The sequence below is a fragment of the Diachasma alloeum genome, unplaced genomic scaffold, assembly GCF_001412515.2.
Source record: "Diachasma alloeum isolate Michigan unplaced genomic scaffold, Dall2.0 Dall_scaffold_00430, whole genome shotgun sequence".
NCBI lineage: Eukaryota > Metazoa > Arthropoda > Insecta > Hymenoptera > Braconidae > Diachasma > Diachasma alloeum.
Window position 1 is genome coordinate 84,485 of NW_021680569.1, and position 70,060 is coordinate 154,544.

At 38.1% G+C, this 70,060-nt stretch overlaps 7 protein-coding genes across 10 annotated transcripts; 2 read left to right on the plus strand and 5 right to left on the minus strand.

Moving 5' to 3' along the window:
- The first annotated feature begins 3,802 nt into the window (after positions 1-3,802).
- LOC107042206 (nodal modulator 3) lies at positions 3,803-8,451 on the plus strand. Its single transcript, XM_015263130.1, has 3 exons — positions 3,803-4,090; positions 4,558-4,657; positions 4,816-8,451. The coding sequence occupies exons 1-3, from the start codon at positions 3,948-3,950 to the stop codon at positions 8,200-8,202; spliced, it is 3,630 nt and encodes a 1,209-aa protein (XP_015118616.1). The 5' UTR covers positions 3,803-3,947; the 3' UTR covers positions 8,203-8,451.
- On the minus strand, positions 8,394-9,748 carry LOC107042207 (general odorant-binding protein 83a). Its single transcript, XM_015263131.2, has 6 exons — positions 9,622-9,748; positions 9,148-9,223; positions 8,972-9,060; positions 8,799-8,898; positions 8,591-8,664; positions 8,394-8,524 (listed from the first exon to the last, which is right to left on the minus strand). Exons 1-6 carry the CDS (start codon positions 9,682-9,684, stop codon positions 8,507-8,509), a joined length of 420 nt encoding a protein of 139 aa, XP_015118617.1. The 5' UTR covers positions 9,685-9,748; the 3' UTR covers positions 8,394-8,506.
- A 285-nt stretch (positions 9,749-10,033) lies between these two features.
- On the minus strand, positions 10,034-12,036 carry LOC107042210 (pheromone-binding protein-related protein 6). Of its 2 annotated transcripts, none has more exons than XM_015263138.1 (6): positions 11,633-12,036; positions 11,062-11,155; positions 10,878-10,930; positions 10,521-10,665; positions 10,344-10,408; positions 10,034-10,259 (listed from the first exon to the last, which is right to left on the minus strand). In XM_015263138.1, the coding sequence occupies exons 1-6, from the start codon at positions 11,690-11,692 to the stop codon at positions 10,242-10,244; spliced, it is 435 nt and encodes a 144-aa protein (XP_015118624.1). In that variant the 5' UTR covers positions 11,693-12,036; the 3' UTR covers positions 10,034-10,241. The 2 variants fall into 2 exon arrangements, with proteins under 2 accessions (XP_015118624.1, XP_015118623.1); XM_015263137.1 differs by having other exon boundaries at positions 10,509-10,665.
- Positions 12,037-12,349: 313 nt separating this feature from the next.
- On the minus strand, positions 12,350-17,081 carry LOC107042208 (RUN domain-containing protein 1). Its single transcript, XM_015263132.2, has 8 exons — positions 16,862-17,081; positions 16,536-16,687; positions 15,611-15,704; positions 15,352-15,513; positions 15,086-15,266; positions 13,838-14,798; positions 13,181-13,275; positions 12,350-12,940 (listed from the first exon to the last, which is right to left on the minus strand). The coding sequence occupies exons 1-8, from the start codon at positions 16,862-16,864 to the stop codon at positions 12,834-12,836; spliced, it is 1,755 nt and encodes a 584-aa protein (XP_015118618.1). The 5' UTR covers positions 16,865-17,081; the 3' UTR covers positions 12,350-12,833.
- A 49-nt stretch (positions 17,082-17,130) lies between these two features.
- LOC107042209 (protein tramtrack, beta isoform) lies at positions 17,131-22,379 on the plus strand. Of its 3 annotated transcripts, none has more exons than XM_015263134.2 (5): positions 17,131-17,568; positions 18,138-18,578; positions 18,806-18,905; positions 20,882-21,264; positions 21,818-22,379. In XM_015263134.2, exons 1-5 carry the CDS (start codon positions 17,389-17,391, stop codon positions 22,013-22,015), a joined length of 1,302 nt encoding a protein of 433 aa, XP_015118620.1. In that variant the 5' UTR covers positions 17,131-17,388; the 3' UTR covers positions 22,016-22,379. The 3 variants fall into 3 exon arrangements, with proteins under 3 accessions (XP_015118620.1, XP_015118622.1, XP_015118621.1); XM_015263136.1 differs by having other exon boundaries at positions 20,882-21,254; positions 21,818-21,903; XM_015263135.1 differs by lacking the exons at positions 20,882-21,264; positions 21,818-22,379 and adding an exon at positions 19,227-20,849.
- On the minus strand, positions 22,040-39,479 carry LOC107042211 (neither inactivation nor afterpotential protein C). Its single transcript, XM_015263139.1, has 16 exons — positions 39,364-39,479; positions 36,134-36,530; positions 35,256-35,437; positions 33,164-33,268; positions 31,050-31,811; positions 30,213-30,401; positions 29,929-30,128; positions 29,517-29,854; positions 28,545-28,897; positions 27,597-28,058; positions 26,953-27,242; positions 25,733-26,186; positions 24,671-25,258; positions 23,850-24,022; positions 23,669-23,756; positions 22,040-23,058 (listed from the first exon to the last, which is right to left on the minus strand). Exons 2-16 carry the CDS (start codon positions 36,495-36,497, stop codon positions 22,624-22,626), a joined length of 4,983 nt encoding a protein of 1,660 aa, XP_015118625.1. The 5' UTR covers positions 36,498-36,530; positions 39,364-39,479; the 3' UTR covers positions 22,040-22,623.
- A 2,563-nt stretch (positions 39,480-42,042) lies between these two features.
- On the minus strand, positions 42,043-53,335 carry LOC107042179 (protein Wnt-10a). Its single transcript, XM_015263089.1, has 4 exons — positions 53,187-53,335; positions 46,864-47,117; positions 43,319-43,602; positions 42,043-42,774 (listed from the first exon to the last, which is right to left on the minus strand). The coding sequence occupies exons 1-4, from the start codon at positions 53,285-53,287 to the stop codon at positions 42,229-42,231; spliced, it is 1,185 nt and encodes a 394-aa protein (XP_015118575.1). The 5' UTR covers positions 53,288-53,335; the 3' UTR covers positions 42,043-42,228.
- Positions 53,336-70,060: the final 16,725 nt, after the last annotated feature.

Below are 70,060 nucleotides of genomic sequence, written 5' to 3' on the forward strand. Positions count from 1 at the left end.
CCCGCCGCAGAACCTCAGAGGAGAAACATCGTTTATTCGAATTAATTTGGTTCAGTTCAAATAAATCAATGCTCTTGAAATAGTTCTCTCGGTCCGATGGAAAGTTTGTCCCACGCAACAGGGAGTTGTCAGTGAAGAATATCTGCAATATTCCTGTCCGCGAGCGATTAACTAGCCCCGCCGCAGAACCTCAGAGGAGAAACATCGTTTATTCGAATTAATTTGGTTCAGTTCAAATAAATCAATGCTCTTGAAATAGTTCTCTCGGTCCGATGGAAAGTTTGTCCCACGCAACAGGGAGTTGTCAGTGAAGAATATCTGCAATATTCCTGTCCGCGAGCGATTAACTAGCCCCGCCGCAGAACCTCAGAGGAGAAACATCGTTTATTCGAATTAATTTGGTTCAGTTCAAATAAATCAATGCTCTTGAAATAGTTCTCTCGGTCCGATGGAAAGTTTGTCCCACGCAACAGGGAGTTGTCAGTGAAGAATATCTGCAATATTCCTGTCCGCGAGCGATTAACTAGCCCCGCCGCAGAACCTCAGAGGAGAAACATCGTTTATTCGAATTAATTTGGTTCAGTTCAAATAAATCAATGCTCTTGAAATAGTTCTCTCGGTCCGATGGAAAGTTTGTCCCACGCAACAGGGAGTTGTCAGTGAAGAATATCTGCAATATTCCTGTCCGCGAGCGATTAACTAGCCCCGCCGCAGAACCTCAGAGGAGAAACATCGTTTATTCGAATTAATTTGGTTCAGTTCAAATAAATCAATGCTCTTGAAATAGTTCTCTCGGTCCGATGGAAAGTTTGTCCCACGCAACAGGGAGTTGTCAGTGAAGAATATCTGCAATATTCCTGTCCGCGAGCGATTAACTAGCCCCGCCGCAGAACCTCAGAGGAGAAACATCGTTTATTCGAATTAATTTGGTTCAGTTCAAATAAATCAATGCTCTTGAAATAGTTCTCTCGGTCCGATGGAAAGTTTGTCCCACGCAACAGGGAGTTGTCAGTGAAGAATATCTGCAATATTCCTGTCCGCGAGCGATTAACTAGCCCCGCCGCAGAACCTCAGAGGAGAAACATCGTTTATTCGAATTAATTTGGTTCAGTTCAAATAAATCAATGCTCTTGAAATAGTTCTCTCGGTCCGATGGAAAGTTTGTCCCACGCAACAGGGAGTTGTCAGTGAAGAATATCTGCAATATTCCTGTCCGCGAGCGATTAACTAGCCCCGCCGCAGAACCTCAGAGGAGAAACATCGTTTATTCGAATTAATTTGGTTCAGTTCAAATAAATCAATGCTCTTGAAATAGTTCTCTCGGTCCGATGGAAAGTTTGTCCCACGCAACAGGGAGTTGTCAGTGAAGAATATCTGCAATATTCCTGTCCGCGAGCGATTAACTAGCCCCGCCGCAGAACCTCAGAGGAGAAACATCGTTTATTCGAATTAATTTGGTTCAGTTCAAATAAATCAATGCTCTTGAAATAGTTCTCTCGGTCCGATGGAAAGTTTGTCCCACGCAACAGGGAGTTGTCAGTGAAGAATATCTGCAATATTCCTGTCCGCGAGCGATTAACTAGCCCCGCCGCAGAACCTCAGAGGAGAAACATCGTTTATTCGAATTAATTTGGTTCAGTTCAAATAAATCAATGCTCTTGAAATAGTTCTCTCGGTCCGATGGAAAGTTTGTCCCACGCAACAGGGAGTTGTCAGTGAAGAATATCTGCAATATTCCTGTCCGCGAGCGATTAACTAGCCCCGCCGCAGAACCTCAGAGGAGAAACATCGTTTATTCGAATTAATTTGGTTCAGTTCAAATAAATCAATGCTCTTGAAATAGTTCTCTCGGTCCGATGGAAAGTTTGTCCCACGCAACAGGGAGTTGTCAGTGAAGAATATCTGCAATATTCCTGTCCGCGAGCGATTAACTAGCCCCGCCGCAGAACCTCAGAGGAGAAACATCGTTTATTCGAATTAATTTGGTTCAGTTCAAATAAATCAATGCTCTTGAAATAGTTCTCTCGGTCCGATGGAAAGTTTGTCCCACGCAACAGGGAGTTGTCAGTGAAGAATATCTGCAATATTCCTGTCCGCGAGCGATTAACTAGCCCCGCCGCAGAACCTCAGAGGAGAAACATCGTTTATTCGAATTAATTTGGTTCAGTTCAAATAAATCAATGCTCTTGAAATAGTTCTCTCGGTCCGATGGAAAGTTTGTCCCACGCAACAGGGAGTTGTCAGTGAAGAATATCTGCAATATTCCTGTCCGCGAGCGATTAACTAGCCCCGCCGCAGAACCTCAGAGGAGAAACATCGTTTATTCGAATTAATTTGGTTCAGTTCAAATAAATCAATGCTCTTGAAATAGTTCTCTCGGTCCGATGGAAAGTTTGTCCCACGCAACAGGGAGTTGTCAGTGAAGAATATCTGCAATATTCCTGTCCGCGAGCGATTAACTAGCCCCGCCGCAGAACCTCAGAGGAGAAAAATCGTTTATTCGAATTAATTTTGTTCCGAGAAAAGTGAAAACTGAAGAAGTTTTTTTTCACCGCGAGCCAAAGGTCCAATTTTCGATTTTTCCAGTGGGAAAGTCGACTTTCGCCAAAATCGAATTTTTTTAGCCGGGTGAACGTTGATTCTAACTAGTTGAGCGACGGGCTATTCAAAACTCTCAAAAGTATGTGGAAAAAATGAAAACTGAAAAAGGTTCTTTTTTTCAGATTTTCACAGGGTCAGATTTTCCGTTTTTCCAGGGGGAAAGTCGGCTTTCGCCATAATTGAATTTTTTAGCAGACTGAACGTTGATTCCAACTATTTAAGCGACGGGCTATTCAGAACTCAAAAGTATCCTATCGTAAAAAGGAAAAAAGAAATCGATCCCAAAATATTTCGAAAATCTCGAATAAGCGTAAACGTAAGCTGAAACCGAAGCGCTACTACGTGAGGAGATGAGAAGGCGCGTGCCCAGCACGCGCGGCCGATCTCGTTGTCAATAATATGGATCAGGGAGTGATTCCCTCCCCCGCAATAGGGAGTTCTTTTGAGGGAATTTTCAAGTAGCCTTGTCGAAGAACCTAGTTCTCGATTGATGAGGAGTTTTGAGGGAATTATCAATAGTATGGATTAGGGAGTGTTCTCGGTTCACTGGAGAATGTACCCCGCAGCATAGGAGTGGTTTTGACGGGAATAAAAATAGTATTCGTCTCAGTTGACAGGTCAATTTTTCTACTATTTGAACAAAATAAATATTTTCCCGGTCAGTGACAATTCATCGAATTGATGATTCACAGAATTCTGACTGTGAGGCGTGGAGTTCTTCATAATATTTCCATGAAGATGTCATGATTCTTGTCAAGAATACAATATGACATAGGTGTTTGTCGCATGATGTGCGACCGAGGTACTTTTCGGCAAGAAAAAAAATCCTCATTTCGTAGGGTGTCGGCGTTTTTAGGTTCTTCTCGTTTGGGAGTCATCGCACCACCACGTCCTCGCCGTGACTCCTGGGTAATGCTAAGTGTGGTTGCATCCGTGTGGTTAGAGTTTTGGGAATTCCATCTCGGTCACTGAGAGAATCAATTTGCAGGATGAGAATTAAAATACGGTAATTCAATGAAAGGTCATAATCTACACATTTACTGTATTTTGCATGGGAAATATGATAAATTTATGGGAAGTATCAAGTATGATTCAAAAAAGACGGGCATTCGCACCTCTAGATCTACTTCACTATCAATTTCTAGATATTCAGTAGACTTTATTAGCCTTCTTGGTTCAATCCAGTAACGTTTGGAGCGCTGGGAAGGTAGGGTTGTGACCGTTGGAGGTTAGGGAGTAGGCGACATAAGTCCAATTCATTCAGCCATTCTTTATTTTCAATTTTGAACGATAAGTTAGAAAAAAGTGGATTATGTTGAGTCCTTCTGCTTAGATAGATCGCAAAAATGACAGTGTATGCAAGTTTCATCGTTTCCATCACTACAGCCCTCTCAGTAATTCAGGGACTCGTTGCTGATGAGATTTTGGGCTGTGGTGGGTTCATCAAGAGTCACGCGAGCATCGATTACTCGAAAGTTCACATAAAACTGTAAGTGTAGTCTTATTTCGGAGTTTGTTTAAAATTCACAGGAGTTCAATGCCCCTCCTATGTCATGACACTCCGAAATGATTACTCATATGAAAAAAAAAGAATTATTTAAGTAGATGACGTCCTGTCATCTTTGGACACGCAATCGAGCCTCTCAATTATCATTTTTACCTCAAAATTAGTACATGTCATTTGAATCATTCCAAATAACGAAACATACATTAACTCGAAAATTTTCTAGTGGAACTCTTCTATTTTTTGAAAATATACATTCACTGATTTGTAAAAAAAATTGCAACTGAGATTAATGATATTAAAAAGTTTTCAATTCAATAATATTCAATGAAAATCTGTAAAATTTGTCATTTCTGAACTCACTATTAAAATCAAAATAGAGGATTTTAAATTCTCATTCATTTTTTACATATACATTCACTCATTTATTAAATGATTTCTTTAAAAAAAAGCTACACAAAATCCGGAAGTTTGAAGGACCAAACAGAATGTGCCCCGAACAATGGTTACTACTTTCTCCCCCTGTACGACAAGGGGGAGTACATCCTCAAGGTAATTTCCACGCACACCCAGTAAACAGTGATCCGAAAGTTTGCCATAAAGAAGGCTATTTTGCCGATAAATTGCGGCAAATTGTCGAGTTTTGCTGTCTGGGCAGCCATTCAAGGCCCCTCGCAATCCACTTACTCTAACCCAATATCTCTAATCAGGTTGTCCCACCTCGAGGCTGGAGTTTCGAACCCACAGAGATTTCCCTCGATGTGGATGGTAGCACGGACATTTGTAGTCAAGGTAAAGACATAAACTTCACGTTCAAGGGTTTCGGGATAGCCGGGAGGGTTACAAGCTCCCAATCAAGCCCTCAGTCCCAGGGCCCAGCAGGAGTGACCGTGGTCCTCTACAAGAACAAAATCCACAATGAAAACTCGATTGGCACCACGACCACCTCCAAGGGGGGAGTATTCTCCTTCACCCCAATTCAACCTGGAAAGTACACTCTAGTTGCCTCCCATCCTGTCTGGAGGATGGAGAAGAACACGGTAGAAGTGACCGTTACGGAGGGAAACACTGAACTCCCTGACAACAGTCTAACCGTCTTCGGGTACGACGTGAATGGTCGAGTCATGAGTGAAGACAATCAACCAGTCTCAGGGGTCTCCTTCGTCCTCTTCGGAGCGGGTGCCGTCGAAGACTGCACAACAGTCCCCCAATCAATGGAAATATCAAGCGACCCCAAGTGGGTAGAGCCCCTCTGTTACGTTAAATCAGACCCCTCAGGAAAATTCACATTTCCAGCTCTAACCAACGGTAACTACCGCCTGATCCCTCATTACTCCGCTCCCCAGACAAAATTCCACGTTCAACCTGCTGAGCTGACCTTCACCGTTGACCACGACAGCGTGGCTCTCCCCCAAGACTTCAGGGTAACTGGTTTCACAGTCAGTGGAATAGTCCTTCTATCACCCTCAAAAGACAAAATCCCCCTTCCAAATGCGAAAGTCTTCATCTCTGGAAAGCAAGTTGCTACGACCGACAAAAATGGCCATTATTCAATCGATAAAATGAAGACAGGTCAATATTCTCTGAAGATAGAAGCACCTGACGTTAAGTTCGACGAAGTGAACGTCAAAATCTCTGCAAGCTCCCCAGAACTTCCAACTTCCTCTCCAAGTTTCTACAAAGTATGTGGAACAGTCACGCTATCAGCTAAAGGGACTCTCCATCATCGTAAAGTGATCATCGAAAATGCAGCAGCTACGTTCCACAGGGAGATCGATACAAACCCCAAGACCGGTGACTACTGCCTCTACTTACCCCCAGGAAAGTATCAATTTAGTGTTGAAGTTAATACTGAGGAGAAAACCAAAGGACTCCAGTTTTTCCCACTGCAGCAGACGATCGATGTCTCTGGCAAACCCATCAACAACGTCAACTTCCTTCAACTTAAAGCGACCTTATCAGGCTCCATCAAATGCCTGAGTACAGAGTCGAGTTGCAACCAAGCCTTCGTCACCCTTAAAGTCCTAGATGGACTCACAGTAAAGACAATCCAAGCGCAGAACGGAAATTACGAGTTCAGTGAAGTCCTTCCAGGTCACTACGAGGTCCTCATCGACACCGACGTCTTCTGCTGGGAGAGTCCCACGCAACAGATCTCCGTGACATCCGAGAAAGCAACAGTTCCACCATTCAAACAAACCGGGTTCACAGTCACCTTCATCTCCTCCCACGACTCAGCAGTGGAGTTCTTCGACCCTGGAAAGTCCAAAAAAATAGCCCTCACTCTGCCCATGGGCAGCACCAGACACTGCGTCTCAAGTCCAGGAATCTACAAGTTCATCCCCAAGAGCTGTCACGTTTATGCTAAAGAGTTTTACACCTGGGACACGACAAACCAGAGTCCAATAATCCTCACGTCCAATGAACACAGGCACAGGGGTAAAATCGTCGTTCCTTCGTCGTCGTCCGAGGTAGGCGAAGTCGACATTAAAGTGAAGATCGAGGCTGGCGAGAAGACCATTCACTCACCAGTGAAGTTCTCGAGAACGAAGGACAGTTATCAATACGTCTTCGAGTTCAATGCGAATGTTGATACAACTTACGTGATCACCCCCCAGTCCGATATAATTCTGTTTTCCCCTCCGTCGCTGAAGATCACAGGGACTAATGACTGTAACAACGAGGCAGCTACCTTCAACGGACAAGTCGGGAGGATCATCGAGGGCAAGATATCGCCCGCTCTCGAAGGGGTGACGATTAAAATATTCGGAAAGGACAAGGAGGCACCTGTGCACACTTTGGTAACTCAACAGGACGGCAATTACAGGATTGGTCCTCTGGATGGAAGCATGGAGTACACGGTGACAGCTGAAAAGTCGGGTTTTTCGATAACCCAACATCGTGACGCCGATGGGGTCTTCTATGCGGAGAAGCTTGCTGAAGTGGTGGTCGACGTTGTCGATCAGGCAGACGAGTTGCCTCTTCAAGGGGTTTTGCTGTCGTTATCTGGTGGACAGGGGGGCTACAGGAAGAACAGTATGACTGGTAATGAAGGACGATTGGTGTTCAATTCTTTGTCCTCTGGGGAGTACTACCTTCGAGCTATGATGAAGGAGTACAGGTTCGATCCCCCATCGAAGATAATTAAAGTGTCTGAGGGTGCTACTGAGCAGATTAAGCTGATGGCTAAGAGAGTTGCCTTCAGTGCTCATGGAATGGTGACTTCGTTGAATGGAGAGCCTGAGCCTGGGCTGATTGTCGAGGCCCAAGGGGGGTCTGGCAGTCCCAAGAATTCCCCATCGAGCTCTTGTGATTCTCTGCAGGAGGAAGCTACGACTGAGGAGAGTGGCAGATTCAGGATAAGAGGACTCGAGCCAGGTTGTCATTATGTTGTCAAGCTGAAGGACAATGAGTTCCAGACTAATTCGAGGGTGTACAGAGCATCTCCTGAGGGGATTGATGTTGAGGTTGTTGATAGGGATATTGAGGGACTGAGGTTTATCGCATTTCATCCCATCCCTAGGACTGATGTGTCTGTTCATGTGGTTGCTGATCAGGTTGAACACTATAAGGGATTGAAAGTGAAACTGTGCAGGGAGGACCAGCCTGATTCACCCATTCATTCGGTTAGGATCGATCCGCAACAGGCTAGTAAATTTAATAGTTACAGCAATCCTGGGTTCTTGATGCACTTTCCTCCTCTGCAATCCAATGGAAAGAAATATTTCGTGCAGCTGGAGTCTTCTCTCTCGCCTGCTCTTTACAAATACAAAGTCATTCCGAGTTATTTCGAAGCGAATACCTCGTTCAAGGCGTTGACTTTGAGTTTCAAGGCTGAACGGAGAATGGATCATGGGGAGATGAACCAGAGTTCCATGATTGCTCTGCCTTTTATCATGATCGTGGCTATTGCGTTCTTGAATAGGGAGAAGTTGTGGAGCTGGTTGAATGTCAGGGTTGAACAGTGGTCGAAGGCCGGACCTGTGCAGAGGAGTCCAGTCGCTCAGAGCATTCCCATTGATCCCAGGACTGATGACATTATTGTGGAGCAGATCATGAATATCAATAAGAGGAAGACTAAACCGAGGAAGACGTAATTGGGGGGTTTTTAGGGGAATTGTGGGCGCGTGTTTTGAGTAATTTTTTTAGTCGATATAATTGTAAATACAAATTGAGATTTGTACATCTGTAATTGATTCAGTGGTGAGGAGAATAAATTTGTCTGGGGTCATTTACTTCTGGAAGGGGTGGAAATGATTTATATAATTTTTTGAGAGTATAGAGCGCATGTTTGGAGTAACGGATTTATTTGAATGTAAATACAAATTGAGATTTGCAAAACTGTAGTTGATTGTTAATTCGTGAAAGTAAAGTCACACTGAAGATCATTCTTTGCAGTTGTTACATGATGAAGTATTGCTGGAAGAAGATTAATTGATTAATTTTTAATTGCGAATTTCAGTTGGTATTTTTGGTACGACTTACATCAGGGAAAGTATTGAAGAAGCATTTGGACATGTGGTAAGCCAGGTCGCATTGATCTCCGTCCGCATTTATCTCTGAAATGCAAAAGGAAAATTAATTTCATTTCTCTGGACTCGTTTAAATATTTTTACGCAGCAATTTGATGATTCGGAAGTGAAAAATGCTCATTCTTTAGTTCTTAATTATCTAGGGGCGATAATTTTCTTACTGATATCCTTGCAAGTCACTCCAAGCTGTTTCGCCATGTCCTTCATATCTGGTGGAGCAACCTTGACCAATTGCTCGAAGTTCAGCCCCTTCTTCGAGATCTGAAAGACAAATTTGGTGATTTATTCTGAAAATCATTCTTGGGGGAATTAATTATCTAATTCCGTCAATCACCAGCCCGAATTGCGCAAATAGGCACTTCAGGTAACACTTCAAGTTGTCGTCCTCAGCGAAGTCACCCTTTCCGGCCCGTTCAATGAGATCTGAGAGAAAAATTCAAGCCCCTATTGTACTCGAATACGATGATTGCACGTGGATATATTAAACCATTTTTTTGAAAATCTATTTACCAACAGTGGTACCCGTCTCTTCAATGCACACCTTGCGAATATCTCCGGCAACTTCTTGAAATTCTTTCGGAATTGGCTGAAGAGAATAATATATTTTCGCGTTATTTTGTTATTGAATTCATCGATGAAGTCAATAATTCATTTATTTTTTTTTTCTCTCTGTAAAAAAAATGGGAAAAGCTAGCGCATTCACTAGAAATTTTTATTGAATCTCTATTTATTTTATCTTCCAATTTAAAAAGCCAATTAGTTCTTCATGGACTTGACAAATTAAAAATTTACATCGAGAAATTTCTGCAGAAAATATTTCAATAGAATAAATTTTATAGAATGATCAAATTCTATTGATTTTTATTTTTGTAGAACACGGAAATTTTTTAAAAAACTAATAGTATTTGCTTTTGCTTTTCAATCAAATTTTGTTCTGCGCTCTTCCAAATGAAATTTAAAATTCTCATAGATTGTATTACCCACCCCAGCAGAAATGTAGCCCATCAGGCACAACAAGACGACAGCACTCAGCATATACTTGACCATTTTGATTAAATTGACAAACAAGTAGTGAATACTTCAACTGTCAGAGACAAACTGACACACTGCGATCGATCCCAGTATTTTATACCCAAAGCATCATAATTGATTCATGGAAATCGCGAGAATTCAGAGAATCAACATTCGATGTTATTGATATTACGAGCTAATTCGAGAAATACAACTTGGACAAAAAAACTAATTATCAAGGTGACGCGGGTCACATTTTTTCTCCAACTCCAGACGCACTTTTCCAACTCTTCCGAGCTGCTATTATCCTCCACTACAATTAACATTCAATATTTTTCCAATTATCGATAGTGTCCAGGGGGAATTATCATAGGTAACTATCATGTATGACACTCAATATTTTTTTTATTAAAGTCAATAGTAATATTCCATCAAACGTACAGGTTTCATCGAAAAAATGTTTACGTGATTGTTACTTTTTGATATCAATAGTAGATACATTAGTTGAGTATTCGGCGAGTTACTTCGTAATTGTGCTTCATTAATGATCACATTGAAGATGATTACACGGTTTTTTCGAGTTTTTTTGGCAGTTAGAATAAATAGTAAGTCTGAAAAAATGAGGATTGAATTATTAATCAAAATGTAAAGCAGATCCATTGAAAAGAAAATGATTTTTAATATTTTTTACTCACCCTTGGGGATAGTTTTGCATAACACATGTTGAAGGTGTATGCATACTGACAGTTGTCTCCATTAGCTGAGGAATGAGAAGTCATGATGATTAGTAACGTGAGTTAGCAGAGGAATTGGTGAAAAAATGGGCAACTGAAGAGGAAATAATAAAAAACAATAAATACCCAAGTATTTACCGATCTCCTTGCACTCTCTGATTGCGGTTTGCACTTCAGCTCTGTAGGCTGGTATTCTCTGGAAGAATGTCAGCATTCCGTTGAGACTAAGCTCTCGTTTATCATCGACTAGGCCAAATTGTTCCCAGAGGCAGTACATGTAACACTGAAAATATTGTTAATTCTTCTTAATAAATGAGACACAAAACTAAATTTAATTGAAGGGCGGGTATTTACTGTGATGAAAGTTATTTAGTTATTTATTATTTAGTCGAAAAACAAAAGTATTCGGGTTTTAAGGGGGAGCACGCAAAAATATCATAAATTGAAAATTCATCATTTTTAATTCTCTATTAATTAATTGAAATAAGTGATTACCTTTAAGGGTGTTGAGTCCGGCCACTGTCCACTCCTGACAGCTTCAATGTCAGCTGTGAATCATTATTCTTGCATTTATTAATTTTGATTAATGTAGAACTATCAATTAGCAGAAACAAGTGATGGGGTGTTGCGATAAAAAATTGTAGAAAATACCAGGAAGATATGATAATGCAATGATTACCTGTAGCCACGCCTGTTTGCGTTTGACATGCATTGACAACACTTGCTGCCAGTGCAATCATCTCATCTGAGACGAAATCGGGGCGTCCAACCGGCTGAATTAAAAACGAGAATTATTATGCAAAATATACTAGCGAATTTTGACATCTTTATTCGTCCTCTTCTCATTCAGAGATGAAGAAAAAATATAATGAAATGTCCTTCGTAATTAGTGAAAATTAATTTCAATGTCGATTGAACGTAATAGTTTTGTTATAAATATGAAAATACCTCGGAAGATTTTTCTTATAGTCAATTAATTTTCCACTCAAATCACAAAATAGCAAGAAGAAATCAAGTTTTATTCAACTACTTGATAATTTCGCATTTATCTCGAAAAGTAATTGTTTCAGAAGAAAAAGTCAAAATACTTTTTTGTAGTTGATGGAATTTCCCACAAGAATGTTCTTGTAACATTTTCCCCTACAATCACTCGTTGAGATATTTCCACAATTAACAAGTGGGAAAAAATTCATCTGTCCTTTTTCATCACAAATCATTCATAAACATTCAATTTCCGGTTTATCACTCACCCCAGATAGTCCAATTGACACCTGAAGAAGCAGACACAGTATCCCAACGAACTTCTTCATCTCAAAGTAAATCCAAAATATTTAATTGACGAAAAAAATTCCACCTCTTGAGCGCAGAAAAACAAAAATACTCCAGCAATCCTATCGAGTACAAATCCCCCGCAAAACTGCTGTCAATTCGATGAAGCGAGTAGTCTAGGGTGTCAATGATCCGGGTTGATTGTCCCTTATTTTCAATTCATGATGGCCTATATAATATTCATTGAACAATTACTAATGCCTGTGGTACACGGGTACCTATGCATCAAATGGATTAAATTTTCTGGAGGTACTTGTTACCAGAGGGATATGAGAGGGGGAATTGATGTACGAATTATTCTATCTCTCGCGTTTACATGCATTTGGGGTCTCGGATGGTAACTGGATGGTCCAGACGATACGCCCTGGAGATCCAGGCATGCGCGAAAAAAATCGATTCATTAATTACACTGTTCGAAAAAAATAGAAATTTCATTGACAATTGAATTTTTAATTTCAGGAGAGCGACATTAAAGTCGATTTAGGGTAAAATCGTGAATTATATTTCAATTAATTCACCTGAATTTTTCTGAGTTCTATCAATTTTCACGGAATAATTGAGCTGAAATTCACAGAAATTTGGAATTTTTAATGAAAAAACTGTTTAAAGTTTCAGCCAAAAATTATTAACGGCATATCTCCCCCACAGGATATTTTTTTTCCATTCTCCAACTAATTCTCTTGATTTTTTGCATTCATAAATAATCAACAGTTTATTGAATTCATTTTTACACTCTTTGAATTATGTAAATCAACATTTACTTTACAATTCTCTGTTCTAGTAAATAAATATCTTATGCAAAGTATTTTGATATCTGTCGGCTAAATGATAAATAAATGACTTCGTCATGCCTCTGAACTCAGAGAAATTAATACAACAGGTGAATTAGAGTTACAGATAAATTATTCCTTTCTTTGGTTTGAATGATGTTCTGTGCGTGATTAACATACGCACTGTAGTTAATTATTCAAAGCAATGGATGTTGCGTTATGGAATCGTGAACGTCTTGGTTAACTGGTTTTCTGATTATTTTTTTTCTTAAAGATCACGGATGTAACGATTGTTTAGCACAGCTGATGAATTCTAACAATTTACGATAGTTCGAGAGGGTTGGGAGATCCATCAAAATGCATCCTTGATATTTTGGAACTGCCGGACTGCCAGGTCGACGGGAAGATCGAAGTGAATTGTTGTTAGACGATCGAGTGCATGAAATGCATCTTGAAATCCTAGAACATGACGTAAAATTAACAATATTAATAATTCACTAGTGAAGTGGTAGTTTTTTTTAAACATCGACTAATATTAGTAGCAATAAATTGAATAAGAAATGCGTTGACATGTGAATAATTTCAGAATTATTGAAATTAATTAATCAGTTTCTGATTAAATTTGTTGAAATCTGGAAGTGTGACTTCACTCAGTTATATTTTAATAATTAACTATTTTTATTTAATGATGACCTTTACCTGTTTTCACAACATAACTCCAAGACATGTAGTGGTTCTCCAATAAATACTGACACTGAAGGATAAGCCGCAGCCAGGGAACCAGTTTTTTAGCACTAGAAAAAAATCACAAAATTCGATAATTGCTTAATTTATTCCATTGGACTGTAGTATGATATTATTTTATTCAAGAAAATGGTGAGATACTTCAATTTGATGAAAATTGAAGTGACGATTAGCTCATAATTCTTCAATTTTTGATTATGAATCATTAAAAAATTCTATTTGATGTTTTTGATTTAAATAATTCTAAAAATTTGAACAAAGTCGATGAATTTTCAGGTTTTTATTGAAAACTGGCAACAAATAATCCAATCTTTTGTGGGAACAGTGAATATTTACGTAAAATTGTTCATGAAACACAAACTTTGTTGAAAATTGACGGCTGATGGCCTTGAAGAGTGGATTTTTTTCTTTCTACATGAAAATTGAGTTTAATGTAAAAAATATCGAGTCAGTTCTCATTTTTTCCGATAAATTTACTAAAATATTAATTGTTCTGAGGTATTTAACATAACTTTTCAATAAAAATCCGAAAATTCTTGTCCTTCACCTCAAATTTCAATTAAAAATCTCCAAAACATTACAATCACGTATTCTTCTCCCAAAAAAACTCACTTCAAAGCTGCACAGATGAAAGCCTTGAAGTGCGAATTATAACTCCGTTTATACTGCGAATGGCTAGCCACGATATTCCCCACAGTGGTAAGGAGACTCTGCTTCGGTGAGACAGTTCTCTCGTTGACCAGAGCAAGGTTGAAGCTCTGCGACAGTTTCTGAGCAGGACTGGAGTTGTACCTGTGTCCATTCTTGAACTCGTAGTACTTGATGATGAGCTCCCAGGGGTGCATCTGATCGACAGTGAGGCTTCTCCTCTGTGGAAAGCAACCCACGAAGGGTACGACACTGTTGGAACGAACATCCGAGCTCAGTCCATGTGCCATCAGGTCTCTGATGCACACAGCCAGGTGTTTTCTCACTGCGGACGTCATTTTGGCGTTCGTGTGCTGCCTCGGGGACTCGGAATCGGACGCGTAGAGGTCGATGTCATCGTCGTCATCGTTGTCGTGTGGGTCTGAGTGACTCTCCTCGCTCTCAGCCGCAATCTCCAGGACATGTTCAATGGCGATGTCCAGACGAGTCCTCAAGTCTCTCCAGGTGGTTTTACTGTCCTTTTTCCCTCGAGTTCTCTCACTGCTGCAGCCTAGTTGGGACATCAAGTAGATGTGGAGAAGAGTTATGACTTTTCGCACTGTGTTCAGGGTTTTTGTGTGACTGTCGTCATTTCTGTCCATCAGGGGAATCTGGCGTTTGGATTTTTGCGAGGGCTTTAGTCCTGTTGTGTGGACGGGACAAGCGCAGGTGCAGGCTAGACTCTCCGGGCTCACCTCACCCTGGAGGTAGTGGATGAAACGTTCTAGGTCTGCTACTTGCGTCTTCAGCTGGTTCACCAGCTGTTCTTTCATTTTTAGGGGGCTGACTATTTCGTTTATCGCGTGGTCCACCTGCCAGCGGAGGTCGTCCAGGGGGAGCTTGCACAGGTCGTCTACTTCGAAGTTTAGTTTTTCTTTCAAGTGGTCTGTGATGGGGACAAATTGATTTGAAACGTGTAAAACATGGTTGATAAATTCAATTAATTTATTCGTTGAGAGTAACTTCAAGAGAAAATGTCAAGACTTTTTTTTATAAGTTATTTGACTTTTAAAAAAAACTGTTCGAGGAAATAATTTATGATTTGAAAATTTATGGGAAGATACGTTTTGACAAATAAAATTAAATATTCTTGTTTAATATGAAATTATCTTGTTAAGAGTTTAGTTCTCCACGAAAATTTCTAGACAATTAATCTCAAATTCTTCAACTCACTGATTATCATGTTTTGACGTTCTAAAATCACACTTTGTGGCAAGTCCTGGCCGTCAGTTTCATACGCGTACTTCTCAAGGTCCTCTAGTTGAACCTTCAACTGCTCGATCAATTCTCGTTGCTTGGACTTTTGCAGGGCTATCTTGGACTCCACTTCTTCATCGTAACCACTGCATCCATTCTGAAAAATAAATGAAATATTCAGTGAAGTGGTGGTTAGTTGGTCCCTCTGGGCTTAATAAATTGGGATTGAGCTCATCCTTTACATTTTCACACAGAGAAATCGACGAAGAAGAGGATCTATTCCTCAATGCAACTGTATTAGGAACATCTGGGATTCCCCTGAATGCAAATTCCTCGAGCTCCTTCAGGAGTTTTTCCTTCTCATCTGTGGGCGCATCCACAATTTGTCGCAGGCGAAATTGCACCTGAACATTGTGTAAACAATTAATCGTCCGATTTTTTCATAGAATCATCACAATTCTTGCAAATAATGGGAGTTAATTTATTGTTAAAATATTCTACCTGTGCAAAATGCGTAGTTAATGCTATTAGCGAAGAGTTGAGCATTTCCTGTTCCTCCTCGAGCAACTTAAGCCTGTCCATATTGTAAGAAATACTGCCAAATTCACCAGATGTTAGTACCCCATCCTCTACATTAGTCCCTCATACTCATGCATCAATAGGGGCGAGTGGGGCAAAATGGGCACTTGATTTTTTTGGAATGCTAATGACTTGTTAAATTTCTGATGAAATGAGATAATTTTTTTTTATCGCTTTCAGGAGAAAATTGATATTTCAAGGATATTTTTTTGATAATTTTTGGGAAAGGGACACGGAATTTAATATAAAAGGAAAAGAATAATGAAATGTTTAGATTTCTCTGGCAATTCAATGAAACTCCAAATTTTTGAGCAGGAAAAATTGAACATTTAGAATTAAATGACGCGGAATTTTCAATTAAATTGAGAATTCAACGAAATATTTATCTGAATTTTCAGAAATTCAGTTTCCATTGATTTTTTCATAAAATGTCAAATTTCCAATGAAGAAATTTCTTAAATTTTCAATCAAACTATAATGTAATACAAATTTCCAAAAAGTGTACTGGAAATTTCAGTACATTTTAAAGTAATTAGTGAAAAATTGGAATTTCATGGACAGTTGACTGCTAAATTTCAGGCGAGTGACATTGATTTCGATTTAGAGGACAAAAAAAATAAAACTTGAAATATTGAGCAGCAAGAAGACGAGAATTTCCGTATTTACTCGAAATTTCATTCAAAACATGAACATTCAGTATCAAATTACACTGAATTTTCAATTAAATTTTCCATACAATTTTGAATTTTCAATGACGAAATTCCTTGAAATTCCAGTGACACGAAACTTTGAAAAAAAATTCCCATTTTGCCTCAGCTTCCCCCGCCCTGCGCTACCCGTAACCCACCTTTCCATATTGTCAGAACACTTGTAGTCATCAGTGAAGTCACTGTCCCCATCATTGGCTCCAACTGGAGCCCATCTCTCCCCGGATGGTCTCTCATTTTCATCAGACGTGTCGAACTCGTCGCTCTTGCCGTAGTCTTCGTCTTGCGTTGCCTAAAAATCATCAACAAACCTCGAAAGCCCAAATCTCCAACAAGAAACTCAATTCATTTCTCCACTGGAGTCAAAAAATCGTCCCCACAAAATCAAAACAAAAATTGATCGAAGAAAATATTCGACTCCTCATTGTTTACATCCATTAATTTACTCGAATTAAATGATTATTACCATGATTGTCCTTAGGTTATGTCCCACATCAGCTCCCAGATCAGGTCCTTCACCTTCTCCTCCCAACAGTCGTCAAATTCCCTTCAACCCCACTAAATCCTGATGCCCCATGACGATCTGACGTCAGAGTTATGTCTCCTAGGAACACCAGCAAATTCTAATGAACTACCTGATCCCCGAGAATAAAATATCGTATCACAGCTGGTGCAAGACACCTGACATCAATAATAAAACTGGCGCCACTGTCGAGGGGCTCGAGGTAGAGGGGAAATAAACACGAGCTGGAGAAGGTGGTGCTAGTTGTCCCTTGATTCTTCAGAGCTGTAAACGCCATTATGGCGATAATTACACAACGCTGTGTTTATTAGTGTTTTTTTCGGGATCAGTGGCTGTTGTCGCGATTCAAGTCTAAAGATTCCCTCGAGATTGTAGTTTTTGAGAGGCCGTTTAACCTCTGGGCGAGTGGGGGACGCGGTGGAGGGACAATTTCCCTGGACTTGTCCTTGTTTTAATTAGAAGGATTTATCATGGAAAATCAGATATGCCTGAAGTGGAACAGTTTTTTGAACAATATTGCCACGAGCTTCGAGAGCCTCTGGGAGGAGGAGGGACTCGTTGATGTTACCCTGGCTAGTGATGGACAGTGCTTGACTGCTCACAAGGTTATTTTGTCAGCTAGCAGTCCTTTTTTTAAGAAAGTGTTCCAGGTAAGTGATCTTTTTGAATTATTGATTTTGGTATTTAGTGGGGAATGCGGTTTTATTGTTGAATTATTGGGGCAGGTGCAGGTCTTGGGGGGGGGTCGTGGGATTGGAGGGAGATGGTGGTTTTTTAGTGTTTTTTTTAACTCTTGTTATTCTGCATAGAAAAGGCATTTATGAAAATTTTTCTATTTTTTTTTTGGATTCCAAGATATTTATCGAAAACTCGTGGAAGAATTTCATTTTGGATGTGTTTACATTCTGAGTTTATCCAGTAATTGAATCGTTCAATTGGTGATTAATTCGATTTTCATGAATTAATTGTTTTGCTACTTTTTTGATTATTTATATATCATCAAAATTTTCTTACGGGAATTTTCTATCCTCTTTGGATTTCAAGATATTCATAAAAAACTCAGCAAACAATTCTCTTCATTCTGGAATTACTTCCAATCTCATTAACTTATTATTTAATTTATTAATTGAATGAGTGGATTTAAAAGGATTATCATTCACTCAATCAATTAATGAATTTGATCGATTACTAAATTAATTGAATTTATCAATTTTTGCAGACAAATCCATGTCAACACCCAGTAATCATTCTCCAGGATGTCCACTTCACAGAGCTCGAGGCTCTCCTCATATTCATTTACAAAGGTGAAGTGAACATCGAGGAGAAAAAACTCTCAGCACTGCTGAAAGCAGCTGAGACCCTCCAGATCCGTGGCCTCTCCGGTAATGATTCATTCGCCAAGGATGCATGCACGAAGCTCTCGGATCTGGGGCCTCCCGTTTTGGAGAAGGTGGTCCAGAGTGTCAGCGAGGAAGCCCCCAAGAGGAAGAGAAAGAAGGTGGACAAGGGGAATGACAGTTCCATCCTCGAGACTGCTCTGACACCGAGGAGGCCTAGATCAGTCAGCATAAGTGAGACCTCCAGCAGTGAAAAGAGTAACAAGGATATGGAGATGGATCATCTCTCTGCCAATCCTGTTTACGATCCTCTTGAGATGAAGGTAATTTTTCGCAACTATTAATCTATTTTAAACTTCGATATCTCGAGATTGGCAGAGTGAATTTTAGAAACTTCGTTTCCATTTTGAAGTTATTTTTTCGGGCTTTAAAATGAGTCCTGACTCACTCAAATCTCACCATCTATTTCTAAGATATTGACGAACGAAAGGAGTCCCTTTAATCTCCTATGCAGAAGAAACCAGGATTTATCAATATTTCTTTCTCCCAGATAGAACCATTCGAAGTTACCCTGGAAGAGCTAGAAAAGGCAGATACTGAAGACGTTGGTCACGACAGAGTAGACCCAGCGAGTCCAAACGGCGCCCAAGGTGTGTAGATTTCCCCAAAATGCACGAAAACCCCTAAAAATCCCCAACATTTTCATCCCTGAGCTTGCAGCATTCCCTCAGTTGCCTGAAACGCACCCCAAAAACTATCAAACTCCCCCTAGTTCTAGAGTCTAGACTAAACGTTTAATCAATAAATTTAAAAAAATCAATTAGTGCCTGCGAAGTTGATAATCGCGTGACTGAGTTTGCTTGTATTGAGTTTTCGTCTGTGTTCTTCCCCAAAAGCACAAAAAAAACAAACAAAATTTACACGTGAATACAAAGAGAACAGAAAAATAGAAAACATGATGTGTGTGGCAGGGAATGTTAGAGATCCAATGGAAGAGATTTCTGGTTCGCTGTCAAGCCCCTCAGGACTTGCGGAGGCAAAAGCTGTACTTTATCCTTACCAACAATTACCATATGCCGATTTACTACCGAGTCCTGAGATCATTGGATCGTGGGCATCATCGAGACCTATGGATCATCTGGCTTGTGATATCATGAAGTTACTTTTCACTTCTGAAGAGAGGATAATGTGTAATGTCAATGGAAAAATGGGAAAACGACAGTTTGATAGCAATAAAATAAGGCTCATCAGGGAAGTTTTACTGCACTTCAGTGGAATGTCACCAAATAGTGTGGACTGGGAGGAGGCGTGGAAGAATTGTGTTACAAAAATTGATACTAGTAATAGGGGATTGAAGAGATATCTCTGTCAGAGGAGGGCTATTTACAGTCAATGACTAGGGAGGTTTAAGTCAGGGGGCAAACGAAAACTCCGCCACTGACTTGAGACTGTTTTTTATCGAGGGTATCCTGGTGGAATGTAATTTATTACATTTTTTGGGTGTTTTCATACACGAAAAAATGGCATTTCAATGTTGAACAATTGTTAATGAAAGTTTTAGATATTCAGAAGGGTATTTCTTTTAAAACCAAAGTGTTAGCAGTGATTTTATTCAGTTACTGAGGATTTTTAGGTGGAATATACAGAATTACACTTTTAGGATTTTTTAAAATACAAAAGCGACAAATTTTAATTGATTGGATTGGATTCGTCAATTTTAATTTAATTATAGTGCATCTGAAATCACTGTTTTTGGATTCAAAAAACGTTGGAAAAATGTAGTGATGTGAGGAGAAATTCCATTCCACGTGGATATTCTCCAGAAAAATTCCAAAGTTACACCAATAGTCGATAAAATTCTCAACTCTTCAAAATTATTCCCTCCAAAAGATTGTTTTACCATTCATTAATTAATTAAAAAAATCATTCCAGCATTTTCTGTAATATGAGATTCAGCTTTAAAACCTTAGAACGTCAAGAAAACACGGCTGAAAAAATCGCACGGGTAGCGTTCATTGTGAAGATTTATCGAGCGCATTAGGGAGCTTACAGTTATGTCTGTAATCAGGTGATTAAGGATACTTAATTTGAATGTGAGATTTATTGGATAAATATTATGTTAATGAATGCTTATAGAGTGAGCTAGGGTTAATCGATAAGTTGTGTAAGATAATGAGCAGAAACAGCTGCATAAGAAGTCTAGATGATAGATGTGATTCTGTGATTGGATGGAATCGAGTCAAAGATTTTGTTAATTAATTAATATTTAATTGACAAAATATTATTCATGATCTAATGCATTTTGCTCAAGTAGATAATTTTTGTTCTTGTTTCATTCATTCACTCATCGATAAGTAACCATTTATTTATTCATATAGATTACTTCATTTTCATTCAATTACAGAATCGAAGTAAAATAATTCGAGTGCTCCTCGATTATTAATGTGAATAAACTCCGAGAATTTTTCAGAATAATCCAGATCTACCTAAAAATCTGTATCAGGAAATGACGCATAAATACAAGAAACGAAAAAAAAAATACATGCATATTTTACATTTATGAAATAAATTCAGTTTATTGAGCCCTCCAGCATTATTCACCTGTCGATTTAAAAAATATTTGCAGGCACATCGTCTATGCCATCCGTGACAGTGATTCCAGAGGCCTCTGAAAATCATGCGAGATTCAGTAAAAGATACACTAATGATCAGGAAATCACTCAAGGCACGAGGATGATTTCAGAAAATGTAGAAACAATTACAGTGGATTGTGAGGGCCAGGGAGATTGCAATCCTGGGAGATCTCGTACAAGGGCTTTTTCATCTTTTCCAATGCCGGAGAATTCTGATTATGCTGATAATTCACAGGCGGGCAAGGGCAATGCTGGGTATCCACCTTTTCCATGCCCTTTCTGCGATAGAGCGTACACTTCTTGGGGATTCAGGAGGAGGCACATCAAAGCTGTTCATACTAGCTCACCGAAACTCAATTGTAAATGGTGCGCAGAGGTAAAATGTACAATTTTGAAGGCTGCGGAATGGAGTGTTTATTATTTAACGAATTGAGTCTTTGGTTTTAAGAGCTTTTTTTCAGAATTTTTTCGATTTGGAATAATTTTTTTTGGGAGTAGTTTGAGGCAAAAAAGTGAAAGGGTATTTTACATTGGAAATTTGATGAGAATGAGTGAATAAAATGCAGATGAAGTGACTTATTATCACATTAAAAAAACGATTCAAGTTTTATTCAGTTCGAAATTATTTCCATAATGGTTCTACTCAAAAAATCTTTCAACATTTTCAAATTACTCATTATCGAGATGAAGAGCAAAATCAAGATCGATTAACCATTGCAAGGAAACCCTTACTTTTTTCAAATTCGTTAACAAAATAACAAAATAAGTTCCATAACGATTGATTTTAGTCCCAAATTTTAAAAGTAAAAACTTGTATTCTAAATCTAATTGTCTAAAAAAAAAGCTCCACAACTTTTTCTCTAAAGGCCCTCATTATTAACACAAAGATAAAAAAAATCTACTGAAAATATTCTCCCCAATGCCATTAGATTTTGCCAACTCACGCAGCTTGGAAAACACACGTCATATCCTGTCACAATTTATCAGCAGTAGATGCCCACAATGGTCTCCTGATCCTGGAGGAGGCTCACATGGTCCTCCAAATAGCCCACCCCACGAAGCTCGATACATTGGTCAATATAATAAAGCAGAGCTCCCAACAGACGAGTCGTCAGCCCCCGGACTGATCAAAACCATTAAAAAAAGGAAAATTTGATATTCGAAAATACACTGGAGAAGATATCCAGAGTAATTCGTTTAATTTTACTGTGATTCTTACATGTATCCTTACGATCTATGATTTTTACAACAGAAGTATTCTATGGCCAGTAGATCAGTACAATTATCATCGTTCAGTTAATTATCAATCAGAGTCTTTTATACTCGTAATATATTTTACACCTAGTTGAGTTTTGCAGGTTCTATGGACATTCTAACTATTTATGCATTAAATTAAAATTATTCATATTTATTTAACAACTGTAGGGAGTGGAATTATCAATTATTCGTAATTCCTGGAAGAATAATATGTCTGAAATAAAGTTATTTTTATAAATTTCCTAAACAATTGATTTTTGCATTTCTTACTTCATCGGTTAAATATTTCGTCGAATAATGTCTAGTTATTCGGCATTTGATATTCACATTTTTTACTTATTTTTTATCATAATCTAAAAATAATTCATGCAATTTTTTTTTAATTTTCGTTTTTTATTCATTATTCTAATCCCAACGATTTTCATTATAACCAATGACTGAAAAATCGTTATTTGTTGAGTTTTCATCGCTTATAAGTTCAAAAATCCTTGCAGTACCCCTCCACAATAATGCCAGGTGCAATTTCAACGCGAGATAGTCCGTCAGGTCCAATGACTGTCGTTGGTGCGTCGATTCTCTGAGGTTTTTTACCTGATTCCATGCCGGAGGCACCCTCCGCGGCCTTATCTTCTGGCTGGTCACCTCCCCAGGCACCCTCGCGCCCGTATTTCTCAGACATTCTGACCATCTCGTTGGGACTCCACTCTGGGGACTCGACATTACTCCCACTGCGGTAAACCGTCACTGCGTCTGGATCAGTGCTGGCTTTATAGCTAAATTCATTTTCACGTACTTGTTTTGATGGCTTTGGTAGGGAGGGTGGGTCGTATGATGGCGGTGGTGGTCGGTAGCTGTCGTATATTGGGGTACGCTTCATCGATTCACGTTGATGAGGAGTTTTTCGAAGCATTGCCTTGAAAAAAACAGTAGGATGAGAGGATTCTTGAGGGAATTAAGGTGAAAAATAAATTGATAAAACGAGATCAATCCACTTAATTCGAGAAAATTTTTGTAAGAATTTTTTTAACTTCCCGGGAGAAGTATTGGAATCATTTTGAAAATCAAAAATCGATTTTCCATCATATTTTCACGTTTTGAGGCGCGTCACTGATTTAACTTTATTATGAAATTTTTTACCGACGTTTCGAGTGCTAAATGCAAGGCAATGAATCTTACAACAATTTATTCAATCTAATTACAAAATTGAAACCATTAATATTCTGTCCTTGACAGCCTTAGAATAAAGTTAAAATTTTTTTGCACATTGTTGTATTTAATTAAGTAATAATTAAGGATTAATTGCAAGGGGCGTATTTATTGACAGTTCTTCAGAATCAATCATGGAACAAAAATGAATCACATGAAGATGAAACACATGAAGTTATTCCCTAACGTTAGAGGCAGACCATCAACTTTCTGTTATTTTATAAAAGAGAATAGACTAAACCATTTGCCGCATAATGGCCCTAGGAATGTGTTTTTGAAGAATTCAAATCAGTTATTCAATGGAATAATGATCATACCTGGAAGTTAAAAGGAGGCTCCTCGTCAAAATCATTATTGTTGCTATTTCTACGTCCAATGGACTTCAATTCATTAATTGGATTCGCCCTGAAAACCAGATTATCATGAATAAAGTGCTACCAATGTCTTCTGGAATTATTAAGAATGAGAAATTGACAATTACGTACGAGTAATAATTACCTATTAGTACCAGCCATATTTCGATTTCTATCGAAATCTAGCTCATTAGCACTTCCCCTCCGACTAGTCCCCTCGTGGTCCCCCCAATTTCTATTCTGCATCTGTGGAATCGGTGGTGGTGGATTCTTCTTCTTGGACCTCACCGAGTCATTGTTATTTTTATTATAATTATTCTGAAATTAAATCAAAATTTATCGTAATTCCAATAAATTCAGAGATAAAATTAGTATAAGCTACATTGTTTGAAGACAATTGGAATTTTAGGAAGAATTGAGTAATAATTTTCACGAGAGTGACATTGAATTCTATTTAGAGGAAACAAATTATGAAATGTCACACTTCCTCAAAAATTCTGTTGAACTTCTATTGAGACATTTTCTATACGAATTCGTCAACATGACTTTTCTAAGTCTTTTACACTCTATTTTTCTTCGCTTTTCATTGAAGAAACAAATTAAAAACTTTGGAAAATATTATAGTAGAATAAGTTGTATAGAAAAACCAACAGAATTTTCTATGTAATTTCTCAGGTTTTTCTATAATTTTTTTGTATTTCACGTAATTGAAACTGAATATTCATGTTTAGATATCAAATCCAAGAATATATTTACCTCAATGTTCTTATATCTATCAATATTCCTGGAGTAATTGAATTGAAACTTACTTTCCATTGATTTTTTCAAAAAATGTTGAATTTTGAAAACGAAATTCCTTGATCATATCAATGGAACGACAATGCAATAAAAATTTCCAAATGTACCAGAAATTTGTATCCAAAAATTATTACCAGAGTAATTAAAATCAGAATACATGACACGTACTGAGCGAGAAAGGTAGCTTCCAGCAGTTGGTCCTGTGGGTCCCATGAAATTCCCCCTACTCACAGTAGGATTGACCTTGGGTGGCGCCACCTCAGGCGGCAGTTGCACCGGTACCCTGGGATCCCTGGAATAAGGAGTATTGATGATGCTCTGTCCACTGTTGACCGGACCCCTAGGTGATCTGTGCGGGGAGTTGGTGGTCTGCACCTCGACATCCCTCTTACTAGCACTCGTGAACCAGGGGACAGTCTGTCTCCTGAGGGGTGCGTCCCAGTTCTCGTGCATGTCCTCATCGGACAGCGAGGAGCAGGGGGAATTGCCCCGAGGCCTTCTGGAGGTCGAGGGCTCGTTCATGTAGGTTGTGTCGAACATGGGGAACTCCTGGCTGAGGTCAAAGGGTAGTTTATGAACCTGCGGCATTCGCTTCTCCAGGAAGGAATCGACAGTCACATTGGGATCGATTCGGCCTGAGGGAACTTTCAGGTTCGATTTATGCATCGCAGAGTTCAGTGCCTGGTTGAACAGGTGCACCTGCTGGGAGAGTTGCACCAGGTCTTGGTAGCGAACAGCTCTGTACCTCAGGAGAACCTGAGGGCATGCAAAATTATTATTATTTTTGCACTCAGAAAAATCGACGTGATATTGTTGCGTATTTGCTCTTTTCCTCTCTCAACTAAATTTATGTCCAATCGTCTCTTTCATTTTTCGTCACTCTTTTACCTCTGTTCCTAGTCCGCGGACATGCCCCTTCTTTTTGCATCGCTTATTCATTATTCTTTTCGCTCATTTTATTTAATAAACTCATTTTTTATTTAAACGGTGAGTTATTTAACAATAAACTCGGCTTCGATGAAATAATATATAGAAAAAAAATGGGGTGTTCTATCTATTTGAAAATTTACCGTCAAAATTTTTCTCTTGTCATTTATGCTACATCAGATTTTTAATTTTTTTTCTGACCGAACAATTGCGCAGTCAGTAAAAAATATCAATCAGCGATGTGGAATTTACATGTAAAATAAGGGTAAATTGACCGATCAGTTTTTTTCGTTGCGTTCCTACCTGGAAGACACTCTTAGTCCTCCATTTTCTGAAGTAGTACGCCATGAAGTCTTTGGTGTCCACGTCGAAGTCCCCCTTCAGTAAGGGTCCGGTCCCCTTTCGTGTTTGGTGACCTCGAAATCGCGCCTGGATTTTCGTGGCCGCTTCGTCCTGTGACATGTGCGAGATGCTCTGTTTCTTCTGGAGTTTCGCCTTCTCGTTTCCCTTCTTCTTGTTGGCCACTCGGTTCGCTTTCTTTCTGGCGAGGAAGGACCTCAGCATCGCCTGGATCTTTATGATCTTACGGACTTGGATCTCGTAGAGACGCGCTAGGTACTCTTCGTTGTAGTATTTCAGGAAGACCTTTGTTTTACCCACCACCCAGCCTTCCATTTTCAGGCGCACCAGCAGCAGGCGACAGTTGTCTCGGGTTATCTCCACGTTTTCGTCGAAGTCGAAGGCTAGGAACTGATATCTGGAATATGAGGGGGTGGATATTTAATCGACCGATCAATTTTATGTCTAATTTTTATTCGATAGATACACTGTTGGGAAAATTGAAATTTCGGGGACAGTTGACTTCGATTTTAGCAGCAGGAAGACGGGAATTTCCAAACTTATCTGAATGTTCAATAGGAATATGAATATTCAGGAATAAATTACGATGAACGTTCAATTAATTGGAAATTCATGGCTGAATTTATCTGAATTTCCCTGATTTCTATTCATTTTCAGGGAATAATAAATGAAATTCGTAGTTTTCTTTGATTTTTCCATTAAATTTTCAATTGTCAGTCAATTCCCTGGAATTTCAGTGTAATTATAATGTGGATTTGAATTCTCATTGTTGTGATTCAATTTCAAATAAAATTGTTCATGGAATTTCTCATTCATCTTGCAAATTCAGGGGAAAGTCCCTGAATAAAAATATTCTATGGATTTACGCGGAAAAATAATGAAATTTCAGATTTTACTGAAAATTCAATGTCATTCAAAAATCAATAGAAATATATTGGCACTTTCCATTAATTTTCTCATGAATTTTCAAATCTGAAAAAATTTTCGAAACGATTTTTGAAAAATTTTCAAAAAGTTTATCCGCAACGTCAATAAAAAATTTCCAAAGGCGTAATTTTTCGTTCGATTGCGGTAGTCAAGCCTGAATTTCATTCGTCTCATGACACTCTTTGTTCGAAATTCTGCCGAATAGATAATCCGGCTTGTTAACAACTTATTTATACCTTCGAAGAAACTCTTGGAATGGCACTCGGTGCGGATAGCCTTTCTGTCGAGCTTTGGCAGTGTCCAGTAAAGCAAGTGCTCTGATCTGTTGCCTCACTATTTCTCGGTGGAATCCACGGGGTTTTGCTTCTAGGTCCGCTCTGATGCACCTCACGAAGTGCGTTCCTCCACTTCCTCCACCGATTGAGAGGTTCTTGAGGATCTCCAAGCTTGTGGATTTGAATATTGCCGCACACGTTCGCATTTTTCGGGTTTGGGAGAATTGTCCTCTTGATGCTGTATTGAATCTCTGAGTTTTGAAGAAGAGAACGGATGTCAATTAACATTTTTCGCTTGAAAATCAAATTAATTAATTCATTCATTCAGGATTAACTCCATTAATCAATCAATTCCAAAAAAATCTTTTTTATAGTTTCATTTTAAATAAAACATGGACGAATTCACCTTCAAAAACACCAATTTAATGAATTGATTCAAGAAGAACTTCGTTAATTAATCTATTTCAAAAATTAAAATTAAAAAAAAAACAATTTCAAAAAAAAATTCTTGATAATTTACTTTTAAAATGAACGTATTGATTCATTCATCTTCAAATACATTCATTAATTACTCAATTCCGAATAAAATTCATGATTATCCTCACCCTGAGTCTCGAGGGCTCAGGCAGTCCCAACAACTCCCTCTTCGGTTTCACCCTTTTCTGAGCAGTTCTAGGCCCCTCAACAACAACCGTCAAATTCCCAGACTTTGTCAATTGATTCGTGAACAACTGCTTGATGACGTCGTGCGAAGACAGTCTCATGGCGTTAATCATCTCAGGGGGAATGAAGTCCCGGTTCTTCTCGACTATCTCAGCGGCGTCGTAAGTGATTTTTCCAGTGTAATGGGCAACTGTGAACTCGTGATAGCTCACAGCCTTTACGTGAACACTCCTCGCGTGTCTTTTCACTTTCTCGATGATGTACTGGGTGTCCTGTTGTTGGCGCGAGGCGTGGTCGATTAAGAGGAATAGCCCGGAATTTTTCCCCATCAGTTGCTCGATTGCTTCGCGATTGTCGTAGTAGTGGAAGTGCTGCACTGGAATGTTCTCTTCTTCTTGTTCTTGCTGGAATGTAAAATGATGACGAAGGAATTGGAGTGGATGAATGCACGTAAAGAGAAAATTTCATAGAAAAACCCAGCAAATTTGTTAGAAAATTCTATTTGATTTCTATTGAGCTTTCTATTAAATTCCGGTGGATTCTGTGGAAAAATTCAGTTTATCTGCAATTATTTCTCGATAGAAATGTTCAATAGGTAATATTCTATGAAAAAAATCAATAGAATTCAATTGTTCTATACAACTCATTCTATTGAGATATTTTCAATTGAAATTCTTCGACTCAAATGTTTTAAATTTCAGTGTTAAATTTTTTTTTATGAAAACAGGAAAAAAAAGGAATTTTGTTGAAAATGTGTGAATCGAAAAAATTCGATAGAAAAATTAAATTCTACAGCTTTTTTTTATAAAATAGTTTCTATTGGAAATTATCATTGAATTCTTTAATAGAATCAGCCCAAAATTAATTAATTTTTCAATTTTACCACGTACCATTTCCCACGCAAACACCCTCTGATTATAATAACACTGCAATTGCTCATTCATAGTATTCACAATCAGCTGCTCAAATCGATTGGCAGAGAAGCATTCGAACCCGAACATGTCCAGGACACTAACAACGTATTTATCCCCGAAGAGTGTCCTCGTCATGGCCAATTTGATGTTAATGCTATTAATTATCCAGTCGACTAGTCTTTGGTACAGAGTATTCGCCAGAACATCGCGAGCCTCTTTGGCCTCCTCGCAGGTGTGCTTGCGACGAACTGCAGCGCCTTTCTTCAAAATACAGTAGTTCGTGAGGCACCAGACGAATTTCTTGGGGTCTGTGCCCAGGTGCTCTGCCACTGTTGAAGCAGAATTTTTTCATGATAAAAGAGCAAGAATCATAGATTTTTTCACAGAATAAAATGACGAAACAGAAAAAATAATAAAAAAGACGAAGTTGTAGTGAAAATTTAAAAATCGGCATTATATCGTCATAATGCAGAATTTTTCATCACCTTTAACTCATTAATTTTTCATAATATATCAAAATGAAGGATTTTTCCTTCACTTAGAAAAATAATTTTGTCAAGGGATAATTTTCTTCTGAGAAGAATTTATTTTTCGACGCCAGTCACTCTCAGGTGGTTCAGGTGCATCTCGAAATATTATAATTATCTTAAATTAAGGGATGATTATGCTACATATGACCTTGAATGAACTCCGTTGACAATTATCAACATTTAGAATTATTCAAAATTATTTTACCTCAGAAACTCTCAAATTGGAAGAAAAAATTTAAAACTAATAAAGGGTGCACATTCAATCTCACACTAGCATAACCATCTCATAATTAAACATAATTGTATTACTTGAAGATAAATTTTTCTCCCAAGAAAATGATTCCTTGGAAAAAGTCATTTTCTCTGTGTTCATTCTTAATACCCAACAAAAAAAAAATATTTCAAATGGCCTTATTACCGGTATACGCTAGATCCCTATTTTCCACTTCAGCCTCCCCATTGTTCCCCTCAGTGAAGGACACCTCCCCAAGGAGTAGAATAGCTGACAGTGTAGTCCAAATGAAATCAGTGTGCTCATCCATTTCCATCAGCCTCAGTGTCTCCTCGATCTCATCAAACTTGAGTGAATTTCCCTGAGGATCGTTTCTCACTTTGAACGAGCGATTTCTCGAGCTCGAATCGTTCATCCTGAGGTACCTCATCCGCCTGCCTCGGGGTAAATTGTACTTCTTCAGTCTCCCTTTGGCCTCGATGCCGTCGTACAAGTAGTAGAATACGTGGAAGTTTGATTTATTTCTGCAAAAAGACACGACAATTTTCAGTAGTGAGTGCATTAAAATGTCAGACATTTGAGAATGAGATTGCTTTACGTGTCTTTTGTGGATACTCTCCATTTCTCCAGCTGGTACAGCCAGAAAATAGCCCCCGAAGCCTTGCCAGTGGATCCAAATGTCGTCTGTATCTGCAGAACACATCGCGTTGAATTGGTGTTGAGTGGTGTTGCTGCATGGGAGAACGAGTGGATCAAGTCAATGGCTTTGAAAACTCTCACTCCGATGTCCGTTGCGCTCTTCAAAGAGACATTAAACACTTTTATTACCCCCATAAAGCACGATTACGCTCTTCAATAATCATTATTAATTTTCTGGGGTACCTTGCCGAGGTACATGAGATGTTTGATAAGATGTAGTGCATTTGTGGTTTTCCCGGAGTTACTTTCACCGGCGAAGAGAACGTGCTGGGGCTCCTCGTGGTGGAGAACGTCCTGGTACGCACTGTCTGCTACTGAGTAGATGTGGGGAGAGTTCTCCGAGCGAGATTTAAAGTTGTATTTTTCGTGGTACTAAAATAAAGGAGGCAAATTCAGCCAGCAGGAGGTCGATTTGAATTTTGAAGAGTTTTGATTGGAAATTTTTAGGAGGATGACGTTGAATGGGATTTAGGGGGAATTAAAATCATATTTTAAATTTTTCAACAGCAGGAAGACGAGAAGTCCATAACTTGGTGGATTTTTTAATCAAAACATGAATATTCAGTATCAAATTGTGAAGAATTTCATTTCATGTTGGAAAAAAGGAAAAATGAAATGAAAAATTCCACTGACATTTGATCAGTAATTCTAATTTCATGGAAAGTTGACAGATTATTTTCAGGAGAGTGAGACGGGATTCGATTTGGGGGAAAAATTTGTGAAATTGGAGATTTCATGCAAAAATTTAACGAAAATCCATATTTTTTAACAACGGAAAAATACGAATATTTAGTACCAAATTGAGCAGAATATATATTTACCTAAATCCCTGATTTGCATTTCATAGTTTACAATTTGCAATTTACAATTTCCTTGACTTTTCCATCAAATTTAAAATTTTGAATGGCCAAACTCCTCGAAATTCAACGTACCTAAACTGTTCTAAAAATTTCCAACAAATGTCCCGCAACCTCCGCCGAAAAAAATCCATCACTATAAATTAATATCGACAATGCTCACATCATTTCCATAAATGTCCTGAATCTCGTTGGGATTCAGAATCACCAGAATGTCCCCCACGAAAGTCTGGAAATGTCCCCTCCGAAGTCTCTCGTGAAGTTCATCGAGAATAGTGTCCTCAGTGAGGGTCTCTAGAGCAGCTAGATCCTCATGTAGCATGGCCTCCGCCGGTCTCTCCTGATCCCTCTTCAGGAATCCGTTCCTCACCATGACCTCCGGCGGCCTCGGGACGGGCTTCCTCTCCCTGACCCCCATGGAGAGGGCCTTCAGCTCCTGCGTCAGGTGATAATCGTTCTCGGGCAGTTCCGCCAGGAACGGGTGCATCAGCATCTCGGCCATGACGGGCCTGTTCTCAGGGTTCTTCTCGAGGCACTCGGAGATGAAGTCGTTGAAGTTCTCGGACCAGTTGACGGGCCTGTGCAGACCCGGTGGCGGGTTCCTCACGATCTGGAAGAGGACTCGCGTCGGGTGCATGTCCTGGAAGGGAGCCTTCCCATCCGCTAACTCAATCGCTGTTATCCCGAGGGACCAGACGTCTGATCTTGCTGTGTATCCACCGTCGGGGTCTCCTCGGCTGGTCACCACTTCCGGTGCCATCCAGCAGGGAGATCCGATCGTCGTATTTCGCTTGCCAGCTTCGCCTTTGAACATTCTTGAGAAACCAAAGTCAACTAGTTTGACTTCTCCCTCTTTGGATAGCAGGATATTGTCGCCTCTGACGTCTCGGTGGATCACGCGGTTCTCGTGGAGGTAAGATAGGGCCTGGTGAAGTGAATTTAATGAACTCTCGGGGGAAGTGAAGAGGGAGGGGTGAAGTTTTAGGAGAAAATTGAAATTTCATGGATGGGTGATCAGTAGTTTTTAGGGGAGGGGGATTAACTTCGATTTAGGGGAGAAAAATTAATCAAATTTCAGTATTCAATGTTCCTAATTTTTGAGCAGCAAAAACTTGCGAATTTCGCATTTTTCTATAAAATTTTCAATTTTTAATTATGAAATTGCTTGAAATTTCAGTGAAACTCTTTCGTAATAAAAATTTCCAAAAGGTGTGCCAGAAATTTCAGCAAAATATGATATAATGTTTGGATCACCAGGAATAGGTAAATATTAGAGTGACGTTTTTTCACTTTCGTCACTTTGATTTGACTTCACTATTGTTGGTTCACATAAATAATGCGAATAGGGATAATCTCCACGAAATTAATGAGCCCGGTTGATTCCAGAAAAATAAAAAATGCCAGAATTTTACCCCCCTGAAATGAAATTGTGACACAAGCATGAAATCATTAATACACGACTCATCAAGACATACTTGGTGGTCGGTAACTTGTTAAAACCGATTTCTTTCTGGCTTCATATCCCCATTTTCATGATTAAACCGAGATAAAGTTACACAAAATGTGTGCGGTGGCGAGTGAGAGGGGCGACGAGGAGAGAAGGAGAGATATGAGGAGGTAGAACGTAACATGCACCGGTGTGAGTATTTATTTCGCGTGTAATTTGCCGGCATTAAATGTCAGCTTGGCCTGATTTACCGCAAAAACTCGAGAGAGCAGACGAATTGCTACCGGTATAGGACCATAGCCTTTGTGCAATCGAACTTATGCGTTTGAAGGTGATTGCGTTGAGGATGAGGAATGGGGTAGGAGGTGAATCTACAATGGTCTTTGATAATTTATTGGGGAGTGTTAAATTTTTTTATGAATTGGACGAAATTATTTCTAATGTCATGCAATGCTCATAATTTTTTTTCTTGAGGCTCTCGTTAAATTTTCATAAATTTTCAAATGAAATGTGTTACAATGGAGAATATTAAAATGAAAATATTTATATTTTTTCACGTTTTTTGTCATTGTTTAAGAGAATACAATGGTCTTGGATAATTTATTGAGGAGTGTCAAATTTTTTTATCAATTGGACGAAATTATTTTTACTGTCTTACAATACTCATAATTTTTTTTGAGTTTCTCGTTAAATTTTCATAAATTTTCAAATGAAATATTCCTGTCAAAATGAAGAATATTGAATAGGATATTTCTGCGGAATTCTCACAGACATTTCCGTATTAAATATCACTATTGTTCCATTCTAATACTCAATTTAAACATTGTTACCTTGACTATTTCTTTGAGAACATAAGCGATCTGCTCCTCCTGGATTTTCTTCTCGGATACACCGAGACCCCTCACAAGATCCATGACTGGTCCCCCCTCGCATAGCTGCGAAACAGCCACATGAAGAAGATGATGAAGACAAAAATATTTTCAACGTTCATTCGGGTAAAAAAAAGGGGAAATTAAGGTACGGAGAGACACGGTGTAATGTCGGGCGATAATAGAAATGCCTGGGTAATTGAGGAAGTAATCTAGGGAGCAGGGGTGGTGGGAAATGAGAATTGAATTGTGGTTGACTTTTTTAGAGATAAATGACGACTGGGCATTCAGGGAAGGTCATTATTCGCCTGTGGTTTTGTTAAGCTCTCACGGATTTATCTCTTTACTCTGTAATTATCAGTGTTTGTAAAAATACTCGACTTTGGTTTATGAACTTTTAGTGTCTTTTGTAAAAGACACTGATATTTTCTGATACTTAAGAGTTTAAAAAACTCTAAAATGTTTTTTTTTCATCTTAATTCTCGGAAAAACCATTTTGTAAATATTTTTCTTCATCTCGAATCGTTGTTTCTCTATTTGGACGGATCACATTCTGACAAGAGCATTAAGATAATTATTCGTTTGCAAAAGATACTGATATTTTCTGATATCAATATCAATTAAATGAGCTTTGGAACTTAAAATTAAAAAAAAAATGGAAAATTTGATTTCTTTTCATTTTAATTCTCTGAAAAATGTTTTTGTTATTTTTTCCTTCATCTCAAATTCTTGGCAGAATCACATTCTGCCAAGAGCAGTCAGAGGAAACAGAGTGAGTTACAGGTATGAACTTTATTACAAGCAAGGATACATTGAGAAAAAGGGGGAGTGGGGGGCAGGGTCTAAAATGTAAGAGGACGCGTAACGACAATGTGCCAGTGATTTATAGCCAACGATAATTCATATCGTGCATTTATGATCGCATAGTCAAGAGTCTTTGGTAGCATATATGCTTTCATGGAGAGTATGGGCTGGAGGACGAGCGCATGATTCGTGAACACCCCGCGCACACCTCTCGTCTACACTGTGCCGAGTTACGACTCTGGAGAACGTGCAGAGGGTGAGTCCTGTCGACTCAAATGTCTGCAATTAATCTCGGAGTATGATGGGGAGGTGGGACGTGAGAATAAAATAAAGTTGGGGGGAAATGGTATCTTCTTTCAACGCATGGATTTTTCGAGATTGAGAATTTTCGAGTGACATTGACTGTGAGGGCGCACTATTTTACGAGAAATATCGGACTAATTACTAATAATTTTGAAAAGCTAAAAATTCAGCGACTTGGCTTGAATTTTAAGAATTTTTACTTTAAAAAATTAAAGATGAATTTAAAAAAATTATTGATATACACTTTTACATTATTTTTCACTGATGTCAGTTGGAAAATGAAAAATTCGACCTAAAACTGAAGCCATGGAGATCTGTTTCTCCCCAATAGCTTTCAAAATACTTAATTTTTTTTTATTTGCTTCAACATATTTTCGTGATATCGCAAGAACCATTGAGGCAAAACATGTCGTCATGACAGTGATATGTCTCTGAAAATCAATTTTTTTCTCCGTGTCATGCATTAAAAACATCATTTTCACCTTTAAATCGAAGCATTGATCCAGTTCGCCATTTGTTGATATTCCGTATTATTTTCGGTTAATAATAATTATTCATTACAGACACAAAAAGCGATAAGTAATAATATTTTTTGGAGCACCGATGGAGGTCTGATCGTAAATTAAGTACAGCGACGTGGCCGGGACCTCACCTGCATATACGAACGAGTTTAATGATTGTTTAATGGCCACGCGTGTCGTAAATTATCCGTGTATTCGAGCGTCTCAAATCCCTGAAATTGCCTCCGGGTTGCGAGGGAGATCGCCAACTAACAGTGAAAAATTCACCATTCACCAGAAACAAGACGGAGGGAGAGAGAGGGAGAGAGAGTACTTTGGTTACGGTGATGCAGGATGAATCGGTTCACCGAGGCAGCGGGGGGAATGGGGGAATAACGATTTTATCAGTTTTTCATGGATTCATTGGTTCCAAGTATCATACTTACCTCCATGATCAGCCATATTTGATCGTAGTCTCCTTTTCGCGAAGCTCTCTTACGGTAAATACCGTAGAAATCGGGGAGATTCGAGTGCCCACAGAAATCACGGAGCACACGGTATTCCTCGACTATTAGCTGTTGAGTGTCGGGGGTCAGATCTTGAATCTTCACTGCAACTTTCTTGTTACCTGTTGATTATCGTTATTAGTGGTTGATGGGGCATTTCCCCGGAGGTGATTCATTTGGGTCAATTAATTCATTCAGTGATGATGTGGCGATGGCTCGGGCGCGAATCGTTTAGAAAATTCGGTTGTATTTCGGTTGAACTTCATTTGAAAATTGTATTTATTTTGGCCGATTCTATTGAAGAATTCAAGTGCTTTACTGCACCTTTTTTTAATATAAAATGTCCATTAGATATTATTTTATTGAAAAAATCGGTGCAATTTCATCTTTCAATACAACTTTTTTGTATTGAGATATTTTCGAAGAAATCCTTGACATGAATTTTCTAGATTTTTTCGACGTTATTTTTGTCTTTTTTGGCATTAAAAAAATCAAACAAAAAAATGTAGGCAATTGGATCTGGGGAAATTCTATAGAAAATTTTATTAGTTTTTTGTTGAACTTAAATTGTAATTTTATTTTTTTTTGACGATTCTATTGCAGAGTTCAAGAGCTTTACTCCGCCCTTTTTCAAATATAAAATGTCCAATGGAAATTATTTTACGGAAAAAATCAGTAAAATTTCATTTTTCTATACGACGTTTCCTACAGGAATTCCTCGACATGAATTTTCCAACTGTCTAACGCTCTTGAGTCTCCCAACAATCAAAAAATTGATGTAATATTCAATGATGAGGGATTAATTTGTTCGTATTTACCAGCTTGGGTGTCCACAGCCGAGTAAACGGTCCCACAGACCCCAGTGCCAATGACATCCTTCAAGACATAACGCTTGCCAGGATCCTGAATGCTGTCCATACTCTTCAGAGTCCCCGGTCCCGGCTTGCCGGCCCCTCTGGACTCCTCAGGTCTCGATTTCGGTTTCTGCCCTCTGTAGACCATGTTGCTCTCGCGATTGCGACTGGAGGAGCGATCCCTTCTCGGGGGGTCGTAATCCCTCCCGTTACTGAACTCGTAGTCATCGTCTCGATGAGCCGAACGGCCTCGCTGCCTTCGGCTGTCTCCATCATCTCGAAAATCGAAGCTCTCTTGGCTACCATACTGCCCTCTCCGATAATCCATTCTCCTTCGATTTTTTTCTCGCCTTCAATAGCCCTGCAAATAATCACAATTTCCACATCTTTTCGTGCAATTTATGATCTCAATTTCATGAATGTTTTTGAAGAAAATCTGAAACATTTTGTGCTGGAAATTTATCAAGTTTTTTTTTAAGAGAATGAAGTTCCACGTCCGAGCTGCAAGAAGCCATTGCGCTTGTTCGGTAGTACCTAATTGGTAATTACTTCGGTGAAGTTGAAGTTTTGAAGAATTTCGAAGCCTTTCCACCACTTCAGACACTAGTAAACGCTAAGAACTAATATTCACCTCAAAACGTATCGATTTTAGCCACCTAAATAACAGGGAATCATGAATAGCCCGATTTTCCACGACCTCGGACGGCAGTTGATAAGCTTCACTAATCGGATATACCAGAAGTTCCTTCGCAAACGCAAAACGTTTCTTATCTGCTCTCTGCACGCTAATAATTCAATTTTCCGAGTCTCAAACTCATTTCGAGGAATAAGAACGATCTTAATTGAATCTTATCGAACGATTCGGGGGATCTTCATTGGAATTGTTTGCAGATAATGAAAACTTTTGATTGAGTTGAGCAAATAATTTAGAATTACGAACTAGTCCTTATTTTTTCGAGTCAATTCACATAAGTTTAGTGGAATATCTCGTAATTGTGAGAAGACTATCGTTTTTCTAAAGCCTCCAAAATGAATTTTTAATAAAAACCCAAAAATTTGAACAAAATGTCTGAATTGTCAACGAATAACTGAAAATTAGACGAATATGTTTCATCAAAAATAGAATACTCTCGTTATATTGTTCAAAAAGTTTGAAACATCTCCGTATTTTCATGACTTGAAACGCCAATTTCCCCTTTTCCCGAAAATCCCCTTTTTTAAAGAGAAAATTACAGATCCATACTAGAATATTCAACGTCATTCAACATTTTCCAGGTAAATTAATGACATTTCACTACAATAAAAAAAAAATCAAGTTTTATTTTATTTTCCTGACGGATTTCACAGGAATATTTAAAGAAAAATCCAAAAATTAATTCGAAATTTCATTCGAAAATGTTCACTACTGATTGGCAGTTTAATTCATTCCGCTGAACTCCAAGAAAATAAAAAAAAATCAATTCGAATCAATTTCACAAAGCGACAATAATGTGAATAGAATCGAACTTCCCAGAAGCTTTTCGTTGTCCTCAAGAATTCAGCATGAATATTCAAGAATTAATTTTAAATTCTAGTAGAAAATTTCCACTATGTGATTGAGAGTTCAACCAGTCCCACTGAATTCCCCTGGAGAAAATGGAAAAAATGCAACAATGGAATCACTTCCATCATAATTTATTCCCAATTGTGTTAACAATTTTTTCAATCTCCTCATCTCTCTTTCTTTCCTCCCGGTTTTCGTATAATCCAACGATTTGTCGGCCTCGCCGTGTACGTATAAACCCATGTAATGCAACTTTTTGCCGGTTGTAATTCGTGCGCAAGGAGATATAGAAGCGAGAACGCGTCACTGAAACGTGCTTCCTACAAAAGAAAGAATAATGAAAAAAAAAAATGCATTGATGCATTGACGAGGTTGAATTGCCATTTCTTTTATTCCCAAGCTTCTCTCGATTTTATCTGATTTCGCTCCACCTTCTCTCATGGGAGTTTAACGTTATTGGATGACACCCTAGCGTTAAATTATTGATGCCCAATGCAGTTGAACAACCGGAAAAAGTGTTTACACATTTGTTTCGTCTCCTTTTTGCGTTTATTCTCGATTTTTTTTGGGTGAAATGGGAGCAGAAATGGAAGTGAGTGTCGATGAGAGGATTTGGGGACGAGTGATATTCTGTGGGAAAGTCGGGGTATGGGTTTTTGGATCGCCGAGGACCTGGGAATGGACGTGATTGGGCCTTGGGACCGGTTCGGGTACATCTCGAATGTATAAATTGACATTTGCATGGAGTTAAGGCGACTAGTTTATTTTTGGGGATCTTTGCGACTTTTCGAGAAATATTTGCTGGGTTTTTGTGGGATGGGGGATGATGAGTGGCAGTCGGGGATGAGGAGCCATCAGGAACAGTTGGGTTGTCATATTTTATGGGCAAGAACTATTTTGTGATGGACTTCGGGGTTTGGGGAGGGAATTTTACGGGTGATTGAAGTGTTTCGTTGTTTTGTGGAGTGCTATCTTGGGTGTTATGTGCTCTGGTGCAGCTCAATGGGGCAGAAGGTGAGCATTCATTGGTTTAAAAGAAAATATTTAGTGTGAGAAGACGAATTGACGTTGTTTGTCATTTTTGACTGAATTTTCTAATTAAAGTTTTTGAAAATAAAACAACAAAATTCGACTGCAGTAGCAGAAAATTTCAAGGAATGAGAATTTTTTGTGACATTTCCCCTACATGTTTTTGAAAATTTTGTGATATTATCGTTTCACTCAAATTTCAAGGAATTCTATCAAAAATCAATGGAAGCTGTCAATTTCAGTTGAATAATTCAATGAAAAATGATGGAAATCATCACAATTCAGCTAAATATATTCTTGAATTTCAAATTTATTGAAAATGCAAGTAAATAGAGAAATTCTTATTTTCCTGCTGCTCAACGATTTAGGATTTCGTTGAATTTTCATGATTCACGAGTCAATTGTCCCTGGAATTTTAATTTTCTTCCACTAGCACGAAATAAAAAATCTCAATAAATTTGTATCCATCCCCTAACATCCAATAGTAACAACTATTTTGGCTTCAACGCGTCGCTTCATATCGACTTCTCTCCGGCATCGCATTGTTTCAAAAATTTTCCTCGTATGACATCACAAAGCTAAAAATACCCAAGTGAGGTAATAAAAAAATAACAAAACTCACGTTTAATTAACCCGTCTGGGCAATTGAGGTACCTTAGATCCCCAGAGGCAGGCGAAAGCCCTCTATCCACGACGTAGGAGCAACACTACACGTTTTTCCAACCCTCGAGAGGAGTGGTAGACTAGCTACTGCTGGGTAACAATCCAACTACCCAACGATGAAAAATCGTTATTACTTGTGAGTTGTGAGGAGAGGTGCCAGAGGCCAGCCATGGAGTGAGGGACGCATTGGCTTCGTTGATCCAATAAGTTCGACTTAATTAACTAACTCCCAAGCCTGTTAGCTCATTGATTCCAGTCTCAAAGCACTTGCTGCGTCTTCATGCACTTCGTTATTTCATTTTACCTTCGACTTTTGTGAAAATGGAGTCGATTCTGGAGATCTCACACTGAGAGAAAAATTAGCTCAATACTTGAAATTAAATTTTGTCGTGATCATCAGATATATCTCTAGAAGAATTCGGACTGTTGGCAGGAAAAAATATAATCTGTTGTACGGCAAGCATTTTATCGGAGAGAACTCCATAAGTTTATACCTGTGGAACTATGTAGGTTTAAAAAAAAATTATCCCCTTAAAATTGTTTAGTTTTGCCAAAATCACACAGTATTCGACAGAAAATTCTAGTTTCCTCTTGAAATTATCATTTGTTCCATGGGAATTATAAGTGACTCATATAATTTTCTGCAGATTGAATGTATTTACCCGAAAAACATATAAATGTCTCACGAGAACAATTACTACCACGAAAATTATCATGTTTTGGTGGAAACTTTCTTTTTTTGTCCACAAGTTAAATTGATTCAACGTGACAGAACATCTCTTGAAATAATTTCTTACGATTGAAATCGATGAAATAATTAATACAGAAACCGATGAAATAATTTATTGCGATTATCGATTTCGGGTGGGGTGGGATGGAGAAAATGAAGAGTATTCTCTGATTTGTTGGGTGGGGTAGGTCTGAATCCTGTTAAATGGATTTTCATGCCGAGAGTGGGGGATATCCATCGGTGGACTAACGCTCGTCCTAATAAACTTGTACGAGTGTCTTTGGATTTGCTTTCAGTATTGAGTACAACAGATTAACATTCAGGCGGTTTGGATAATCCAAAGTATCAGGATTTGAACGCATTTGAAATTTCATATAAAATACTAACGAATTTAATTACTCATTCTATTGAACATCTATTGAACATTTGATTAGTTTCCGACCGACTATTTTGCAGTTTTCATAGAAAATGTCCAATAAGAACTATTTTATTATAAAAAATAATAGAATTTCATGTCTGCACACCGTTTTCTATAGAAATTCCTCGACATGAATTTTCCATGTTTTTTCCATTCTATTTTTCTTATTTTTTCCTCAAAAAAAATCAAACAAAAAAAACTGGAAGCATTTGAATAGATTTTTCTACACAATATTTCCCATTGAACATTCTTATTAAAAAAAACACGAAGATATTAAATTCAATGCGACCGCCCTGCAAATGACTACTCAACTGTCCACGAAATTTCAATTTTTTTTCCAACAGAATTGTCCGAGATCATTCAATTCAACTAATCGCGAACCCATTGAACATACTCCGATCTTTACTAGTGGGAACTGTCTCAAAAGAAAAACAGCAACAAATGATATGCCCAACGAGCCTCTAATCTCATTGACCGGATCGATGGGCTTTTCCACAAGGGAGAGATATCTCTTACCGACACTATTGCATTTAGCTATAAATTAATGCGTTTTATCGCAGCTTCTTCTTCTTCTCGGTAGACGCGTGGTGTTGTCGCGTCAAAGGACTCGCCGCCTTGCGACTCAGCGATTATGTGCAACACATACTCCAACAACTGATCTTCAACGTTAACTCGGTCGTACTCGTAGAGATTCAACGTTGAAATCTTCTTGCTGAGTTTCTTACTTTCCTGGGGGATTTCTCAGTTTACTGTTGTGTCTTACGATCAATCTGAAAATCTTCTCACGAGCGAGAAGAGGTCGAGGACTGTCAACTTCCTGGTTTTTGATTATTATACCACACCCAGGAGAAAATAAGGAATTGTGAATTTTATTCACTGCAATTCGCAATTCAAGAAATTCTTCAATAAATTTAAAAAAGTGATTAGAACTTCAGGTGAAAGTTCCAGTTATGTGATAAGATCTCGTAAAATGGGACCGGTAAAAAAAACTTCAAGCCGTTTTTTACTGAATTTGATTTTTTATTGTTTATTTTTCATTTTTTCTTTCCTCGATGATCTGATTTTTTTCCATTAACTCTGCTAATAATACTGCGGTAGAGGTGTTACAGTTGAGAGTTTGTTCCTTCAATTTTCATTAAATTAATACAATAATAATTAAATAATATAAGTTACAGCGTTACGCGTAAACCTAGAAAATAAATTAAAATACCACGATTCAATTACTAGTTCGTGTTCCCATGATTGTGGATAATTCTTTATAGATACAGAATATTAAAGCCATGCGAATTGTATGCAGACGATTATCAATGTTTAACCTTTTCATTCACGATAATAACCGGAGAATATCGATGAAATATTTGTTCTCTCGTTCAATGATTTCTTTACACAATTATGGATCAATAAATTAGTCACTGGGAGCTTCATCAATCAAAAAAAAATCAACGTTTCAAATCAATTCAACAAATATCCCCCCCTAAATAAAAATAAAATAATTATAATTCTGCACAGAGAGAAAAAATCGAGGGATAAAAATTCGTTAATCTAATAAAATACATTTTTACACTTGCGTCCAAAGGAAATAATCACAAACGGAATGTAGTGAAATGGCCATTTACAGTAATTAAAATTAATCCCGTAATTTTTTTCTCTCTCTCTCCGTGCCATCAATAAATAGTTCACTTGCATACAGTTATCCACTCTTCGACTGTGCAATTTTGACACTGTACAACGCAGCACCAGTGAAACTTGCATCGGCATCTCTCGATTCTCCTCTGTCTAACGACATTGTAGCCACGTCCACAGCACAATGACGCACATCCATCACCCCCTGGACTGGTCCTGTTGCACCTGCGGCCAGCAGTACCAGGTATATCCTGATAAGGATCCCTCTCGCAGAAGTTTGGTGACTTCTGATAGTAGAAAAGCTGTTTCGCCAAGCCCGGGGTTTTTTTCTTCTTGCTACCACTGTTGTTGTCACGCCCAGGACGAAATTTCTTCTGGCCACGACGATCGGGACGCCGTCGGCGCGAGCCACGTATCCTTGTTAATGGTGTTACACTCCCTAGGTTGCTTTGGGCAACGAGTATTGCACCGCGAAAACGGTCTTTCAGGGTTTTTCCTACTTGTCGAAAATCGGGGGCCACTTTCCAGCAGGTTTTCAGCTCGCACGAGCCGGACATTCCGTGGCATTTGCAACGGATTTGCATGTTGTTTGCGAGGGCCTGGAACAGAAGGAAATGATTTTCTTTCTTTAGAATATTTCATTATGATGAATCATTTTTTTCTCAATTTTTTATTGCAGTTCGCGTAACCCTCACAGGCCTTCCATGCTCGCTATATAACCCCCAGTTGCACAAGAATTTTGCGGATTTTTCATCTTTAAATTCAAGCGAGCTTACTAAAAATGCCAACCACCTCTGAGTATCACGTAAATACTTCGAAATTCAACGAATCAGGATAAATCTAAATGCTATTTTATCACCAGAGAAGCCCAGAAATATTCAACATTCACCCAAGAATCTTAAACACCACCGATTCCGTGGGTAACCTCTAGACAAAGAGGTGTCGCGTACAAAACAGTTAATGAGTCTATGGTTGGGTGGTCCAGCCCGAGGCTTCGTCTTAATAACGTCGAGGCGAGTGGTTGAACGTAAGGGGAACTCCTCCTCTCCTTTTTTCCCCCCCTCATTCACTCGGCACACATGCATACAGAGCCAAAACAAAGACATGAACCATGCGAGAATCGAGAGATAAAAAATAAATTACCAAACGTCCAGCTTGATTATTGTGGAGATTAACCGTGGACTGAATGTCGCCGGCCTTCTCCCGTGAATCCAGGAATTGCCGGGAAAATTCCATTCCGTATTCGAGATTGTGGGAGCAACCACCCCATTTCCAGTGGGTACCACGTGCCTTGGCTGGGGTTCTACCGGTGTAGCTGGATGGATCACACCCGCAGGAGATGAGACGTCCCATGCTGCAAGCCCTTGCGACCGAATGGGCGACACCAGCTGCTGATATTGCGTAAGCAAAAGCCGTCTCTCTGTATCCTGAAACATAATTAATGCAATTGATTGGATCAATTCCTCATCGGATCGTCAGGATAGCGTGCCCTTCTAAACAACAAAACTGGTAATCCAATCTCTATCAGCAATACGACTGTCAATTAGGCAAGTTGAAAAGCCCGAGACAGTGTTCTGTCTCATTCAATCGCAATCGAATCGCCAATCCACAAATCCAAAGGAATCACCAGTGAAATCCAGGAGCAGTTGAAAAGACACAAGACGAAGAATAATGAGGAGTGACGGAGTTGGTAGCAAATTGCCAAGTCGTATCCGCTTGGATTAATACGTGGACCAATATTGGAAAGCGTTTGAAGCATTTGGTCCAAAGTTAAGGTCTAAAGTCCTTGATAGCTCTCGACATGCCCTTCTAAACAACAAAATTGGTAATCCAATCTCTATCAGCAATATGACTGTCAATTAGGCGAGTTGAAAAGCCCGAGACCGTGTTCTGCCTCATTCACTCGCAATCGAATCGCCAATCCACAAATCCGAAGGAAGCACCAGTGAAATCCAGGAGCAGTTGAAAAGACACAAGACGAAGAATAATGAGGAGTGACTGAGTTGGTAGCAAATTGCCAAGTCGTATCCGCTTGGATTGATACGTGGACCAATGTTGAAAAGCGTTTGAAGATAAAATGCCAGGGGAAAAACGTCCACGACTTTGAAGGCTTGAACGAAAATATCAGTCGATACAATTCAGGTGGAGCGAGGAGATCCTGGTGACATTGACTTCTTTTGGATATGCAGAGGGGGACACCGTAGAAGGAAATCACTGTCTCTTTGTGGTGTTCCCTCCTGGTGGGTTTGCTAAATGAAGAAAGAGGGAGAGGTTGGCGATCGAGGGAATTGAAGGGAATAAGGTGGGTTTTCGTCAAAACAATGAGGCGGAGGGGGAGTCGGGAGAGGGACCGGTCAAAATCGAGTGATTCGACCGTCGGATTGTTACGGACTCGGGTGGATGTCTCCAGTCTCTTTTGCCGAATGTATAAGTGATATAATCCCGACAGGGGTCCCCTTTTCTCAACTCAGTTTGGAGAAATGCTGGGGGAGAGGACTGAATTGGCAATTCGTGATGGCATGAAAAAAAGGTACATTGACAGAAAGCGATTCGAGAACAGTCCTGGGTGACACTCGGTAGGTACGTGCGAGATTCATGGCACGAGGGGTTTCAGGTTGTTGTCCTGGGTTGTGAGTTGTTTATTGGGAAGTATTTTTGGGAGGACGCGAGGAGAAAAACTGATTTCTAGGAGTGAAATGATGAGATTGAGATTTAAAGGAATTTGAAGAAAACTTGGGGAACTTTTCAGGATTTTTAATGGTGTGATGGAGGTCTGAAAAGATTTCAGGGAAAAGAAATTCTTGAAGGAATGTTTGTTTCTATCATTGCGAAGAGGCTTGGGAGCCGCAAATTAAAAATTAAATTTTTGTCTTCTCGACAATCGTTTTCATAAAGATTAGATTATTCTTTCCAATATTGTCCTTCAACTGAAGCTTCAGCATTCCTCATTTAAGAAAATGTAGTTCTCCCAGATTTCTTTCAACACATCATTGTTGAAGCAACTGTTTTATAATGCAGATAGGCCTCAGCGAACAGAAGCGCAGACACATAGGGGGAGTCGTAATAAATCCTCCAGGTTGCAGTTGTATGTCTCCAGGAGTTGCACGGTCTTCAAGGGGGATATGGTTAGAAAATCGATGCGTCGAAGGAAGGATAGAGGGGAATAGAGAAAACGAGAGCCACCTCTCTCTTTGTTTCCATCCTCAAACGTTTTCAGAAGCGCGACTTTTTCCTCTCTCGTCGCCTTCCAGTCCTTCTCGAGATGGGACTTTTTTTTTCTCTCTCTCTCTTTCTCTCGCTTGAAAAGTGCGTAGTGATGTGCAAGTCCTGTTACGGTTTATAATAGTTGAAAGGTTCCAGGCGTGTCGATTTTAGACGCCTCACATCTACATGTATATTTATGTACACTATGTATCACCTGTCAGTAGTTTTTCTCGTACTCGGTTTGAGGCCAGGCCAACGGCACTCGGGGGCTGTTTAAACCGTCTGTCACGGTATCCTTTCTCGAATTGACCGTGACTCTGACACTGACGCGCGATGCAACACGCGGTCAACGGGAGGCCTTTTATATTTCCATTTATTTAGTTGTTCTTTTTTTTTTTTTTTTTCATAATTTTTATTCTCGACGGTTTCGGGATTGTATGAATTATCGTGGGATTCTCGGGAGTTTTCGACATCTACCTGCGGTCAATACCGGAAAAATTGTTTTTAAGGGCCTCGATTATTTTTTAACGGTGAATTATCGATGGAGATTCAATCAATATGACCATTATTCAGATTTTAATCTGAAGTATTTGGGATTGGGGATTTGGTGGAGGCATTGGCAAATGTGTTTACGCAACTTGCTTGACATCTTAATGGTTTAATTTCGGAAATTCTTGGGATTTGATTGATTTCGTGGGAGATTTAACAAACGAAATTCTGTTCTTTGAGGGGCAGAACGGGTTTGTTTTTAGTGGAGATTCATTTTGCATAAATCGTCCTGGAGAAATTTCAGAAATTATTTTGAAATAAAAAAAATTGTTTTTTTAGAAATTATAAATACTGGGACAAAACGGGTCTTTTTTCAAATTTAGTACAAAAATTTCGAAATCGTCGCTGTTGCTGTATTGAATTTTACGACAGAAATGTAAAAAAAAATCTGAAATCCAATAAAAAGGTGAAAAATTCTAGGGGAGTAATTTCGTTTTCACAATTCAAATTCTCTGATGGGGCAAAATAGCTTTGTTCGAAAATTAGTTTGAAAAAATGTAAAAGTTATTTTTAGTGAGTTAAAAAATATCGGGGCAGGACAGGTAATTTTTTAAATTTATCATGAAAATTTGTGAAATTGTCATCGCCGACTTCTCCGAAAGAAATATGAGAAAAAAAAATTACAACTGAAATAAATAAAAGACAAAGAGACGTGGTAGTGGGACACGGTATGTGTGATCATGAGGCGGAGATAATGCGGCTCTGACACATCACATCCAACTGCATAACAGACGGATGCTGGTCTCTTTATAGTTTCAGGTCAGGTGCGCGCTGAGAGCTGGTCTCAAACCTGACGCACTACCTATACTTGTTTCAACAGTTGTCCTCGTCGCAATATAAATGTTTCCGCTTTTGGGGTTGACGCCAAAAATTCGAGGTAAATAAGAGCGAGTTGAAAAGAAATGTGGGAGAATAGTTGATGGGTGTACACTCACCTCGCTGCAGCAAAACACTGCTCTTCTGTGTTCTACTGCTGGCAGTGAGGGATGAACAATTCCATCTGTGCCAGGTAAACTGATGCTGACACTCGGCAATAGCCATTTGTAGGCCCTTGAGTGCGGCAACTGTAACGTCTGGACTAACGTAACACAGATCCCTCTGCTCTTTGGTAAGGCCTGGTATACCATTGCAAATAACTGCACTACCACTCACCCAATCGTCTACTGAATTACTCATCAGGCTTGATGCACTGCAACATAAACATGAGGACAATATTTTTTTTAAATTATTTTCAATAAAATTTGTCAATTAATTGCCTGAGAAAACATTTTCCACAGATTATTATTTTTTTAAACATTCGTTGTTTATAAATAAATAACTGAAATTGCTTACATGATTTTTATGATGAAAAATTGATTGTGTATAAATTATTTATAAAAAATGCTTGCAATTTTTTTAAATTGCAATTTTTTAATTATTTCATCAATCTTTCTCCAGTAGTAAATTTTCTAATTTTCATTAAAGTTGAATTTGATTTAGGGGGTGGGAGATTACGGAATTTTGAACTTCAGAGAATATTCCCTATTCTTTTTATGGATTTTTGCGGATTTAATTTAAGTCATATGTATCTGTTGCTTGAATGTCAACAAATGCCGAACAGTGTTTTACTGAGTTTGAGAATTGAAGCCGTCATTGAGATACCAGTCATCGCCGATCATGAGAAACTCAATTTCGTTGAATTTCCAAAACATAAAAAATTCCGTGAGCAATTTAATCTTCAACTTCATTAAAATTCGCAATACTAAAAATTGAAATTCTATCAAATTGGTTAATTTCCCTCAAGTAAATCCACTCCATCAACATACAGTTTTTCAACAGACCTAATTTTTTATCTGTATGAGGAAAACATCAGAACTGACATCACGAAAAATTGAGAGGCGCATTAATTCATTAATTTTATTCATTCTATTCACTGCATTTAATAAAAAAACCGTTCATTCTCCCCGACACATTCTCAAACATCTCTCCCACAAGAAAATTCAGCATTTCGTAAACTTCAGGGGCAAAACAGGTTGTCATTCTCCCCATGACAACCCAACTCCCGTCCCGAATAGCGAGTAATTTCGTCAATTGAAAAATTGTCTCCTCCCCCGCACAAATGCATTCAATTTGTCGTTGATAGGAAGCACCTGGAGATGAATAAAGGACCAAAAACACGGGAGAATGAGACAAATAAAGGATCGGGTCGTGCGCGTCTGCCCTCGCCCGCGGGATTATTGAGAGCTTCCATTAGTCCGTACAACGTAGTCCGCGAGGCTATCTTTCGCACTATTGATGATCTAACGGTAACAGATTAATGAGCCAAAGTAGGGTCAACAAATTGCCCGGTACGGTATACCGAACACGTTCGCCGGGTCTCTCGTGTTTTTGCATCTGACTGATCGTTTTACATCGCGGAGGCCAGAAAATCGCATCTTAAAGTGACCATTTCGGTGTTGTATTGCGCTCGGGCTCTGCGAGCTTCATTTTTTCCCCTCTGTCGTCGTCTTTTTTTCAATTCTTTATCGGTTCGTTGGCGGTTTGGAGACACCCCAGTGTCCTCGGCACGTGGCGCGGGGTGGGTGTCGGGGTTACGGGGATTTGGATGATGAGTAATTACTGGGAGTTCGGGGTTTGAAGGGTTGAAGTGAGACTGAGGGTAACGAACTCTTTTTGATGCTATTCGGAACCAATGACACGATTTTTTTTCAAGTTGGATTCAGTGAATCAAAGTATTTTTGTGAACAGGGAAGGTTTAGTACTGATGAGACAGTTTTTGCATTTAAGGATTTCAGGGTTCGATATTTTTAGCGGATATATGGTACACTGCTCGGAAATTTTTATTGAGTGACAGTTGTAATGACATTTCAAGGAATTTCATCATTGAAAATTAACAATTTCGGGGAAAAGTCAGTGGAAACTGTCAATTTTACGTCGATTATTCCATCGAAACAATTAGAAATTTGGAAAATTCAGCGTAATTTGCAACTAAATATTCATATTTTTGATTTTTTTTAAACTCAACCGCCCGTTTCAAACAAAAAGAGTCAACTGCAAAGTATTATTGACTAAAAAAATGGTCTCCAACAATTTCGCAATATTTAATGCATCGAGCGCAACATTTTCCCTCCCGTATATCGAGTTCATGACGTAAAGTAAGATAAATAAACATTGAAGAAGAAAAAAAGAGTAAATGCTCTCGTGCAGGAGAGGAGATGGAGCGGGACAGTAAGGAACGCTATCGTGCATGTCCCGCATTTTTGTAATAATCCAAGAGGTCGCAAAAGAATCCAACATGGCGGATTGGTCAGAGTCGAGTGGTGTCTCAGAGACTTCCACCGTTGACTGGCCACATGCACACATTAAAACACATTGACAAAGTTCCGATGTATTTTATTTACCCCCTTTGGTGTTCCACCTTTCTCTTTTATTTTTCGGACAAGCCACCAAGATGAGGAGAAACACGGAATGGAATTTAGCTTTTAATGGGGGAATACCCTTCTGCTATTCAACCAGATGGAGGCAAAACAGTGGTTTTGCGGGATTAAAAAACAACTCAAATGGAAGAGGAAAAACAAAAATTCATTACGATAAATTGTCGTGCAGGCGCGCATGACACTTTCCACCAATCGAATTAGTAACTTGTGAATGAAGGTACATGATGCTGGAGCATGTGACTTGTCCGCACGGTTTGGAATTTATTGGGATCATAAAAAAGTCGAGGAGTTGAGATATCTGTCGAGTTCGATGATAATGATTTCCCAGGGGATTTTTTTTACGGAGAATTTTTCACGGATGGAATCGGAAATTTTCCGGGCCGGGACCTTGGTCACAACGTCATTCTACCCCAGGGGTTTCTGAGAAACTGAAACGTCGATTTCTCAGGTTGACAATTTTTTCCAACTTTTTGGATTGAAAAATTGTCGTGGAATTTCAGGATTTTTCAGCGGGAGTCTAGTTTGTTGGGGAAAATTGAGATTTCATGGATAGTTGGATAGTAATTCTCAGAAAAACGAAAATTCAATGAAATTCTGACTTTTTGGGCAGCAGGATCAGGAGAATTCACCGAATTGATTGAATTTTCAATAAAAACATGAATATTCCAAAGAAAATTATGCAGAATTTTCAATTAATTGGAATTCTCCTGATTTTTGTCAATTTTCATAGAATAATTCCTCTGAAATTTATAGTTTTGTCCAATTTCACTGATTTCTTAGTAAAATTTTGAATTTTCAAGCACGAAATTCCTTGAAATTCGAATGGAACTTTAATGTGATGAAAATTTCCCAGAATTTCAATCACTCTAGTGGCAATTACAACATTTGAGGCGAACATTCCTCAACAATACTGTGATTTTTGCAAGACTTATTGCTTTCTTGCAATATTCTTCCAGTGGAAATATATAATTTAGGGTAGATTTTTACACATTGTTCACAAGAATTGAAATTTTACTTTCCAACAATCTCTGCTCAAATTAAATTTAATGAAATGAAAAACTCAATTTTATTCACTTCTTCAATTCAATTCAAATTAAATCAGCTCGAAAACTTTGCTCTGTGTGAAAAAATTCCATTTTGTACCGCGGAAATTAATGGAGCGGAATAGTCCTCTGAAAAGTGTTCCAGATCGGAAATTTCCCTGCTTATTCCAGGAGACGATGATGAAATCGTTTCTGATGATCCTGGTCTCAACGCAAATAATATTCCGTTTGTTTAAATTGAGACGCTGATCAGCGTTACGAAATACCCAACTGAAATACTGAGAAAACTGGTATGCATCACGCAGGGATAGTGTACGTGATTATGATTAATCCTGCCAAGTGTCTGTAAACGACCATCACATCGTGAACGAGTTTATAACGTCATTATCTCATCGTTCGAGTTGTTCAAACGTCGTCTCCTGGGAGGGCATACGTGTCTCAACTTATGATGTGCCTTTGAGATTATTTATAACGCTGCTTCAGGCCCTCATAATTGAACGACGTCATTCCGAGGGTTTTCGTTATTATCGGTGGACAAAAACGTCAGCTAATGAAGCGATAGCAATTCTCTCGTTCTTCGATCACCGGGGGAATGCAGGGAAGTTTCAATGAGAGAAAAAATTTGTTCTGCCGAATAATTATTTGTTCCCGTAAAGAGATATTTTGTACAGTGGATTATTTTTTTTCCTGCTCTGTTGAACACTTTTGTCTGAAATTTCCGGTACACTTTTTGGAAATTTTTATCGAATTTGGTTACCAGTGATATTTCAAGGAATTACGTCATTGAAAATTCAGAATTTCATGGAAAAATCAAAGAGAACTGTAAATTTTCTGAATATGAATAGAAAACCAGAAAATTCCGGTAAGGATATTCTTGAATTTTCAGGACAGTGACACTGAATGCGATTTAGGGGGAAAAAATCATGAAATTTCAGAATTCACTGAAAATTCAATATAATTTGGCACTGAATATTCATATTAGATTGGAAATTGAAATGAATTAGGGAATCCTCGTTTTTATGCGGATTAAAAGTCTGGAATTTTACAGAATTTTCAGTGAAACCTGAAATTTCAGGATTTTTTTCCCCTAAATCGCATTCAGTGTTACTGTCCTGAAAATTAATAATCAAATGAATTTTTTTTTTTAATAATGTGTCAACAATTCGAATTCTTCTAGGAATATTTCGGACGTTCACGACGAAAATTTAGTTAATTTAGTTTAGTTAGGTTTAGTTAGATTTTCTCAAGTAAATCTGTTCTACTTCATCAAATATCCTGACGTGGAATATATAGTCTTTCAGCACCGACCTAAAGAGGATTTTTACTCCACGATTACTAGACTTGTTTAGCCATTTTTCTCCAGCTTTTTTCTCCATGTGGAATCGTATTGAAGATTAGGGAAATTTCAGTTTCATTCGGCTTTACAATTTCATCATCATGTGAGGTAATTTATTGACTGGGTTTCCCACCGTCGGCCGACAGTTTTAATGACCGAAACATCCGCTAGATTTCCTACTTTAACTGCCACTTAGAGTAATTAGAAGGAAACGCAACAGTTGAAGAGGAAAAAATGTAAATTAATTGAAATTGAATGCAGAAGGTAAATTTTCAAATTTGTAACTTGAAACAAAGGATTGCTTTTTTCGTGTAAAAATCAATAGATAAACAACCCGTTTCGCCCCGGTGGATTTGAAAATGCAGAGGAAAATTAGTGTTTTTGGGAAATTTATTGTGAAAATATTTCTCATTTTTATTTTTTGCTTCGAGATTTATTTTATGTTCAAAAGATTTGTTCGAGGACTTGATGAATCTTTCGTGTGCAATGTTGATTCCATTTAAATTTTTATTCGAAGTAGTGGAATTTCGTTATGAAATTTCAAGACCATTCTCCGAATCTTCAGGTTTTCAACGAAAATTCACAACGAATGGACCATTTTTTACTGAATATTTATGTCAAATTATTTATGAAATATGGAATCATAGGAGTGACTATTGACAGCCTTAACGCACACATTTCCCCTTATTTCGGAAAAATGGAGATATATGACAGAAAATTCAGCATTTATTCTTATGTTTACCGTAAAATTAGTGGAACCTTGTGACCCTTCATAATTTTTTTGATTTCTATTAATTTTCACTGAATAATTAAACTGAAATTGACAATTTCTATCGAATTTTTCATTGAATTGTGAATTTTTAAAGACAAAATTCGTCGAATTTTCATTGAAACTTCAATGAGTTGAAAATTTTCAAGGTGTGCACTGGAAACTTCATAAAAAATATTCGGCTAATTTTTTTCATTACTCCTCCCTGAATGAATTTTCGCGATAGAGGATATTTTACGATTCGTTTGGTATAAAAAAACATCTATGGATGCAAAAATTATCCTCTTGTACAGCAAAATTTCCCACACTGAAGGTCATGGCGACGAATGCAAGTGAAATTTCACCAAATGCTTTCGGTAAAAATCATTTTCCGTTACAGAAAAATTATACACAATGTTGAGCAATTATTCATACTCATCGGGATAATTTTTGATGGAATGCCGGGTAAATTTTACGGTGTCGGGACAAATTATCCTCCCGTTCAGTAAATATTCGCGGGCCATCGGAGAAAAATTCCCTATTCGTCTCGCGCTTTTTCCGACATCAGCTGGAAAAATACTGAAAATCGAGTTCGCTCCACAATTCCTTGATTTGTTCCGTGATTTTCTCTAGCGTTTTCTCGCTGCAGTGCAGTAATCAAAATCCCCCCACTACCAATTAATCCTAAATAACCCTCTCCCCCCACAGCACTCACCGTCTCCGTTCGACAAAAACCACCAGCACCAGTAACGCAGTTGCCAATCTATTGAAGCCGATCCTCGATTTTTTCGGGACACACGTACGACTCGGAGGCATCCTGTCATTGCCTCTCCCGTCCTCTCGGTCCTCTCGTCAATCCACCGAATTTCCCCGCCGATGACCCCGCACACCCCCACAAAAACCTCCCAAAAATCGTTACCCCTCACCGTACCCCAAACAAAAAAAAACCCGTGAATTCACTCGAGTCCTGGGGAAAAACAATCGCGCGCTGTATGTCTGTAGGGTCCTTTCAGAGCTTTTCTAACCACTGTACGGACGTGCTGACGACGTTACAGAGTAGACGGCGGTTCTCTCTGATCAGCGGCGCGGCACGCGTCGAGGACTGCTCGCCCTCGGGCACCGGCGCTTCTGCTTTGACGTACGTCAACGGGCTTCGAGAGACGGCCCACGGTGCAATCTGCATCCACCGAAGCACTGGATTCACCCAACAAACGAGAGCTTTTTCCGAATTAAAAATAATAATCCCCGTCCCCCCCACCCGAACCCCCCGCGACGAGACAACTCTGCCGTCTCAATTATTCAATTACTGTCACGAGAAAACCTGCCAATTCTCCTTATTCTCGCCCCTAATTATTGTCACAGTGAGATGAAAAAAATCCCCTTCACTTCATTCAAAAAATTTCACTCAATTTTTACTGTCCACTAGACATCAACTGACACTTCACTCCGTTATTTATCTCTTCACAGTAATTTTATCTCGTTCTACGGAGAATTAACACGCAACTTCCGGTGTCTCACCTCAAGTGTCAAGAAAAATATTGAAAAATAAGGAAAAAGAGCGATGCTTGGCTACGACGAATGCTCGTACCTCCTCTCTTTAACCAAAATGTACCCCGTTTTTCCCCAGGCTTGTACCTTTCCTCACCTCACACCACCAAAAACCTCAGCACTCGGAACACCACCACCACTTTCTCTCCACCTTAACGCCTTGTTTTTTCTTCCTCTCTCGTTCCTTCCCTCCTCCACCTCCTTCTTCTCTTTCTCATTCCCCTCCCCCTCACTCCGTATTATTATTATTTTTTATAATTCCGATCTCTCGTATTGTGAATATCGTAGTGAGATCAATTGCTCGTTGAACTCATCCTGATTTAATGAATTAATTATTTTTATTTTCCCAGGACTCTTGGGAGCCTCTCGAGTCAATCGTGCCTCTTGACTTTATTTAATTAATCAATTGAAATGCGCTATCGGCACTCGGTAATTACGTGGGGTTAAAGCGAGCGGGCAAATGAAAATGAGGAATTCACTTTGGTGTTTGGGCCCGAGCTGTCAGGCAGAATCGCTCTGTCTATGATGGAACCCTCGGTGCGCACCAGTGTTGGCGTTCACCACATTTGAAAAAGGGGGGGATATACACCTTCCTACAGGGGGAGAGAAAGGAGAGATACACAGCTGAGGAGCAACAAGGAACTAAATCTTTATCCCCCCTTCTCTCGTCAACACTATTCGTCGCTTCACCACCACCACCATTAGGTCTCTCCATTCTCTCTCCTCTTTTATTTGCCCTCTTACTCCACCTCCGAGCGATCTTGCCAGCATCCGCTGGACGAACCATCGGTTACCGTGCATAGATGAGGTATTCACTCAACTATTGGATTTAAAAAGAAAATTTTTAGCAAAAAATGAGACAAAAACAGCGATTTAATTCTCGTGAAATTAAAAATTTTGGAATTTGGATTATTTATTTATTTATTTATTTTTTTGGTTTTGTAAATTTGTGGTTTCGGGGGGAAATTTTTGGGGGATGTTTTGGGGTGGGGGTGGGAAATAGGGGTGGGGGAAGATTTCAGCGGGGAATGGGGGTGACGGGGGATGCGCTCGCACCCTGTGCCCGAGTCGTCGAGGAATAGTCGAGAGGCGTCTGTCTGGGGTCACGTGACGTGGCCCAGTAGGAGGAGCCACACCCCCCCTCCACCCCTTGTGGAGATTCAAGGGAATTGTGATTTATCTCCGGGGCACCCCCTACTCCACTTGTTTTTTGGAGTCTCCGTGGAACGAGGGGAGAGAGATTTTTTTGGGGATTTGTGAATGAAGTTATTTGGTTTCTTCATTTTTCGGGGGTTGATGAGTTCATTCATTCGTCGGGAGGGGAGGGGAAGAGGGTACTGAGGGCTTATCTGCTTTCTAAACTCCAGGGATTTAATACCATAAAAAATTATTGTTGAATTGCGAATTGTTGTTGCAGTTTAAATTACATATTTTTTATTTACAGTCACAAAAATTTCCGCTCAATGAAATTTATTCTGCAGTCAATTCAATTACAATTAATTCAATAATAATAATTTGACAATAATATTAGTTATTGTTTATTATTATTGATTTTATCATAATTCTTAATTCCATAATTGAAATTTTATTTATTTTATTATAAAATTATTCAAATTGAAAAATGAAAATTATGTAATTGTTGTTCTTCGATTGAGAACAGAAATAGAAAAGATAATGAGAATTGTACTCCCCCTATTGATAATTACCTTTTTAAGATGATCACCCGTTATGCTTTGACATCTCCAACGAGATTACGGTTAATTAAAGTGGTATTATACCCCCTCCAATAATGAATAGAATTACGTCGAGCCGAAGATGACGGGAACGAGGGAATCAGTGCTCGAGGGGGTGGATGCAAGGGGTTTTCGAATAGGGAAATTATTTCATCAGGGATGATTGAGCCCCGGGCGATTAGCAATTAGTGTACCGCTCTGTCTCGTGTGTTCCACGATATTTCAAGTCTTCTCCCCTTTTCTCTGTGCTTCAGTGTCATGTGGAGATCAAACGGGAAATGCCGCAGTTTTTTTTTCGTGTATTTGGTTTTGTGCACCGCTGGATTTTACGTGGGGTTGGGGTGGGTAATGGATAGCTGATTTATTCGCGAATTACAGACTTTTAACTGATTGAAGTGACACAATTGAAAGAAAATTGAAATGATGTCAAACGGATTTACTATCATAATCGTAATTTCAGTTCAAAATCTGAGAATTTTTTCTTTTTTCTTCATAAAAAAAATAAGTAAATTAAAATTGTAATTATAGCATGAGAATTTAAAATTAATTATTTATTAAAGTAATCCATCTGTAACCAATTACCCACGCTCTATAATTTCTCAATGAGTTTTTTCTCCTCCACTAATTCCAATCATCAGGACAACCATGACGACATAATTATTAAAGGATTTAATGGAGGTTCTTACAATTAATGACAGCAGAAATTGTCGCAGAGGCTGAATTTCAAATTAAAATATGAGGATGTGATTTGTTTGATGGATTTTTTTTTCTTAGTACACTTCTTTTATTATTTATTTAAGACGAAATTTATTCTATAAATTTGGTATTCATATATTTTTATTTATTTGTAAAAGAATAAGTAAACAAAAGTTGTAATGATAGCGTAAGAATTAAACTCAATTATTAATCATCATTATTATTTCAATTTAAATTTAATTATTGATCAAAGTAATATACCTGTAACCAATTACCCACGGTCTATAATTACTCAATGAGTTTTTTCTCCTCTAGTAATTCCAATCATCAGTACAATCATGACGGCATAATTATTGAAGGATTTAATGGAGATTCTTACAATCAGTAAAAACGGGAATTGTCGCAAATTCATAATTCCAATTCAGAATATGAGAATATGATTTTTTTAATGGAGAAATATTTTTATTAATGTCAATTCTCCTTATTATTCATTTAAGACGTCGAAATATATTCTACAATTTTTCAAATAATTTTTTTTCTTCCTAAAAGAATAAGTAGATAAAAAATTGCAATAATAGCGTAAGAAATTTAACTTAATTATTTATCTAAGTAATCCACCTGCGACAAATTACTCACGCTCTATAATTTCTCAATGACTTTTTTCTCCCCCAGTAATTCCAATCATCAGTACAATCATGACGGCATAATTATTGAAGGATTTAATAGAGATTCTTACAATCAATAAAAGGAGGAATTGTCGCAGAGTCATGTACTTATTTTCATTTATCCCCTCATCTCTCTCTCTCTCCCCCTTTTTTTCATTTTTTCTCAACATTCGAACGTGCCTGTAACCTTCATCTCCAGCGCGTTTTTACGGTTATAAATTCCAACAAACCGGCCTTAGTTATAAGACGTCTCAATAACTGAAGACACAGGCCATACAGCCCGGGTGATGTGTGTCGTGCCAATCGTCAATTTATTTCTCCCGTGTCCCCACTCGTAATTTCATCGATTCACTTTTTATTTGATATTTACGGTTTCCCCCTCATATTTCAGAATATTGACGCTTCGTGTCGTCAAACAATTGACTTATATTCAAAGTACTATTGATGAGTGATTAAGTTAATTTTTTCATTCACAACAAATCCATACTGTTCATTTATCTTCATTTCGACAGTCAAAATTAAATAGTCTCAATGAAAAAAAATACTCTTGCCTATTTTATTTGTTAATTAATAAATTCAATGAATCATGAATGAAAATTCATAATCAGTAGTTAATTATCTTGAAAATACTATTAATGGATAATTGATTCAACTGTTTTATTCCATTTTATTTTATTTTATAAACAAAAAATATTTTCGTTTCGGTAATCAACATTAAATCATCTTGTCTATTTTATTTGCTAATTAATTAATTGAATTATCTATTTAAATATTCAGATCTGATATCACGCATGTTGAACAAATTATGAAAGAGTAAATAGAGGTGAATAAAAGGGAACAGGGGGAATGAGTAAAAAGTTTTAGTGGACTACCCACGAAGTTTATCGAAGGATTTCACGGGTAGTTTTTTCCTCCACTCTCCGTGACTTCCGGTGAGGCTTCACTGAGCATTAAATTGTCAAATTTTTACCCTCCGATTTCTTGCTCAGCCATCCAGGGAGAGCCCTCCCGCCTCTCTTTTTTTCTGAGTCGTTACGGACCCACGTCTTAATTCGATGTATTGACTTGTGCACGAACCGTGAGCTCGGAAAAATGGAGGGGATTCCATTCTCAATAGATCGAAATTGGCAGAGTGAAATGTCACGATTTTTCAGTCATTCTCTATATATTTTCTCACTTCTTGAAATGAGATCAAATTCGTCCAAATCCCATCATTGAATTATCGAATATTTATCTGTTACAATTTTTTGTTCGTAATCTGAACAAAGTCCTCCCAGAAAACGAATTAATTTGTCTATTTTATCAATTTACATTATCTGAGTATTTTATTAATTATCTTCGCAATGATTGCTGTGATTTAATCTAGAAATAGTCGGGATAATTTTTGTTTGTTGACACGAAGAGTCATTCTCTCCAGAGGTCCAGAAACCAACGCGCGACATGAATATTCATTAGATTTCACTTCTCCTCTCTCCCACGCGTGTCCTATTGAGGATCAATTAGCGCTCGACTACCCACTCATTATCAGTTGAGTGGTGACACTCGGTCATCATCCAATTCACTAGGATTTTCAAACATCGATTATTGATCAATCGATATCTGAAGTGTTATGAGTTTCTCGTGTTTCGGGGTCAATCTATTGTACAAAAAAAAAAAAAACTACTTCATGGCATACATTTATGTTCAATCCTGAACAATCGATTGGAATATAATTATCTGATCGAAATTTGTGGACAGAAAACAGATTAATTCAATTATTATCATTTTGCGGGAAAATTATTATTATAATATTTACCCTCATTTCATCAATTCATTAATTAACAATTCCATCAACTATCAATTATTTTGACGCAATATTTTAATTCTAAAAAATAGATGAAATGAAAATTGCAAAATATATTTGAACGCCTTGAATAAATAATGAAAATTGTTTGCATTGAGAAAAATATTTCCACTAAAAAAATCACATAAAAATTTCCATAAATAAATTCGCATTATCGTTAACTAATTAATAATGCCATCAATTATCATCATCACTATCAATTATTTTGATGCAATAATTCAATTCAAAAAATTATATGAAAAGTAATTAAATAATATATTTGAATAAATGACAAAAAACTCGTATAAAAAAATATATTTCCATTAAAAAAATCATATCCTCATATTCTGAAGTGTCCAATGGAATTATGCAGATGTAATCCCCGAAAGAATTCGATAACTGAAGAATGCAAAAGGAGATAGTTCAAAAATCCGATAAAGCACAGGCAGTTGAAATTAAACGGCCAATGAAAAAAAAAATCCCTCCGATATAACGCGAGTATGTAGTCTGGTAATTCAAACGATTTGGTTAGTGTATGGGCGGGCAGAGAGAAGAATCTGTGGAAAGTTATGAGCTTGGGATGAAGCCTCAACGTTTTACTGTAAAAGCGCCCCCCATGGGATGGTTACCGAGGTGGGCAACGGCGGGGCGCCTGTGCTACGCGTGGAATGCTTTAATAATGCATTCCTGATGAACGAACGCTTTCTAGTCTATACGTCCTTTCAATTTAATACACGATACTGTTCAGCGGGCTTGTGGGTAGAAAATGTTCAAGTGAACCACGGGTATGAGACTATTTATAAGAACATTTTCAACTCGCTGGGTAAATTGCTTGTGAAACAATGCAATTTATTGGACTGATGGAGTAATTATTATTTTCATTCTACTCTGTTTCAATGGAGACAAGTTTTCTAACGATACGACAATTGTTGAGGGAATTTCTCGTAAAAAAACTCACTCTCAAATTGAAAAAAAGTGATTGATTTTACTTGTTAATTAATTTATGAATAAAAAAAAATCAGCTAAAAAATTGATATTAATAAGATTATGAAATCAGTTTCATGAATTTGTTGACGTGTTTGCATGAAATTAAGATACGAAATAAAGTAGTAATTGGAGATATTAATTTTCAAAGTTAATTCAATAATTTTTAAATGATGAAAAATTCACGACAATTAAACCGGTTGGTTTGGCAAATTTGTCGGGACGGAAGTCCCTCATTCTTCCCCCTGATTGCCTCAAAATATCCCGTTGAACGCAGCGTGCACCAATGGAACTTAATACACCACACACGAATTAATTATCAATTCATTGGCGAATTAATTACGAAATAATCGTGTACAAATAAGTCTCTCGTGATCAGGGCGTTGACGGTGAATAACGACGATACAAACGATTATTTATAGCACTACTGGGCATTATATTACGCCTCATTAGAGCGCTGAATGAGATTAACTAAGTCCCATCGAAATATGAAGCGGTGGCGACTGATTGAGTGGTCGCAATATTTTTTTTCTAATTTACCACTGTTGTGAGAACTATTTCAGATAAATAATGGAAAAATTAATATTATTGGGAATTATTTTGTAATTGAGTGGGGGAGTGGATTATTTTATAATTAATTATTATTTTATAATTAAATTTAAATTGTCTATTTTATTTTCAATGGACGGCCCCTTATGTGATCTTCATTTGATCTCCATATGAGCTTTATATGAACTTCTGACACTTATGGGAACTTTATATAACCTTTGATCCTGATATGACCTTCACGGGACCTTAATGTGACCTTATGACCCTTATGAAACGTTCATGAAAGCTTCACATGATCTTATGCCCATTATATAACCTTTATGAGACTTTAAAAAGACCTTATGACCCTGATTTGACCTTCAGGAGACCTTAATATGACTTTATGACCCTGATGTGACCTCCATTAGACCTTCCTATGCCTTTATGATCCTTATATACCCTTCATGCGACCTTGATATGACCTTTTGACCCTTACATGACCTTCACGACACTTTCCCATGACTTTATGACCCATATATAACCCTCATATGACCTCATAAGCGTCGCCATTTCCAAAAGTCACGTAAAAATGTTGCGTTACCTAAAACCCTTTTTTTTATTAATCATAAAATATATTTTTTTTATAAAAAAAATTTTTTCTTGAATTCAGAGGAATGACTTGGAACTCACTATTCAAATAATTAGATAAGATTCAATTGCATATAATAATTTTCATAATTGCCAAATGCTCAAATTCTTGACAATTAATAACAGAATTTTTTACAACTGGACGATAAATGCCCGAGAGAGATGTATAATCAAGCGCTTAATTGATCAAGCGTAGAATCACGAAGAGTCAAATCAGACGTGTCCAAACACATTCATTATACCCACGCACCGATCGATTGCCATCATGAACAATAAAGTGTTAATTGCGTTATTATACCTGTACATGGGGGGATGTTACCAATGAATGTGCAGTGAGAATTTATCTCGTCCAGCATCTCCGTGTGCAAGCCAAACCACTCAAGGGCCATTGTGAGATTATTAAATAGGATGATGATGCTCAAATTGCCTCCCTCTCGCTCTCCATCCCGCGTGGATTCAGAAAATTTTCATTCGGATATCTTGATCTCGTTGCCATCACACAACACGCTAATGGGAGACTGATTCCGGGGAATTCTTAACGATCAGATTTTAATGACTGGTGTCTCTCAAAGTTTTGGAAATGCGGGGGGGGGGAGGGGAACTCATGATTGGATGACGTTTAGTGGGCTATTAATTTTGATTTATTTCGAGCATTTTTATTGTCGACAAATTTGTCTAGGATGTAGCAAAATGAAAGATGGGGAATTCTACATTCTTCTAGGGTTTTATTGTAATTTTTGGGTATTGATGGGGCAAAATGAACTGATTGACTCTTGCCTCTATTAATAGTGAAATTTTTTAGTCGATTTTTTATTCATTATTTATTTTTAATAAACGCTCTGATGTTTAATAATAAAAGTTGAAAAGAATTTTAACGAAAAAAAAATTAAATACCCTTGGTTGCATTGGTGGGGCAAAATGGACTGCTTTGAGTGGTCGTATAATAATGCAATAATTAATATAATGATATAAAAATAAAATTAGTGTTACAAAATTATCTATGCGAATTAAAAAACAACATTCGTAATTTATAATTTTTATTTCTGCAAAATCGTACAATTTTGAGACGAAATGCTTGACATTTTGTCGAAATAAAATTGAACACAGAGATGTTTTTTTCAACTCCTCTCAACCATAAAATTATTCGAGTGTAGATCACTTTTCCTGTTTTCGCATCCCTGATTTTAGAAAATACAAAAAAATGCATGTTGTGTCGCCGGAATAGCACCCAAAATAATCCTCTTGACGAGAAGCGTCGAGGACCCTCTCTCGGCTGATCTGATCTGATCTTCTTGCACACTTCTGGAGAGAACTCAACAGAGAAAAAAAAACTCGGGGGAAAAAATAAAGGATCGTAGCAGTATCGTTTTCCAAACAAAATGCCCCCTCACTGCTTCAGTCAAGGGGAAACAATTTTCATCCCTCTTTTGGATTGTTTGGGGTACAAGACGCTCCTCAACAATCAACGTATCCGTTTCAACTAGCTAGCTCACTCCATCGGTCATGACCCAAATGCTAAAAGCCACTTGTTGTCGTGCGTCCGTGCGTGATCAATTTTGGCCCTTTTTGCTTCATTTTTTTCTCTCTTTTTTTGTAAATAATAATCTGCTTTCGGAAATCGGGGAGAATATCGACGCTTCTTTATTCCACATTTTAAAAGACGGGAAAAGAGGGGAAATTGATGTCAAAAAATTTGTCTGTTCATAGAAAAATTAATTTCATAATTTTGGTGCAAAAAATTTCCATTCTTTTAACACTGATTCCATAATAATTATAAGTATAACCTGAATAATTCAACCTTAGAAGCATTTAAGAAAATTATTATATTTATAAATGTATAAATTATTTATACTTAACGCATTAAACTTTTTTTCACTTTCAGAATGAAAAAAATTATTGAATAATTCGAGTAGTAATTTAATTGGCAGTCAATTAGTTAAAGCAATTTATGATTCAATTAATGAATTCTATTGAATTGTTCAATGAGGAAGAAAATAATTTAAAAATTTGAGTCAGAAAAAGTGAAATAGAACAATTTTTATTCCGTGCATGATGAATTTTTCTTCTCCCTTCATTTTTTTCCTTCTCGTGTTTGTAAATCATAATCTGCTTTCGGAAATTGGGGAGAATATCGACGCTTCTCCATTCCCCATTTCAAAATACACGGGAAAATTGATGCAAGAGAATTCGTCTATTCCTAGAAATGAAAAAAATATATGTATTCACTTCATAATTTTGCTTCCCAAAAAAATCCCAATCTTTCTCCACTGATTTCATGGTAATTATCAGCATACCCTGACTAATTCAACCTTAAATTCCTCTAAGTATCCAACAAATTATGATAATTTATACACTTATAAATTTTTCCCCCAAATCTCAAGGTGTTTCGTGATCACGAGTCAATTTCTGGCCCCTTGAAATTAGTTTTGAAAAATTCCTCGGAGGTGTGGAGAGGATGAGCCAAAAAGAAATCTTTGGATGAGGGGAGGGTGAGGGGGAACGGGTTGCCCGTGGCGGGTTCTATTAGCCCAGACACGAATATATACTTTCTGCGTGCGTGTGGCCTGCCACCATGCTCGCCATCGAGAAATCTCTATTGTGGGATGTATCCACACATTGGTTATGGGGATTTGGAGACACCCGGGATAATTCGGGGTTTTGAAATCATGGGGAGTGACACTTTTTTATTATATGTCAAGGGGTTTTTATGTTTGAGAGCTCCCATTTGACCTCAGGTTACCGAACATTTTGGAATGATATTACTCTCCAAACTTTTACAGTTGGCAGTGTCTACACGGAGAGAAATATTCAATAAAAATGACTTATCATTTCCGTAATTCCGGAGCGAAATGTGGTTGTAGGAAATTTTACGGAACTGTCACGGAATTTTTCCAGAGCGTTCCGTAATTTTTACCTGAATCTCCCGTAAAAAATTCTATACCGTCACTTAAATTTTCTGGGTCGATTCCGTAATCGGTGAGCGAATTGTGAGTTCCGTAATTTTTACTGAACATCTCTCTCCGTGTATTTACACGCTCCACGGTAACTTCGACCGTGGACATGCGACACGTTTTCCCGTGGATTCAAGGTAATGTCTACCGTGGATATATGGGAGATCGTGGACCCTCAACTTCTACGTCTCAAATTAAATCTAGACGATAAACTAGACACATCGAATCAATTGATAAGTGACATGCGCTGAGAAAAAAATTACTTTTGCCAAGTAAATTTACTAACTACAAGAGAGTCTACACATTTCAAATGCAAATATTTATATACATTTCCTTGTGGCAAGTAAATTTACTTCCACTTTAATTTATTTTCTCAGTGTGCAGACAGTAGACTAGTAAATAATTTTCTCAAAATATTAATTCGTTGAATACGAATATCAGTCCAGATTAACGTACTCAAAACAGCCACATTTATGTAAACTACATAATTTAGTCACTGTTGATGGTTAAATTCACTATTTAAAGACAAAAAAAAATTCTGTTTAATGAATATGATATTGAAACATTGAAATTTAGTTGAATAGTTTTCATTATTTATTTATGAGAAGGAAATGTTGAAAAAAATAATGATTTGTCAAATATGATATGAGCGACACATTGATAATCCATAAATGAAAATACTTGATCGATTTTTTTCTTCACCTTCAGAACTGTAAATGGAGATTGAAATGGTGAAATTAGTGATGAAGATATCAAAGGAAGTGGCTGCCCTTTGATAAGTACAAACCGCGCGGAGCCGAATTTATTTATTACTCTGGGTTGCGTCCGGCACCCCCTCATTAGCCATTATGTCGTGCAACGGTAGTACATAACCCATTCGATAATAAAAACATACAGATGTCGCAGACACGCCTACCTCGAAAATATCTCCATTCACCATTAGAGAAAAGAGGGAGGGGGCAGGGGGGTCTCCACTCCGCGTTTGTTGTGTTCAACTGTTGTTGGGTATCATGAAAACAATAAACACCGGTTTACAGTGGGATCATCCGACGTTTGGGTGGGGAAGGGCGCGTGAATGAGCCGGAATTGGAATGAATAAAATAAGGTGCGCTTGAAAAAGGATCGTATCACCAGGCATTTCATATCTCAATATTTAAATTATTCAATTTTTTTTTCAATTAAAAAAATTAATTGAATTCATTTATAATTTCATAAATTAATTTTATTGAATTTATTAGTGAGAAAGGAATTGAATTGAAAATTGCAGTCATAAAACCGTGAATTTGAAGAATTTTTCGTCATTCATTTTGTTTTTTATTTTTAAAATAAAAAAGAAATTAATTCATTAACATCCGCTTAATTAATTTAATTAATTGATAATTTAACCAATTAATTTTGCTGAATTTTTCAATGAGATAGAAAAATTGAAAAGTAGAGTCATGAAATTGATGAATTTTTCATTAATTTGTTTTTTCATTTAAAAAATTAAATAAAAAACGCTTCGAAATCTCTCATAAATTTCTGGGTGAAAAGAAATCAATTATTTTTTCTCTGCGTCATTGAAAATTTGTGAAGACACTGAGAGATATAAGAGAGACGTTACTCCAATTGTTTCGAGCCGTGGGAACCAATTTTCGTTGATTTCATCGAGATAAAGGATTTTCGTGAATGAACGTGATCCCACGGCTGATTATTTACCCTCCCCCTCTCGCAGCCCCACCCCTCGAAACGAGTTTCTTCTCCATTCATGCCCAGAAGTGCTGTCGAACTCCCGAAAAAAGAGGGAAAAAAGGGCCTCCGAAACGGAAAACGAAACCGATACAGACGTTAAAAATTCTCTATTCATCTCGTCTCATCTCTTCCTTTTTTCTTCCCTCCATTCTTTCCATTCTTTTCCCCCGTTCAAAAATGAAGTAATCTCGTAAAACGTATAATTCTCAGTCATGCCAAAGCGAGGTAATCTGGTAATCGTTTGGATTATTCCGTCTGCCCAAACAGATTATTTCTCATTTTTTTCCCCATTCTCAACCCCCCATCCTCATAATTTCACGAATGTATTCAACGGTTCTTTTATGATATTTCCTCAATACTTTATTTAACAGCAGTATAAACCCGGTGTCTAACATCAATTATTATTTTTACGACTACTCTAATGCATTTAAAAAACATCATCATGTGAAACTACGATTTCAGAAAGACAGGAATCATTTGATGGAATTTTTTAAGAGAATTTTAGGGGAATTTTATTGCGTGAAGGATGCGTTTGAAAAAAGATTATGATAAATTACTGAAAATTATTATTTTTGCAGGAAATAATTGAATAATTCGAATATCAATAGTGGAAATTCCGTTAATTCAGTAGGAAAATTAAGGGATGGCTCTCAATATTCTAGCATTGACTTGGATTTTTCAAAAAAAAAATTCAGATTTAGTTCTGAACGGTAAGTAATGTTTCTATTATTAATTACTGTCCTCCAACATCTCTTACGCATTCAAAGAAACCCCTAATTTTTCTTGGAATTGAAATTGAAGTAATTGAATTTTGCGTAGATTGAAAATTTAGAGCAATAGCTGCCTCAATTTTTATAAATTTTAATAATTTCCGATGTGCAAAATAATTTCCATTGAATATTCTAGAAATTCACTCATTGGTCATTAAAAATATTTATGAGAATTTCATTTTAATTTTCAATGACTAGTTACTGGAAATTTCAAGACTTTTTATTTGAAATTTCAGGAGCAATTTGCTAACGATGAAAATTCCAGAGAAATTTCAAGTAAAAAATCTTGAAATTTTTAACAACAAATAATTGACGTGAAATTTCCATTGATCTTGTTATTAATAAATCAGTCAATTTTCTTGGATTTCCAAGATGAATCAGGAATTCCGTGAGCAATTTAGTCTGAAATTGAATTCAAGTTCCGAATATTGAAAATTCAAATGCATTTGTGACTTAAATTTCAAAAAAATTCCAACAGTGCATGACTCCATGCATCATATTGGTCCATTCCTCCGCTATTCCCATTAAACCCCCAAAATTTCCCAGACTCGGCTCAAATGCCCTCTCCAAAAAATTCACCAGTGTTTCATTCCCCCACACTTAATTAACACCCCAATAAACCACCTGTCTCACATCAATTACCACCTCCGCAGCATCTCCGAGATATCCCAAAAGCCCCCAAAAAAATCATTCGCCAGAATTTTATTGACAATCAAACAAAAGTGATTCAGGAATGTCTGTCAGGTGAGTCATAAATCCGTAAATCCCCTGTTATCATCTGAGAAAAAAAAACCCAAAAACTATTGTTTCAGTATCCACAGGCAGGTGACAGCGGAAACGCACGAAAAAAACCCAGGAATTTACGAATGCAGGAGGATGACTGGGACTGAGCGAGACAGGCCGAGGTAAAAGCAAACTCAGACGGATGGGGCACGTGGGAAAGAGACTCCAGATTGCCCCATTGGCTCTTCCTTCCCCCTCCCCCCTGCCCCACCATTTGTGTCTTTATTTTTCAAAGTATACCTTATACATCATGTATCCGCTGGCACACAAGACGCTCAACGCGTAATCCAAGTGTAAACACGATTTAACCCGAGGGATATTTCCTCACTTCCGTGAAAAATCCTCGAGCGTGATGAGGGGATTCGGTCATGGGTGATTGGTTCTCGGGTCGTTTCACCTTTAAATGAGAAATAAGGAAATAAAAAATCGTAAAAATGCTTTTTCCTCTTATCTCGGGGGGTGGGGGAGGGGAGAAGGTGTCTGGGAGGCCTGTGAACCTGCCCCGGGGGCTTTGTAGAAAACTAAATATTGTTTTGTACCTATAATACACTGTCGTAAAGATAGGAAATAATGTTTCGAGGATTCGAACAGGGCAGGTGGATTATTGAGAGGCTATGGGGATGGGTAATGATGAAGGTTTTTTTTATATCGTAAAGTTATTTTTTATAATTTTTTATTCTCAACATTTTTTGATTTTCCAATCTTTTTTTATTGCTTGAAAAAATTTATAGCAATTTCACACCAGTAATAATAATTCCTATTGTGTTAAAAAACAACAGTGATTGAAAGTATACAGATTATCTTTTATTTTTTATTCAAATCCAAATAACGACAATTTTTTTACCTTCAATCAAGATAAAAATCACCTAATGAAACATTGTAATTCCCTCATTTGAATGAATGAATCTCCCTCATTTAAATACTCATTTCTCTCGGATATTAGACAAGAAGCACATTAATCCCCCAAAATAAAAAAGTCCACAAAAACCCCCGGAAAAGAAGAACGATGTGCGTTACGAGAGGTGGAGTGAGCGAGTGAGGGACTGGGTCCCGCAATAATTAACAATCCATTTTGTATTCGACTCACCTGATAGCAACGTGTGCGGTCCCCCACCAGTGTGACGTCATAATTCGGGGCTCCGCGATGCTCCGTACCCGCCCCCTTAATACGGGTTCCGACACCTTAAGGCCTCTCGCAATCCACAGCACGCACTCTCCACTATTCTCGGGCTGTTTCATTTTATTTTATTTTTATTTTTTCATTTTTTTTCTGTCTCACTCATTTCCCCTCCCCCCTCGGCCCTTTTTCCACCCCACCCCCCTGCTCGCGCCCCCTCCACGTGAAATTCTGCTCAATGCAGAGAAAATAAAGGTACAGAGCAGTGGATGTGTGCATACAAGTCGAAGTGAGAAGAATGAAATTTTTCTGGATGAGTATTATACCCACACCTTGGAGGCGAAACCAATGGCGAAATGGGGATGGGTGGCGGAGGGTGGTCAGTTTGGGGGGGGAGGGGAAGGGGTATAATGGGTCTTGGGTGCTTGGACTTCACACGATGCCGACGGAACGGAGAAGACGGTGTCAGAGGGAGACAAGGAGAGAGCACGGTGGAAGCAAACGAAATTCTCATGCAACTATCAACATCTTCCTCTCGATTTTTAGCCCTGCCTTTTTACAACTACAATTTTTTTTGCTTTCGTTTCGATTTCTGGGGGTGCCTGATAAGGGGCGGGAAGGGGGTGCCACCCCTCCTCTTCCCTAGGATCAAATCTATTTGTGAGATAACAACTGATTGAATTATTAATTGATGGGATGGGGTAATCAGGGGAGGTGGGAATTTGTGAATTACTGTGATTTTTTTAGTCAATTTTTCTGTTAATTGGGAATATTTGGAAGACGGAGGAATTCATGAAGATTCGTAAACAATTAGGTACGCATTTTTTAAAATCATAATGAAAGGGGTTATATTGAAAATTGCAACAGAAATTGATTTTACAAAAATAAATCCTCAATAAAATTTAATTTTTCTATAACCTTTCCTTAGAAATTTAGGCGAAAAGTAATTAAATGAAGTTTCATTCATTCAATTCAATTATTTTTCGAGGAATTGCATAAAAATTCATTGCATAATGCAAAAAGGTTCAATTTCCTAACATAATAATTTCCCTGGCATCTCTTCAACTACCGGGGCGAAACGGGTAGTTTCGATAGTTGATTTTGGAATTCTCGCGTTCCTAGAAAATTTCGTAGGTAGACCGAGAAAGACAGATGGAAGAGAAGAGCGAGGAATGGTAGAGGTGAGATGCTGGCGCGCGAGCTAAACCTGAGGTAATCGGTGTCGTGGGCGGTGCCGATGGGACGATCGGTGCCAATTATCCATCGTCCATTATTCCACCTCGTGCCCTCTCTCGCCACCGGTCCCAAGAGTACAGACCCCTTACCATTTTTCCCCCTTTTTCTCTTTTCTCTTCTCGCCTCTGATCCCTCATTTTTCATTTTTTTTTCACATTCGAGTGGTTGAGAACTCTTCGTTTTATTCCAAAGTGTCTTTATAGGCTCTCACAAGCGTCGCACGATATTTGTGTTGTACTTATTCATGCGTAGCGACAATTAATGCTTGGACAAGTACTCGTTATAAGCAACATGTGGGGGATTACCGTGGTGGGGGGGCCGAATGGAGTGAAACGATCAATCAATTAATTCACAATTGTGGGATTAAAGTGATGGGA

Bases quoted from the DNA above. Each gene is read 5' to 3' on its own strand.
- LOC107042206 (XM_015263130.1), top strand. From the start codon at position 3,948: ATGACAGTGTATGCAAGTTTCATCGTTTCCATCACTACAGCCCTCTCA. The intron at 4,091-4,557 runs GTAAGTGTAGTC...TTTAAAAAAAAG, and splicing joins TCGAAAGTTCACATAAAACT to CTACACAAAATCCGGAAGTT. The intron at 4,658-4,815 runs GTAATTTCCACG...ATCTCTAATCAG, and splicing joins AGGGGGAGTACATCCTCAAG to GTTGTCCCACCTCGAGGCTG.
- LOC107042207 (XM_015263131.2), bottom strand. From the start codon at position 9,684: ATGGTCAAGTATATGCTGAGTGCTGTCGTCTTGTTGTGCCTGATGGGC. The intron at 8,899-8,971 runs GTGATTGACGGA...TTTGTCTTTCAG, and splicing joins TATTTGCGCAATTCGGGCTG to ATCTCGAAGAAGGGGCTGAA. The intron at 8,665-8,798 runs GTAAGAAAATTA...TTTGCATTTCAG, and splicing joins AGTGACTTGCAAGGATATCA to AGATAAATGCGGACGGAGAT.
- LOC107042210 (XM_015263137.1), bottom strand. From the start codon at position 11,692: ATGAAGAAGTTCGTTGGGATACTGTGTCTGCTTCTTCAGGTGTCAATT. The intron at 11,156-11,632 runs GTGAGTGATAAA...TTTTTAATTCAG, and splicing joins TGTCAATTGGACTATCTGGG to CCGGTTGGACGCCCCGATTT. The intron at 10,409-10,508 runs GTATTTATTGTT...CTCATTCCTCAG, and splicing joins GGAGATCGGTAAATACTTGG to CTAATGGAGACAACTGTCAG.
- LOC107042208 (XM_015263132.2), bottom strand. The intron at 15,705-16,535 runs GTGGGTTACGGG...TGAATTTGGCAG, and splicing joins TGTTCTGACAATATGGAAAG to TATTTCTTACAATATGGACA. The intron at 15,267-15,351 runs GTAAAGGATGAG...TTTATTTTTCAG, and splicing joins CGATTTCTCTGTGTGAAAAT to AATGGATGCAGTGGTTACGA.
- LOC107042209 (XM_015263134.2), top strand. From the start codon at position 17,389: ATGGAAAATCAGATATGCCTGAAGTGGAACAGTTTTTTGAACAATATT. The intron at 18,906-20,881 runs GTGTGTAGATTT...AAATATTTGCAG, and splicing joins GAGTCCAAACGGCGCCCAAG to GCACATCGTCTATGCCATCC. The intron at 21,265-21,817 runs GTAAAATGTACA...CAATGCCATTAG, and splicing joins ATTGTAAATGGTGCGCAGAG to ATTTTGCCAACTCACGCAGC.
- LOC107042211 (XM_015263139.1), bottom strand. From the start codon at position 36,497: ATGGATTATCGGAGAGGGCAGTATGGTAGCCAAGAGAGCTTCGATTTT. The intron at 30,402-31,049 runs GTGAGCATTGTC...CCTTTATTTTAG, and splicing joins AGGACATTTATGGAAATGAT to TACCACGAAAAATACAACTT. The intron at 23,059-23,668 runs GTATGATCATTA...GTTTTTTTCAAG, and splicing joins AGCCTCCTTTTAACTTCCAG to GCAATGCTTCGAAAAACTCC.
- LOC107042179 (XM_015263089.1), bottom strand. From the start codon at position 53,287: ATGCCTCCGAGTCGTACGTGTGTCCCGAAAAAATCGAGGATCGGCTTC. The intron at 47,118-53,186 runs GTGAGTGCTGTG...TTTATGTTGCAG, and splicing joins GTTTTTGTCGAACGGAGACG to TGCATCAAGCCTGATGAGTA. The intron at 42,775-43,318 runs GTAATTTATTTT...CTTCTGTTCCAG, and splicing joins ATAATCAAGCTGGACGTTTG to GCCCTCGCAAACAACATGCA.